Source organism: Quercus lobata, chromosome 8, assembly GCF_001633185.2.
Source record: "Quercus lobata isolate SW786 chromosome 8, ValleyOak3.0 Primary Assembly, whole genome shotgun sequence".
NCBI classification, from domain to species: domain Eukaryota; kingdom Viridiplantae; phylum Streptophyta; class Magnoliopsida; order Fagales; family Fagaceae; genus Quercus; species Quercus lobata.
This window is the reverse complement of record NC_044911.1, coordinates 37,121,085-37,193,173: the sequence shown is the minus strand read 5'-3', so window position 1 is coordinate 37,193,173 and position 72,089 is coordinate 37,121,085. Positions and strand designations below refer to the sequence as shown.

Here is a 72,089-nt window from a genome sequence, read left to right as displayed (position 1 = left end):
AACAACAGACCCGTCGCCAACCGATACTACCTACAGTTTGGATCGAGTCGAATTTGCCATGAGTTAAGTCGGTTTCGCTCAAAATCAAGAGAATGACGGTAGATGAATCAACCTCCACCAAATCTAGATTGAGATCGCACAATCTCCACTAGATTTAGGCAAAGAACTCGAGATCTTCATTGGATCTAAGCAGAGATCTCACAATCTCCACTAGATAGGGACTGATCTAAGAGAGGAAAAGAGAGAGAGAGGGGGAGAGAAATTGAACTACTCTACCATTTTCTTCGGTTGGGTTGACTCCAACAGGTTGAGAGAAGTGAAACTAAGACTTGAACTGACGAGTGTCGGGTTTCATTGGATAGAATTGTCATCGACTGCAATGGTGCTTAGGTCAGTCGGCCTTTAGTTCAAGTGGCCACGAGTCAAGTAGGTCTGGTAGGTCCTGGACACCCCTAATTGCAGGTTGCTAGTTTCATAGATTTCCCATCTAAGATTTAGTCTTAGAGAGGTGAATAGATGCATTGACGCTTTAACGAAGGCTAGTGCCTTCTAAGATGTTGATTTTGTCTACTATAGTTCTCTTCCATCATCTTTCGTGGTGGAGGTCTCCGGTAATAAACTATGTCACCATGCGGGAATGCATCTTAATGGGCTTCGTCCTAAATCATTGGGGATTACTTAACCTTTTTGCCTAATTCTTTTCTTATAATAAAAAAGAAATGTATAAATAGATTTTTTTTTTTTTTTTTTTTGGTGAACAGACCTATATTGTGATCTTAACTCTTATTAAAGAATTATATAGGTCAAGATTAAGATCAAAAGACACATGGTAAAATGCAATTATTTATTTATTTTTTTATTTATGAAAAGACAAATAACTTTATTAAGATGAAGATAAATTCAGTACATATTGAGCCAAAGTCGACTCACTGATAATTGGATCCTCTTCTACCCAAGTTACATAACTACTGTCAAGGGCGAAAAAGTTTTCCCTCCAACAAATGTGATTGTAGTTGGGTGTAGGCCAAATCGAAACTCGACAGTGGGCTTGAAGCATGGCTCAAAGGCTATCGGTGAAACTTTTGAGAGATTTGCCTTTTTTATGCTTTGGCCTAGGTTAGGCCTGGAAAGGATTATGGGAAGGCCCAAAGCATTTCCTACAGCAAACACGTTTGTACAAATAGAAAAGCCCACTACAATAGAGAAACATCTCAACAATAAAAAATTCTAGCAGTGAAATGTTCCAGCAGTAAAATATTCCAGCCATAGTTAGTAAAATACGGTACGCATATATTACGGTAAACATACGAACGGCCAGAACGGGTACAATTTGGTATCTTTTAATAAAAGTATGTTTCAAAAATTTGGCAAAAAAATACGTAAACAAATAAATAACGGTACGTGTGTAGTACGGGTACTGAACGTTTATTATTTTAAAAGTTCGTGTAAAAATATAGAAGCATTTAGCATATAAATACAGTATATATATACTCACTTAGAGCATTCGCATCAATTAGAGCAAAATTTTCTATATATTTTAGCATAAGAACCTACTTTTTCTATTTTACATACTCATTTTTCAAAACACCTACCATCGGGCTATCAATTTTATACTAAATTTCATTAAAATATTAATTTTTCTTTATTTTTTTAATTATTTCTCTTTCTTCACACGCAACAATTACATTTTATTCTTTTCCTTCAACATCGGAATATATAAAGATATAATTAAAAAAACTAAATGTAAAATGAATAGTGTTAATGCAAATTTACATGATTACTGTAACAATTATGCATTTTACGCAATTTTGGATTATTTGATGTGGGTGAATTTTAGACTTGATTGGCTAGACAAAACATTTTCACAATTATTTTACAATAAAAACTAGGTGTTAAGCTGTTAATGGTAGGTAAAAAAGTGATATCAGTAATGAACTCAAATGAAAACTGATAACAATTTATCATCTCAGTTTTGTTGTAAAATTATTGTGAAAATATTGTTTGTTGTATTATTATTTTTAATTTTTTTTAAAAAAAATTGAAGTTGATACTTTGTGTTTGACTGTAAGAGTAATACGTTTCATTTGGATTATTAATTTTAAGCTTTTATATGTGTAGTGTACTAGTGTACAGTAATGTCTCACTTCTTCTATTTTTAGCAAAGTGTAGTGTTGTGTAATGTCTCACTAGTCTTTGATGGCTGCGTTAAACTTTTTACATCTTCTATATATGCTTGTATTTAACCAACCTTTTTAAACTTTTTTCAACCTAAACGCATTCTTTACTTTTAGTCCTAAAGTAACGTGTGTAATTCTGTAACTTTGATAAGAAAATGGATGACGTGTGATCTACTAAGGTTTACGTACGTATGTGAAGTATATGTGTAACATATGTGTATATACTAACTAGGATTCCAGCAGTAAAATAAGATAGAATTAAATAAACCTCCAATTATTAGTTATTTCATAAATTAAGCAAAACGTCTACATCTACAAAGTCCTCGAAAGAAAGTCCTCCATTATGACAACATGAGGGAAAAACTCTATAGTCATGAATACATTATAGCCTTCAATTGTAAAGCAATAAACAAACACTATAGGATCCATTATAACAAATGATGGAGAAAGTTTAGTACGAGATAAAGGGAGAGAGAGAGATTCCAGCTAACACAGCAAGATTGCTATTATGCTAGAGTATGCTCATAATGACAGTATATGTAGTGAGTAATGAGACTATGAGAGTCATTTTGGTAGTACGAGTAGTGAGGGAGTATTTAGCAATATTGCTGGGATTTTCTGCTAGGGGATGGATAAGTATTTATGAGTAGTAATATGAGGGATATTTATGAGCTAAGAGCTGAAGAGCTTAGTTACTAACTTGAGTACTAGGAACTCAAAAGCTCAAAACCTCATTAAAGAGCTAAGAAGATAATTAGAGCAAGAGAGAAAGTAGAGAAGTTATGAGAGATTAATTCTTCTCTTATAATGTGTTTTGGTGTGTTGATGAGGGGCTCTATTTATAGTTGAGTTTAAGGGGGTATTTAACAAAGAATCTCAGCCAAAATCTGTCTCAATTAGCAATAATTTTTCAGCAAATCCATCCTAGAATTTGGCCAAGAATTGTATGTTTGACTTTAAGGAGTATTTGCTATTTTGGGTAATATTAGCTGGAGGTTCTGACTTAGCACTAAATGCTAGATTGTCCTTTGCCAATGAGATTAGAGCATGTATTAAGGCTAGTGATCTTGATTGTCTGCTGCTAGTATCAGAGTTCTTAGGGCAGATTGTGTCACCCCAAGTTAGGTGTCAATTTTAGAATCTTTTGCTAGAAACTTTGCTAGAGATCTCATTGGTGTCCTCCAAACCACATTTCCCTAAGTTTCCCTATTAGGGTTCATGTGCTTGGTTCATGAATTGGATAATACACATTTTTAACAAAGTAGTGAGTTGTACAATAGTGATTCCAGAAGCTTCCAAGGTCCAGTTATGTCTTCCCTTAGCTTCTTGACCGAATTTGTTGGATAAGAGAGGGACAGTGGCTGACTTCAACCTTCACACATCAACAAAGCTTTATGTCTTGTTAATCATCATCAGAAACTGCTTGCCAAGGAAGGATTTAAGCTCAGCTTGACATGCGTCCCTCTGGCCTGATTTGACAAGCTGAAGGTGATTGCAGTGGGTCCCAACTCAGTCTAGTTGTGTTGAAACTTGAATTATGACCGGCCTAACCATTTTAGTCACCCACATGAGCTTTAGTTGTTGAGATTTGGCACATGGGCTAGACTGTTTCGGCTGGGCCTTGCCATTGAGCTTTTAGGCTTGCATGTCCCTACAATATAAATAGTCTTGCCATGGGTTTGTAATATACGTGGGTTTTTGTAGTTGCAATTTCTTATGGAAAAAATAAGTATAATTCCCATAAATTTTGTAGAAAAAATAGTTTTAAGAGATGGGTAATATGTCTTAAATAATTTATGTTTCTCATGGGTTAGCATATTTGCTAGGGAGTTTAGTATATCAAAATATGTGGTTGCCAAAAATTATTTTTGGGCTTTGATCATAATATAATACTTTTGCCAAATAATATTTTGGGTTTTGATAGAATAATTTTTTGCCAAATAGTTTTGGGTTTTTAATAAGATTTTGCCAAAATAGTGTTGGGTTTTTTATAAAATGTTGCCAAAATGGCATTGGGCTTTTTGTAAAAGGTTGCCAAAATAGTATTTGGCTTTTTGTTAAATGTAGCCAAAATAGTATTGGGCTTCTTGGAAAAGGGTGTCAAAATAGTATTGGGCTTTTTATAAAATGTTGCCAAAATAGCATTGAGCTTTTTGTAAAAGGTTGCTAAAATAGTATTGGGCTTTTTGTAAAATGTTTTCAAAATAGTATTGGGCTTTTTGTCAAATGTTGCCAAAATAGTATTGGGTTTTTTGTAAAAAGTTACCAAAATAGTATGAGATTTTTGTAAAATGTTACCAAAATAATATTTGGGCTTTTTATAAGATATTTCCAAAAGTAGTACTTGGGCTTTTAATAATATTTCGATATTTTGTAAAATATTGTCGTGTAACAACGAGCTTTGTAAAGAGTGTCGTGTAGTAACGGGCTTTGTAATAGGGTGTCGTGTAACAGCAGGCTTTGTAAAGAGTGTTGTGTAGTCACGAGATTTGTAATAGGATGCCGTGTAGCAACGGGTTTTGTAATAGGTTGCTGTGTAGTAACGGGTTTTGTAAAGAATATCATGTAGCAATGGGCTTTGTAATAGGGTGCTGTGTAGCGACGAGCTTTGTAAGGGGTTTCGTGTAGCAACGAGCTTTGTAAAGAGTGCCGTGTGGCAACGGGGCTTTGTAATAGAGTGCCGTGTGGCAACGAGTTTTGTAATAAAGTGCATGTAGCAACAGACTTTGTAATAGGGTGCCGTGTAGTAATGGACTTTGTAAATAATGTCATGTAGTAGCGGGCATTGTAATAGGTTGTTGTGTAGCAATGGGCTTTGTAAGGGGTGTTGTATAGTAACGAACTTTGTAATAGAGTGCCGTGTAGTAAGGTTGTCCACGGGTCGGGTTGGTTCGGGTTTGGGCCTGAATTGCACTCGACCTGATTGGGTCACGTTACTGGAAACTAGACTCATATTTGATCGAATATTTGGGTTGGATCTGTTGTTTTGAGTCATTGGTTGGGCGGGTCGGAGTTGTCGGTTGAGTGAGTTTGGGCTAAAGTTTAGGCTGATTTTATGGATTGGCATAGATTTTTTTTTTTTAATTTAATTTTTTGGCCTTTTTAGCCCAAAATAGTGGATTCGGCAGACTAGGCTTTTTTCACTGAATTTATTTTAAAATGGGCTGTCAAGCTAAGCTTGTATTAAGCATCTACACCACTTTACATCTTTTGGGTCTCCAGCCTTTATTGGTCCAAATTTAATCTTTCCCACATATTAACTACAAAAAATATAAAGACAACAAAATAACAAAAAGTAGAAAATGCCATATTTTTACCACTTGTTAAACATCCACACAAACAAAATACATGTAACAAACATTTTCAAAATAGCACGAGCTTGGTTGGAGCCTGGACAGTCAGCCAGTAGCTCAACTCAACTCAACAAGTAATAAATATTTCCAATGGCAAATAAGTCACAATCAAGCAACATATAAGAGTATACTACAATATTTCCATCTGTAAAGCAATAAACCAGAAGGTAGTAAGCTAGCTATAAAATGTTCCTAGCAATATATATAATCAATTACAATTATGAAATACCATAGGCATTTCCAAAAAATAGCTTTTCCACAACATTGAATGTCAAGTACTATATAGGGAAAGAGTTGATGTATTGTTAAGAAAAGCAATATCCAAAAGAGCTTGCAAAAGTCTGCCTCCTATACAAAAAGAATGACCTTCCTCCTACAATACAAGAGGTAAAAAAATATTTAATCAATAAGAGCAGTAACAATAAGGGCAGTAATAGTAAGCAACTAAGGGGCTAAGGGCAGTGACTGATCAAGCGAATGATCAATCATCAATACTGTTGCTTTATAACTAGAAAAGAAAAAGAAATGAAGAGTATATATTAAATTTTGTTTGACTTTGTGAGACATTTAATAAGACTTAATAAGACAAGAAGTTTTAGAATTTAAACATATTACCTAGGTCATGAAATTCCTCCTCTAATGCCTCTACCTCATCCATTGATTGGCGATGAGAAATTGGGATTGTGGCTAGAAGCCAATTTTGTGCACACACAAGGAGGGAGTGAACTCTGAAATGGATTAATTATGCACTCTCCCATTAGGAATGTTGGCTTAGAAGAAACAGTGGAAACATGCTGACTCACATGAGCTAATAAATTACTTGTTTCATAACTCTTACTATCAATATGATAGGATTTTTGGCAATAATTACAAATAGCCTTAGTAACATCCTTTTTTACCTTTCCATTTTCAAAATGATTCCAAACTAAGGAGTTTTTCCCACCATTAACATTAACAAGAGCTTTAGCTTGGGTACCAACAGAAGCTTTAGCTTGGGTGGCAATAGCATCAGCTTGTGTATCGACTGGTGTTTGGATAGATGGTGCATCAATGGAGGTTTCCATGACCTAAAAAAATCAAAGATAAGTATTAGCAAATTAGAACAACAAGGACAATTAATAATAATAATAATAGTAATAATAATAATAACAACGACACAAACCAAAAAGGAAAAACAGTATCTTACTTATGCAAAAACTAAAAACACATAAAAAAAAAAAAAAAAAAAAAAAAAAAAAAAAAAAAAAACAAAATCGAAAACAAAAAACATCCCAAATACAAACAACATGAGGCTTGAAATTTTATTAAATAATAAAAGCAAAAACAATGATGCTCAAAATTGATTAAACAATAGAAAAATGTCAATAACAACGACCACAATAGGAGATGTAACATCAAAAAAACGCATTAAAACAGTGGACTATGGCATTGGAGGCGGCTAGGGTTTGGATTTGGAGAATTGGATTAGAGAGAGGCCAAGAGCCAAATAGAGAACTGAGAGTTTGAGAGAGCCAAATAGAGAACTGAGAGTTTGAGAGTGGCTCTGTGTCTCTGTGAGAACTGAGAGTTTGAGAAGATCAAAACTTAAAGTGAAGAGTGAAGAGGAAGCATGAAGAGGAAGATTGAACTCTGAAGTCTAAAGTGAAAACTAAAGAGAATAGAAAGAGACAGTGAGAAATATGAGATATCATATCAAAGTTTGATATGTAATTGTGACCGTTCGATTTGGGTCTTGATTTTGATTATAACCGTTGATATAGAAATTAGGTAATTGTGCCACTGAATCATTGCTCAAATCACTGCTCAACCTCAAATCACTGTTCAATGTACTGTAAACTCTAATCAACATCGTTAATTTTGAATTTTGAATTGATTTAAACGATTGATTTTTAGATTGAGAATTTGTGTGAAAAAAGCTGACTTTTATCATTGATACACGTTTTCCAGATATCATAAATTTGGGTTGGTACGGTAAGGCATGTGAAATCAGAATTTTTTGGTATAAATAATTCAATCGGTTCAGGTTATTCGGGTGAAATTTTTTAAAATCCAAAACCCGAACCAATGATTCGGTTATTTTTATTACTAACCGGTAATCGACCGAAGACTAGAGTCAAAACCGCCCGTGGACCTTTGGTTTGGGCAGGTTTGGGCTGGCGAATCGGTTGGTCTGGGTCAGTGGACAACCCTACTGTGTAGCAGTGGGCTTTGTAATAGAGTGTTGTGTAGCAGTGGGCATTGTAAAGAGTGTCGTGTAGTAACGAGCTTTGTAATAGAGATTGTATAATTTTGTGGCCCAATTTTGGTAATGGTATGAGAAGTATTTGTGTTAGCCTAAGTTGGGTAGTAATATGGGAAAATGTGTAAGGGCCCAAGTTGGGTAATATGAGAAATATTTGTGAGGGCCTAAGTTAAGTAATATGGGAGATATTTGTGAGGGCCTAAAATAATTTATAGGGCTTGTATGGATATTTTTGGTGAATGGAAAAATGAAATTAGGACATAAAAAATTATATCTCAACAACTACCAATTCCTTTAGCATATTAAGCTAAAATATGAGTTGGTTTATTACCTCCCCTTAACTTGTGACATTTGCACAGTCCTGAAAGCTTCTAGTTTATAACAAATCCCAGTTACAATATTAGAAATGGCTGTCAGTGGATTACTCACTCCTCGAACAACATCAGAGAGCAGAAGTGGGTCGCATTCAAAGTGGGCATACCAATACCAACATCCCAGGAAAAATCCACAGCTTCCTTCAGTGCTTTCACTTAAGCTTCCAAAGGCCCTAAAAGATAATGGAGTATCTTGTTGAATGCGGCACCCACTCTACCTTCGTGATCCCGAACTACAACTCCCACGCCTGTTGCCTACTACTGTGCAAAGACTGCTCCATCAGTGTTGATCTTGTACCATGGAGGTTTTGGATTGATCCACAGATCCATGTCTTTTACAGCTGACTTAGGAGGCCAAAAGTTTGCTACCTGGGATTCATTGATCAACGATCTTGCTTTCTAAATAATCATACTAGTTGTTTGTCTGGTTTTTCCTTGCAGAACTTGATTTCGGTTGAACAAAATGCTCCAAGCAAAAGTGATAACTAGTTCCAGGATATCGTTGCCCACATGTTGCACGAACTTGAGATGCCACAACAGATCAATAAACTCATGGAAGTGTAACCCATTTAAGTAGCGGAATTCCAGAAAGTGTCCATACCTCTGGAGTTTTTCCATAATGCCAGAATAAGTGCCCGCTGCTTTCAGCTTCCATCCTGCAGGCCTCACATGCATGTTGGACAATCTAGGACTTGCCAGTGGCCGAGGTTAGCTTTGGTTGGAAGTATATTACAGCTTGCACGCCATGCAAAATTCTTGATTTTATTTGGAACATTAAGACCTCATAGAGACTTCCAGAAATAGAATGCTCCACGATTTTGTTTATTGAAGTTCTAGGGATTGGACTATTTGTGGAGGATAAAGCAACCTTGTAGGCAGTACCGTGAATTGGCCTTTAGGGGTATAAGCCCAGACCAAGCGGTCCACTGATAGTCTAGAGCTCAAGGGAATGCCAGGATCGTGGTGGCATCATTAGGGGAGAAAACCCATTTAATCAAGTCCGTATGCCAGCTTTTATTCAAAGGATTTGTCTTTTTAATTTGCCACAGTACTATCAAGAGATTTCCAGGAAGTGGAATAATAGTGGATATCACTTGCTTCTAACTCTATTTTTTTTTTTAGAGTTTCTACAGTAGCCCTCTTCGCCTGGAGAGCACTGTAGCAATTATTTTAGCAACTCCAAACATTTTTCACTATTAAAATAATCACCGGTTGAATAAAATAATTATTCTTTCTCCCTCATCCCTTTTCTCTTTCATTTTGCACTCTCTCTCTTTCTCTATCTCAATGGTTACAAAGTAAAACATACCACAATTGGAACAAAAACACAAAACACACTCGAAAAGATTTGAAACAAAAAAGAAATCTTTCTCATAAGCCTAATGAAATCAGAACAATAAAAGCAAAAAATCGCATTTTGTTGGAGGTAAGGAGGAGGACAAGCGACTATGGAGAAAGTGGTGTGTATGTATGTGGTGGAAAATTGGGTTAATGATAATTAGAAAAATTTTATGATCATATATATATATATATACAATGCTATATTTATAATATTTTCACAACAAGTTTTAAGTGGTAAGTTGTTACTAGTTGTTATGAATGAGCAAAAGTGTAATTTAAATTGTGAATTCAAATTAGAACCAATAACAACTTACCGCATGTGATTTAGTGTGAAAATATTGTGAAAATGTTATGGACGTAATATTTTTTTTTTTTTTTATTTTGAAAAAATTTTAAAAATGGATAATGATAAATCAATAAATAATAAATAAATAAAAACTAAGAACTCACTATATTGTTATCTCAAGTGCTTCAAGAGGTCCATTGAAGAAAAGACCACCCTTAATTTTGTCCATTGAAGAAAAGACCGCCCTTAATTTTAAAATTTGGACCCATTGAGAGATTTGGGAAATTTAGGTGCGAATGAATAAAGAAATATTAAAAAAAATAAAGGAAAAGTAAAGTAACAAGATAGAAATAATATTTAAAGAGAATAAAGAAATAATAAATAACGCATTAAAAATTGTATTTAAAAATATATGGTTGGGAATTAATAAAGAAAGATTAAAAAAAGAATAAAAGAAGAATAAAGAAAGAATCGTAGTAATAATATTTAGGGTAAATTTCACTAACTACCCCTGAGGTTTGGGGTATTACCAAGCACATCCAAAAGTTTTAAAAAGTGACCAATTTAGTCCTTGATCACTAACACCGTCTGTGCACCGTTTTACTAAACAATTTTTTTTTTTCTTTTCTTCATCTCCAGTAAAGAAGACCCAAAAGGACCCCAGAACCTGTTCTTGTTGTTCCCAAAGTCTAAGCTTGAAATCCCATTTCTGAAGCATGGAGGACCAAAGGTAGAGGTTGTTGTGAAAAAGGAAGTGAAAGGTGAAATAGTGGTTGGTGGCGATGAAGGTAAAGAAGACTCGACTAGGAAACTGGATGTTGTGAAGTTTGCAGAGAGGAAACCGTTGATTCCACCCCCTTTAGCGATTGAAGCTGAAGAGACTTCTGCTAAGACTTCCAATCCTTTTATCCTCTGGCAGGTCTGCCTTTTTATTTATATATTTGTTTTAATTTTTTAATTTTGTGTGTGTGTGTGTGTGTGTGTGTGTGTGTTGTGGTAAATTGTGTTTGGTTGTTGGGAATGTGGAGGAAAATGAGATAGAGAGCGTTTGAATGTGATGACTTATAATTTGTCTTGTTTGGTCATTGGATGATGGTGTTATTCAGGTTGAGTTGAGTATGGCATGATAAAGTTGTAGTGAGATTTTGAAATTGGGGTTGTGATAATTGTGTTTGGATGATTGAGTCTACACTTTGTTTTTGTGAGTTGAGATGGGCCTTTTTTTTAGTCGTGTTTTGTCGCCATTTGTGTGTCTGAAAAAGTTGCAAAATGCAGAGAAACTATATCAGCAAAGATGATTCAATTCAAGGCATAGGCAAAGGGACCATGGTTTACTGAGAAAGTTCTTGTTCTTCCTATAGAGATTTTTTAATCAAAGTCAGAGAAACAGCAGAGAGAGGGTTAGAGAAAGGGATGAGAGGTGAGTTAACGGTGTTTGGTTTCTGGAGAATGCTCCAGATTGGAAAGACAGAAAGAAGGGAGAGCTCGGCGTGAAGGGTGAGATGAAAAAAAGAAAAGAAAAAAATTGTTTAATAAAACGGTGCACAGACGGTGTTAGTGACCAAGGACCAAATTGGTCACTTTTTAAAACCTTTGGATGTGCTTGGTAATACCCCAAACCTCAGGGGTAGTTAGTGAAATTTACCCTAATATTTAAATGACTCAAGAAAACGATAGGGAGTGGAAGTGTATTTGTACTGTCCACTCTCGTTACAAAAATTTGAAGTAGCTGATGCTGTCATCTCCTCGTCTGACTCTCCCTCTATCTCATCTTACTGTCCACTCTCGTTACAAAAACGTGAAGTAGCTGAAGCTGTTATCTCGTCGTCTGACTCTCCCTCTCTTTTATCTCATGGGTGGTGATGGTGGTGCTAGTTTTGTCGCGATCTGGCGGTGCCGGTAGATGTGGTGGATTGGGCGCCTGAAAGTTGATTTTTGTAGGTTTATGTTGATATTTTCACTGTGAGTGCGGTGGTTGTCGGGTTTGTGTGGATTTTTGGCTTTGATTTGTGGGGTGGGTGCGGCGGTTTCTAGGTTTCTATTTTTATTTTTAGTTTGATTTGTGTGGTGGATGCGGTCCGGTTTGACGGTGCTGGGATTTATGATTTTTTCTGATCTAATTGGGTTTTGTGAATAGCATGGTTTGTTGAAGGATGGTACTAGGTAGTGAGAAGTCCCCCTTGGAATAAAAAATGATGATATCGACAATGAATAGTAGTTTTATTATGCCAAGGTCAAGTCTTCTTGTTTACAATTACAATCACACCAAACCCGTTTCACTTCTCCCATTCAAATTCCAATTCCACCATTCTCTCTCTCATTCTCATACTAAAAGCAAAAGCGAAAGGACCCTATTAAATCTCCACCACCAAAACCCTAATAGTAATAGCAAGAAGATGGTGGTCCAGTGCGCTTTATCATCGTCGGTATCAGAGGCAGTTAAAAAGGCGCTGATCCGATCTTCTTCTCTCACGTGGGAGTCGGCAATCCTGAGCAACATGTTGATCTTTGTATTGGGTTTACCAATTCTGCTTTCTGGCCTCTCTCTCTCAGGGATTGCCTCTGCTTTCCTTTTGGGCACTCTCACATGGCGAGCTTTTGGTCCCTCTGCTTTCCTTCTCGTTGCCACTTACTTCATCATTGTAAGCAAATCCCATTTCAATTCTTGTTTTTTTCTTCTCTAATTTTGTGAAAACTACACCCAAAAAAAAAAAAAAAAAAAGAGGTTAATTTATGAGCATGTTGTGAAATTGGATGTGTGCAGTAGTATTGTTGACCATAAAATCCGAACACATGATTGCATAAGTTTTATCCTAATGTATTGCAACTAGGGAACTGGACCTAAGTTTTATAGTTGTACTTTTTGCTGCTTCTTCTTCTTCTTCTTATAATGGAATTATGTGTTATATATGTTGTAGGGGACAGCAGTAACGAAAGTGAAAATGGCACAAAAGGAGGCACAGGGGGTTGCTGAGAAGAGAAAGGGAAGAAGAGGACCAGGCAGTGTTATTGGTTCCAGTGCTGCTGGTTGCATCTGTGCATTTCTTTCAATTTTTCAAGTTGGGGGACCTGCTTTTTCTCAGCTTTGGAAACTCGGCTTTGTTGCCAGTTTTTGTACTAAGTTGAGTGATACTGTCTCAAGTGAGATAGGGAAGGCATATGGTAAAACAACGTAAGTATGAAGTAATAATGCATCTTTAGTTTAATTTTATTATTACATTTTCTAATTCACTCACTAATGAATGAAATGTTAGCTAATGGTGGAAATCTAAAGCCTATTTATCTTTCCTATATGCAATTTAGGGTCAGTATTGTTGCTCAATGCTAAGAAGATTTTCATTAAGTTCTTAAATTTAATTTTCAATCTATCAAATGGCAATTCAGCCAAAAAAAAAAAAAAAAAAAAAACAATGAATCAAATGGCAGAAGCAAAATTGTGAAGTGATATATGAAATACTATCTGCAGAATCACCAATTTGTTTTCCTTTTCTTCACTCCTCTCATTGGTACTATTTGCACAAACTCTGAACACATTATCTCTCTTTTTTCCTTCTTCCTTACAACTCTAAATTAAGTGCTTTTGCTTACCTATCAAAACATTAAAATCAAACATGTTTCTCTACCAAATCAACATATAATAACTCATCAACTCACCCTTTAATTCCTAAATACAACCACTTTCCAAAATTTTTTAGGGTTAAAACAGTTTTCTATTTGGGTTTTTATTTTATTAGTTATGGTCAATTTTATAGACAGCGGCAAATCTGTAATTTCTGCCATTCCTGTGAATTATGGGTAATTGGATACTTTATTTGAGTCTAGAATTATCTAGAAAATTCTAAGTATCTTAGGTTTTTATCTTTGGGTCCAAGTTAGTATTTTATTAGGTTTTAGATTACTAGTCATAGTAACCCTATTACTACTCCCAAGAGTCCTAATACTGCTAGGATAAGGAAGTCTTTAGATATATTAATGCTTATCAAAGGAGAAGTGTTGATTAATAAAATTATTGAGTGTTTTACTTATAAAAAAAATAAAATTATTGAGTATTTTGAGCGTTGGGGCGTGTTGACCTTTGTGTGATGTTTTCTCTCTTTTCCTCACCTTTTCTTTCTTTATGGTACTGTTCACTCAGGATACAGCGCATGAACACCAAAAAAATCTCTCATTTTCTTCTTCCTTACAATCCTAAATCAGGCCCTTTCTTTTACCTATCAAAGCCTTAAATCCTCACATACTTTCTACTACCAAATAGTCATCAAATAAGTCATCAAACCGCCTTTTAATTCCTAATACAACCCTACGTTTCTTCAACAACTTCAAATTTAAAATCCAAAATTCTTCTTAAACCTAAACCCGCCACAACCACACGAAGACAGATTCCCCAATTTGTCCTACATCAACTTTCCTTCCTTATTACATTTACCAGTGTAATTTGCTATAATGGACAAGCAGAGTTGAGGCTTTTGCGTTGATGGCAATGATCTAAAATGTTTCTCAAACCTCAGTGGACATGAATTATGTCATAGAAAGTTAGAAAGTTGAGGCATTAGTAGCCTTGATAAGCCAGTGGGCTAGAGCTGAAATGGTACTTCCATAAGAATGGCTGAAGGGTGAGGTCATGGGTCCTACATGATGACATTTCTAGTTCTTATTGGTTTTTGTGACACCCTTATTACTATATGTAGCCCCAAGGCTAAGGGCATGTTTGGTACATTGAATGAGGATTATTACAGGAATGATAATCCTTATTACTAGGAACTAGGAATAAAATATGTTGTGATGGAATAACTAAACCTATTCACAAGTTTGGTTGAGTTGTAACATTAGAATAAAACTTACAATTTATTTTAAGAAATATCTTACTCATACAATTATATTTTCTTAAAAATGATTTCTTTTAAATTTGATAGAGATGAGTTATTTTTTTAATGATTTTTTATTTTTAAAATTGTAATGTGTATATGGAAAGTTTGTTTATTTGGAAATATATTAATTTTAAAAATTATTACTCCTACCAAGGAATAGCTATTGCAACCCATTTAGAGATGAATAATTATTTATCATTTTAAAGAATAGCTATTCATAAGTAATGATTATTCTGGAAACATTTTCTGTTTTTTAAAAGACACTTTCCGCTCAAAAGGCTCTTTTTTTTTTCTTTTTCTTTTTCTTTTTTGGTTGACCAAACTTTACTTTTCTGTTGGCTTTTGTTTTCTGATGTATCTAACACCATAAAGTGCAGAAAACATTTTCCAAAAAATGTTTACCACCGAAACTAACAGGGAATGTAATTATTATAGGTTTTAACCACAGGGAGTAATTTGTAATTTTTCCTATAACTTTGGAGAATCTTGTGTACATATGCTGTGTACTGATGAGGTATCTCCTCTGTGTGTGGTTGTGTGTGAGCAATCCCTATTATATTTGCCTATTTTGGTAACTATTATGTTAAAAGTGTACTTTATGTTCACATGTCTAGCTTTAGTCTACCAATTTCATTGCATTTTCCTCAATGCATTCTTGTTTCTTAATCACATCTACTGTCAATAATAAGAACAATAATGAATTCTATTAGAGAGGGAGATTCTCTTCTTTAGTGTCCTCTATTGCATACCCTAGATAACCCTAGAGAAAATGATCTATTTAGCAAAATATGAGAGATGTACAACTAAGACGAAAAACAATCAAAGAAATTTCAAGAATACTTAAAATATTGGCTTAATAAAAATAGAAATAAGTGGTTCATGGTTAACGATTATAAGGGGTTCATGATCTATTTAGCATAACCCTTGGTATCTCCTCTCTCTCTCTCTCTCTCTCTCTCTCAAAAACTTCCCACATCTATTTACTCTACATTTATTTTTGAGAAGTACTACGTCCACAACATTTTCATAACAAATCATAGGTAGTTAGTTGTTATTGGTTTTAATTTGAACCTCCTATTGAAATTACTTTTTTGTCCCACCAATAATAATCCGTAATAACTTGCCATTTAGAGTTTGTTGTGAAAGGGTTATGAAAATGTTGTAGACATAGCATTTTTATCTATTTTTAAATAGGTTTTTTTTTTTTTTTTGGATATCCACATGCATCACGTGTAAACATCTGATAGTTATATTGATAATAACTATAATAATGATGATAATAATCTATTGCTGGCACCTTTGGATTATTAATGCTAATTTTTTCCAAGATAGTATTAATGAACTAAGATTTGAGGTTTATTGACTACTAGTGTGCTTATATCACATGAAGTTTGTAGCTTCATGCAGCGTGAATGTGTAACTTAATACCAAATCAACATTGTTTGAATTGGTTTCTGGTAATTTTGTGTTCAGTATATGGGGCCTTGCTTAAAGCATGACATGCATTTTCCAAAATCAACATTTATTTTTGGGATATTTTGCCCCTTGCATGTATTTTAATATTTACTTCTCAATATTTGTTTTTAATCATTTAAATCGGTACTTCTGAGCAGGTATCTAGTTACGACGTTTAAGACAGTCCCAAGGGGAACTGAAGGGGCTGTGAGTGTCGAGGGAACCATTGCTGGACTTTTAGCATCAATTCTTCTTTCCTTTGTTGCTTGTGTCATGCGTGAGGTACTCTACACCGTCTTCCCACTATTATTGAATACTTGTTCCTTTTTTTTTGGTCAAAATTTGTTCTGGATCTGTTTCTTATTTATATTAAAAACTCCTTTTCATTTTTGTCCCCCACAACACCCCCCCCACCCAAAAAAAAAAAAAAAAAAAAAAATCAGAAGATTGCAGTCGTGATTCTTTCAACAGAAATTTCTGTCCCTCATAAGTCCACTGATATTCCACCTACTAATATATGCATAAAAGAAATGGAAAGAAAAGTTGATTCATCGAAAACTCACTTCTATAAAATGTGACTTCTAAGAAATAAGAATCAGCAAATGCATTAAGCTTTTGGATATCCATGATAAGATAATGTTGGAATTTATTGGATATGGTCATTATTTGATTTTGGCATGTCCTGGACATGGATAATGTATGATCTTTGTATTTGGCACCCTTGTAATTACTGTTGTTGAGATTACTATGTAGAATGACTTAACCAGATTATATCTCGACTTAATAATTAAACTTGTATAGTTTGAGATATTTTAATTTATTTTCCTTTTTTGTATTTTTCTGGTGAAACAGATAAGTGCACCTGAAGCAATTATATGCATAATAGCTTCCCAGGTTGCTAATGTTGGTGAGAGCATAATAGGTGCTGCACTTCAAGAGAAGGAAGGATTTCAATGGGTATGCAATTCATATCCCAATAATTCTGCAAAACTTTTTGAGTCCTATTACTTGAATATAGTCTGATCAGTCTGTAGTAGAATTTTTTTGGGTTTTATCGGATTACAAATGTTAGGTTATGGCATTGGTAAATAGATCATTAGTCATCTTGAACTTTGAATTATTTTGATCATGTAGGCAACTTCTTGTTCCAGTCTTGGAGTTGTGGATTCTGCTGGGTTTTGGTGGGGCAGGGGCAAGGTCAGGGACGGACCCATGTTGGCCACAATCCCCCCCCCCCCCTCCTCAAAATCTTGGCCCTTAACCAAAATTTAACACAAATAACATCACAAATTAAACAAAAAAAAAAACCATTTATAAGCCCAAACAGCCCACAAATTTAATAAAAACTTCACAAAAATTAATTAAAAAAATTGATACCCACAGATCAGCCCATTGACAAAAAAAATTAGAAAAAACAAGAGACCAATATAGTCATATAGACTAGAAAAAGAGAGTTCGAGAGTTGAACTATATCTGTTACCAGATCTGCCCCAACAGTTCTAAGTCAGAGAGAGAGAGAGAGAGAGAGAGTGTGTGGCGGAGAGCTCCGATGTGGACAAACCACAATTGTGCTACCACCAGCCACTCCTCAGTCCTCGCCTCACCAGATCTGTGATTCAATCTCACAAGTATTTCTCTCTCTTTGAAGCCTATTCCTAATTTTCTTTGACTGTGATATGATTTTCGGTTGAGTGTATTTGTGTGTTTTGCTGAGCCGAGATGTGAGAAGTAAGATGTGGCAATAGTAAAGTGTGGCAGACTATTTCTATGACTTTTGTGTTTTGGAGACAATGAGTTCTAGAATAAAGTAGTTAAAAAGAGTTACGTAATAGAGACTTTTAGAGAGGACAAACTCGGGTGTGGGGATGTGGCTAAATGGGCTACAGTGTGGTGGAAAAATGCAGTGTGTTATAAATTATTAGTGTTGGTAGTGGGGTTACAGTGTGTGTTGTGGGGACAGTGGGTGAGTGATAGAGTGAGTGAGTGTAGACCATGTGCTTGAATAATTTATATAGTGTATTCTAACTATTTCTAATTAATACAGTATTCTAACTATTTTTTAGATAGAAACAAAGACATAATAAATTATAAAAATGTCACACAAATTTAACCAAATAAAATTGTTAAACTCGCCCACATTGCCAACTGCTAACTCATAATGCTATAACAGTATAACTAATAATCTGTATAACTAATAATCTGAAAACTAAATATATCTATAAATTGAGAACTATCAAATTAATTAATAATTAATGCATCACACATATCACCTACAATTTATTTTTAATTTTTGCTTTCTTCTGAAAATTCAAATCTGTTGACTAATGGCATCGTTAAGCGAGATACACAGGATATGGGGGAGTTGGGAAGGAAAAAAGTACTAGTTTTGGGGCAAAACCTGTGCTTGTCAATCATGAGGCAGATTTGAATGGTATCATTGCTGGGGTAGTTTTAAATGCCCACATGAAAATAGCACGCGGTCCTTAATGGCAATGGGAGGTGCAATGGGCCAACATTAATGAAGAGGGCCAATCTATATATTTTTTTTTGATAAGTAATAAGATATATTGATAAAAAAGGAACACCCTAGTGCACCGGGAGTGAACAAGGTAAAGGAAATCAAATACAAAAATTGCAAGAGTCTAGGAAAAACTAAACCTCGTAGGTCCCATTTTAAGACTAAACCTCAAAACTCAATCCTCCTTTCCAACCAAAAACTACAACCCAACTCCCCACATCTACCTCACTTTACCCCGAAACCCATCACACAAAAGCCCAATCTCTCCCTACCTGGAACCTCCTCTTCTTCACAGCCATCAACTTCAAATCCACATGCCCAACCCATCAAGCCCAATCACCTCCCACACATCAATACTACCAAACTCAAGTCAATACCAACATCAAACACAAAACCACAAGCCCAAATTCATCATTACCAAAGCAGCCACCATCAATCAACCTATCAAACATTTTGTTAATGAGTCCAAATTTGGTAAGAACAGGGTGTAAAACCCATGTTTTACACATCCAATAATAGATTGCCACGTCAGCTTTTTACTTAATGAGAAATACATCCCGCCACACCTAATAGCATCTCAATTAACTCCCACTTTCATCAATGTCTTTGATTTCACAACAAACTTAAACCCAAATCTCATCCTTTCCTATCCCCCCCCAACCCCCCCCCCCCCCCCAAAAAAAAAAAAAAAAAAAAAAAAAAAAACTGAAATCTCATTGTTTTAGCAAGTTTGCTCAAGTTTTAATTTTTCTTGATTTCTTCTTTTTCCCAAAATGGATTTCGAGATTTCTCAATCATTCCGTCGACTATCAATAAAAGACAAGATTCTATGTTTCTATGTTGACTATGGAACAAAAAACAAAATTCTATGTTACTGTGCAAAACCCATACCGACAAGATATCCAAACATAGCAAATCACCTAGTAAAACCCAATAACAAAATATAGCAAAACAAACGTTGAAGTCACATATTCCACTTTCAAGGTTTCAATAGTGACTCCAATGAATTGATGTGGTGGAGGTCTGGCTAGGTAATGCGGCGGTAAACGGAGGTTAGGCTAGGTTTGTGGCAGGAGAATGAGGAGTTGAGGAGGGAGATGAGATTTTAGGGACTCTTTTTCACATCTGGTCTGAAAACGTGAAATAGAGTTTTTTTAAAGATGTTATTAGGTGTATTAGGATGTATTGATTTTACAATGAGTCTTAAGTAAAAGGCTGATGTGGCATGATCTTATTGGCTGGTGTAAGGTTTACACCCCGTCCTCATTGAATTTATTCTCTTTATTAATACCCTCAAAACCAACAACATACTGATATAGACCAGTTAACATTTCTGCAATCTCCCCAAATCCAACTAACAATCCTTTCTTCTCCTCCACTTCCTAGATGGGCTAAAGGAGATTGTCCCACTAGCACGATGATATGATGGGGGCTGTCTCTCATCCTTTTGCGGTCGACAGTCTTCATCTCTTTGTGTTGCTGTTGCGGATTCAGGGACTACTCTTTCCGAAGCTTGGTCTGACGATCTTGAGCTCGTTCCTCTTGCCCAAACCAACAAGGAGCTTCAGCCCTCAATTAGGCTGGTTTTTATTTATTTTATTTATTTTTTATGGCTTGGATAGGTGGTCTTGGGGCAACTCTAGAGATTGGGTTTTTGAATTGAGAGATGGAAGACAAGTGGTGATTCCACTTTCCCTTTATTGATCTCTAGAGAAGTCTCATATAGTTTTTGGGCTCAGTTGATGAGTTAGATAGTGTAAGCAGGCAAGGAAAGGAGCTTTTGCTCAGGGAGGAGGGGCTTCCTTTGAATTGGGCTGATGATTGTGAGTGCGATGTAGCCTGGGATGCTTTATCTACTGATGTGGATGAGGAGCCCATGTTTGTAGCGCCTTTAGCAACAGCAAGCGCAACAGCGGCAATGACATCTCCAGTGAAGAATGTTGAAGATGAGGCAAACAAACAGTACTCAGTTGTTGCTTTGGGTTACTGGAAAAATCAAGCCGTTAAGAAATCAGTGGGCACTTCCTTGGAGAATCTTAAGGTATAGGTTGGATTATTTCTATCTCTAGAGGCTAGGAAAAAATAGCAACTGGTTGAAGAAAGTGCCCAGAAGAAATTGACAAAGATGGGCATGAAAGGGAAGCAGGAGTTGAAGAATATGTGAATTCTTGAAATCATGAGAATGGATCAACCAAGACAAGGAGTGTCAGTAGGGATAGGGACCTAATGGTGCATCAATTAATCTTAGAATTATTTTATGGAATGTTAGGGGACTGAATGATAATGAGAAGCAGCTTCGGGTCAAGAACATCATCAAGATATGGAAGACAGATATTGTTTGTTTGCAGGAAACAAAAATGGATTTAATCACAAGAGGGGTGATATGTAGTATATGGGGTTGCCAACATTTTGATTGGGTTTTCTTAGGGTCAATTGGTTCCTTTGGAGGTTTTTTGGTGTTTTGGGATAGAAGGGTAGTGGAAAAATGGAGGCAGTAGGTCGCTTCTCTGTTTCTTTGTCGGTTCAAGAATGTTGCTGACAACTTTGAGAGGGCTCTTTCTGGGGCCTATTGCCCTAATGTTGATAGAGATAGACAACTTTTGTGGGAGGAGTTGGCCGGGATTAGAAGTTGGTGGAATGTGCCTTGGTGTGTGGGAGGTGATTTTAATGTGGTGAGGTTCCCGTTAGAGCGCCTTGGTGCAGAATCCTTTACCCCTGCTATTCATAAGTTTTCTGATTTCATAGCAGATCATGGTGTACTAGATCTTCCTTTGGAAGGGGATGCTTTCACATGGTCTAATTCTTGTGTTGAGGCATCGAGATCTAGGATTGACAGATTCCTCTTGTTGCCTGATTGGGAGGATAAGTTCCCTTTTGTTTGTCAGCGTAGGATGGCTAAACTGGTCTCAGATCATTTTCCAATTCTGTTAGAAGGGGGGAATTTTTAGAGGGGTAAAAGACCATTCAGATTTGAGAACATGTGGTTAAAGGCAGAGGGTTTTGTCGAGAAAGTGCATTCTTGGTGGGACTCCTATAATTTTTAGGGATCTCCCAGTTATAGAATTGCTAATAAACTGAGAGCTTTGAAGGTCGATTTGAAAAATGGAATGAGGATGATTTTGGTCATATGTAAGAGAAGAAAAAAAAGGTTATGGATGAGTCTTAGTGATTTGGACTCTCTCTGGAGGAAACTCGTCCCTTGTCTGATGTTGAGAATTTGGAAAAGGAATGTCTCACAAGTGAGTTGGAAAAGACAACTCTTTTGGAGGAAATCTGTTGGTGGCAAAAATCTTGAATTCTCTATCTTAAAGAGGGTGATAGAAATACAAAATTCTTCAAATGTTGAATGACTTGGAATTCTATAGATTATCTGAGGAGGATGCAGCCTGGTTGGATAGACCTTTTAATGAGGATAAGGTGCTTGGAGTGATTCAAGGATTTAATGGCGATAAGGCTCTAGGTCCTGATGGTTTTTCTATGGCCTTCTTTCAGTCCTGTTGGCATATTCTAAAGCCATAAATTATGAAGCTGTTTCAGATAATATGAAGCGGTGAGTTGTTTATTAGTTCGATAGTTATTAGTTCATACTATGGGCCAGTCCGTTTTTTTGACTACCAACCCTACAAAAACCAACGAGTCACGCACGAAGCATAGCAATTATATCAATATAAAAAAATGAATTGAATTTTTATTCAACCTTATAGAATTGCGCTTTTTTTTATTATTTAACAGAAAAAGAATGAAAGAGTTTGTCATTTTTTGCTTTTTTATTTCCGATAGAATGTAAAGACAAGTCAAATAAAGGCTTAGGCTTCCTCGCCTACAAATATCCAAATTTTGATGCCTAATACCCCATAGATAGTTCCAATTGCATAGGAACAATAATCAATTTTAGCTCGAAATGTTTGTAGAGGAACTCTACCCTCTCTGATCCATTCGACACGCGCAATCTCTTTTCCGTGGATACATCCTGCAATTTGTACTTGAATTCCTTTTGTACCTGCTTGTTCAGTTAATTCAATAGCCTTTTTCATTGCTTTTCGAAATGAATCCCTATTCTTTAATTGTTTGGCTATAAATTCAGCGAGAATATTAGGGTGTCCATAAGGGTTTGTAATTCTTGTAAGAGCAATGTTGAGTTTTTGGTTTACACAATTAATTTCTTTTTGTACATCTATCTGCAATTCTTCGATTCTTTGAGGCCTGCCCACAACTTAAATGCCCTGAATATTTAGTCCCGATCCCCTCCCTGGATTCAATAACCTTACAGTCATTGAACTATATTGGTTGCTTCGGATTCATGTGACCAGAGGCTAAAATGTCCCAAACACGGGATTTATATCTTCAGATTCATATATCCAAAGGCGGAAATGCCCTAACATGGGACTATTACTATTTAGTCCTATCCTAATCCCAGTCACGTGTGCCAAACAGGACCTTTTTTTATTTTTATAAAATTTTTGCACAACTGGTAAAATTAGACTCTGGAATTATTTGAGAGTCCATTCTATAGTTGATTTTGTTTTATTTTTGGCGAGAGGAAGCATTGTGTTTCTCTCTATAGGGCAGCCCATCTGTTCCTCTCCCTCTTACCTGACTGGCTGTAATGATTCAGTCTCATAAGGTGTCTGGTTCTGTTTTGCAGCTCAACAACGATGTTGTCAATATTATCAATATATCAATGGGCAGCATTATAGCGGTGCTGATGCAGCAACTTCTGCTCCAAAAATGGTTCATGTGAATTTGCTGCCACCTCTCCCTAGATATCAGGCATCTTAACCCGATGCTGTAATGGGGGTTAGGAGGCAAACCTTGTGTTGGAAGGGGTGGGAATCATGGCAATACGAGGACATCAATGTATAGTTGTAATAGCTAATTTATTTTATTTCTTTTTCTCTGTATCTTCATCAATCAAAATCTTTATCGTATGCTCATTTCATTTGAAATTAAAGATAAAAAAGTGTGTTGTTGGGAACATAAAAACAAATGAAGTGCTTACACCTTCAGTGGAACAATTATTTATTTTTGTTTTAGTATCTTTCTTTCATTAATTGGCGTATTTGTATGTTATTATTGCTGATCATGGAAAGTCCATTGCTATGGATCAAGTAATTTAATACATAGAAGCTTGTGCTCAAACAGGGGATTCAGGTAAGATACTAACAGTTTGCATTTGAAACCATAACCAGGATTTTGTATTCGTTATGCTTTCATTCAAAGACTGGGTTATCTTGAATTAACCCCTTTATTTATTTTTTGCGGCCAATCTGAAAAGAAGAAAATAAAGAAGAGGGTTTTTTTTTTTTTTAATTGAACCTTGAAACTTGCTCATCTAAATAGGATTAACTAGATGTTTTTCCAAGGGAAGGTAAATTCAAGCTCATCTGAATAGGATTAACCCAATAAAAGAATAACTTGGAATCAAAGAAAATTAATCTAAATTACAAGGAATCTCTAAGACAACTCTAGACTCAACTAAATTAACAAAAATATCTTTAATTCATAGCAGTTCCAAAAACTGCAATTCTACCCTTGAATACAAAACTGGCCATAACTTGTAATATAAAAAAAATCAAATAATTAACTGTTTTAACCCTAGAATGCTTATAACTGGACCATTAAAACCATAGGCCACTTGCTTCAAAAACAATTTGACTTCACGCATTGACCCAATAAACTAAAGCTTGAATGGAAAAAATTTTGAAATAGCAACAAATTAATCTTCCATGATTGCCACACCAGCAGATGCTGAAATTAAGTACATGGGAAGAGTTAAATCAGTCCCTGAATATTTAGGAGCCGGTTTAAACTATAATTCTCAATGGCCAAAGCCAATGATTCAACTCTTGGTTCAGGTCACTGTCACTTCTCAAGTTGAAACCCCAAGTGCCGGTTTCCTTTGGGTTTGATGCCAAACCTACCCAACCTAAATCAAACTAAACATCCACATACCCACAACCATAAAAACTGGAAAACGCAATAGAGGATAGATGATTCTTTCACAAAACTAATTTTTAACTAACTTCACACTATTTAACATTTACTATAGCTCTTTCAGTTTTTATTTTTATTTATTTATATGTAATAGAAGTTTTATTGATTAAAAAGTACAATATGTTTGTGGTGGGCCTTTTGTGATTTTGGGCTGGACTGCCTCCTGCTGTACTAAGTCCAAGTGTTCTGGATAAGAGAGTTGGGACCGGTCCAGTTGCAATTCACCCTGATCTAGCTTGCACACAAACTATGCCCCATTTGTCGAAACTTTTAGTCACATGCCTATGGCAGACGAAGTTGCTATAGAAAAGTTATAGCAGATAAATGCAATAAAACAATGATAAAAGAAATACGTTTCTTGTTAGGCAAAACAAGTAAGAGATCCTTAGATAAAACAGGGAAAATGAACACATTATAGGTGATATTGCAAAGAAAAGATAAGAAACAATAGCAAGAAGTGATAAAATCAAAGAATGAAAGATCAATTTGCCATGTTCAATTGTATTACGGAGCTGAGGTCAAGGAGGGAACCATTTCCTCAATGCAGATAAACAAATTAGGATAAAGATCTTTCAAAGGACTAGGCCCACTCCAAGGGTCATAATCAAATACGAAATCCCTCTCCTACTGCATACACCACATGTCTAAAGATACTCTCTGCACAATAATAAATATTACAAAGTTAAGGTAAGTAACCTTTTCCCCTAATCTAAAATCAGTCTAAGTTTTTGGATAAAAACATATTAGGGGCTACCCCACTTAGTCCTTAATCAATTTCTTAGGATGTAATAAGCCTATATACCGTATTCTTAGTTCCTTACATCAATTAATTTAAAACATTCAAGAATCAAAGATAAAAAATAACAAACATCTACATTTAATATTCTACATAATAATTGAGAAAAATAAACATATCTTAAATTTTAAGCAATTCATGAGGGATATCAAAACTAAGGTAAAACAAAAATCAAATCAAGAATATTTGAAAACAAGACATTGTCCTGGAATGCATGAACATAGTTACAAATTACAATGCATGTAATGCATGATCATGTAAAGTTGTTGGAATGCAAACCTAAACATTTGTCCAACATGATGCATGACAATGTGAACCACAAATCATTTCAACAAAATTGTCATGTGAGAACGAATTTCACATATTATTTCCTGTGTTACAATTAATCAAGTTAATGACTTTGTTACCTACCCATAGCATTTTATGTGAAATTTATGCATGTGACTATTTTAGATGATATGGTATATGTATAAGCAAGAATCTCTAACCATTTATAAGTTTTTCCTATTATTTTATATAATGCAATTTAAATAACCTAATGATGGAAATCTACATTTATGGGTAAAACATTCATTCTTTTATGTGAAAAATTAAAATTTTCATTCTTGATGAAGTAAAAATAATTACAAAAGCGCTATTTAAATAACTATTGCTTATCACCATCACTGTAATTTCATTTTTTTTTTTTTTTTTGCCTAAGATTTTGATTTTCAAGAACAATTTCATTAAAGAGCCTCATTTAATTAAAACTATTTAGTTATGTAGGCTAATTTGGGACTCAAGTTTCAAAAACTCAAGTTCTATGGAAAAAATACCTAAGTTGAGATGTTTTTAAGTTCTCAGTCGTTTTTTGAAGGAACTCGAGTTTAAGAAAGTTGAGTTCTTCACATTGAAACTTGACTCTTAGAAACTTGAGTTCTAAATGAGTCTAGATACCTAAATAGCTCTTCTCCAAAAAAAAAAAAAAAATTGATACCTAAATAGTTTCAAATGAGGCTCTTTAACGAAATTATTCTTGAAAATCAAATAAATAGCTAAAAAGGTGGCAATTTCTTGATTTTAAATTTAATTGTTCATTTTAATGTTATTTTTTCTTTGGATTTCATGATTCCATCATATTACATGTCCATACATACAATCCATTTTCGAGCTTTGAAGTCATTAAACTTTTATAAATTTTTGAGAAAAGATTTTCTACCCCTCCTGACTATGAAAAGCTTCAAGTCTATTGGAAGAGGATGTGGTGGTAAACCCTGCAGCTTCAATTGACATAAGAAAAGAAGTCAGTTTATAACGCATGGCAACATGGTCATAGTTCACTTTTAAACCTCACAAATATAATTACATTTTACTTATTTCTTGGGTATTTAGACCGTTGTGGAATACTGTGCTTTAATATATATATATATATATATATTAATTATATTGAAAATAAACATATATAATCCTATTCTAACAAATAATTACAAAAATGCTAATTAAATAACTATTGCTTATTAATCATGGTCATGTTTGCAATTCTATCATAGTCTATTAATCATGTTAGGGCATCAATAGTGTGGGGGGTAAAAGACTAATAGGCCCATGTTGATGTCTACACTGGGCCAGGGGCCCAGCCCAAGGAAAACCCCTCCTCAGCCATGGAAAATCCTCCTCGGCATGGATATAGCCGAGGGTAAAAGAGGCAACATACCACCGGTAACGACACTCCATATTGCTCCACAGGGCAGGAAAAGCACAAAAGCAGAAAAAGACAACGGAGAAAATGGAAGCGTCTAAGGGAAAGACTGCCATTATGGCATTCAGTGCCTTGTGCCTGACACGACCATACTTCTCTGTCCTTACAACCACTCTCAACAACTGGAGGGAGGGGCTGATGGGACAAGTACCTATCCTATGGACCCCATTCAGGAGGGAGAAAACGACTATAAAAAGGGAGTAAAGAGAAACAGAAAGGGGGAAGACCCCCCCGCAACATACCAGAGGCACCAGAAAGAGCTCCTTAGATTGTGCCAAGGACCAATTCTCTCTGGTAAACTCGGCCTATGAGGAACACTGTGATGGTCATCGTCCATACACTAAAGCCCAACTTTTTGGCCCATTCTCTACAAATTCATTGTATCGGGCTCACTGGTCTAAGGTCCCATGCATCTTGGGCTTGGCCTGAAAAATGTGACCCTACAATTGGCACCGTCTGTGGGAAGAGCTTGTGCGTTAGCAAGTGCAACGGCTGATCACGGTGGGATCAAGCTCCTGCCAGTAGGAGTCCATCAGGAAGACCGTTGTGGCGGTGGTACAAGCTACACGAAAGCCTCCCGATTATTTCCTAAAACACACCACCGTTGTCATAACTCAGCTTCCACTCAGGTCCACACTTCGAAGCGTTGATTACATGGGAAGGGTTATTAAGCGAAACGTGGTCCTCAGGGCTTTTGACGTCAGACGTGTGCCCTAGGCACTTGACAAGGGGCTAATTCTCGTGGGCCTAATAGTTCAGTTCGTTGAATCCCCTACGGAGAGAGAAGTTGATGACTAAACCAAACGCCCAAGTGCTAGACAGAACCAAGGTCTTACATGGTCCTCAGACTCAAGCCTATGGGGAAACTAGACACACTAAGAGTCTAAGCCCAAGTGCTAGACAGAACCAAGGTCTTGCATGGTCCACGGACTCAAACCTATGGGGAAACTAGACACTCTAAAGGCTCAAGTGCTAGACAGAATCAAGGTCTTACATGGTCCTCGGACTCAAGCCTATGGGGAAACTAGACACACTAAGAACCTAAGCCCAAGTACTACACAGAACTAAAGTCTTGCATGGACCTCGAACTCAAACTTATGAGGAAACTAGACACTCTAAAGGCCCAAGTGCTAGACAGAATCAAGATCTTGCATGGTCCTCGAACTCAAGCCTATGGGGAAACTAGACACACTAAGAGCCTAAGCCCAAGTGCTAGACAGAACCAAGGTCTTGCATGGTCTTCGGACTCAAGCCTATGGAGAAACTAGACACTCTAATGGCCTAAGTGCTAGATAGAATTAAGGTCTTGCATGATCCTCGGACTCAAGCCTATGGGGAAACTAGACACACTAAGAGCCTAAGCCGAAGTACTAGACAAAACCAAGGTTTTGCATGGTCCTCGAACTCAAACCTATGGGGAAACTAGACACTCTAAAGGCCCAAGTGCTAGACAGAACCAAGGTCTTGCATGGTCCTCGAACTCAAGCCTATGGGGAAACTAGACATACTAAGAGCCTAAGCCTAAGTACTAGACAGAACCAAGGTCTTGCATGGTCTTCGGACTCAAACCTATGGGGAAACTAGAAACTTTAAAGGCTCAAGTACTAGACAAAATCAAGGTCTTGCAAGGTCCTCGGACTCAAGTCTATGGGGAAACTAGACACACTAAGAGCCTAAGCCCAAGTGCTAGACAGAACCAAGGTCTTGCATGGTCTTTGGACTCAAGCTTATGGGGAAACTAGACACTCTAACGGCCTAAGTGCTAGACAGAACCAAGGTCTTGCATGGTCCTCGGACTCAAGCCTATGGGGAAACTAGACACACTAAGAGCCTAAGCCCAAGTACTAGACAGAACCAAGGTCTTGCATGGTCCTCGAACTCAAACCTATAGGGAAACTAGACACTCTAAAGGCCCAAGTGCTAGATAGAACCAAGGTCTTACATGGTCCTCGGATTCAAGCCTATGGGGAAACTAGACACACTAAGAGCCTAAACCCAAGAACTAGACAGAACCAAGGTCTTGCATGGTTCTTGGACTCAAACCTATGGGGAAACTAGACATTCTAAAGGCCCAAGTGCTAGACATAACCAAGGTCTTGTATGGTCCTCGGACTCAAGCCTATGGGGAAACTAGACATACTAAGAGCCTAAGCCGAAGTACTAGACAGAACCAAGGTCTTGCATGGTCCTTAGACTCAAACCTATGGGGAAACTAGACACTCTAAAAGCCCAAGTGCTAGACAGAACCAAGGTCTTGCATGGTCCTCGGACTCAAGTCTATGACGAAACTAGACACACTAAGAGCCTAAGCCCAAGTACTAGGCAGAACCAAGGTCTTGCATGGTCCACGGACTCAAACCTATGGGGAAACTAGACATTCTAAAAGCCCAAGTACTAGACAGAACCAAGGTCTTACATGGTCTTCGGACTCAAGCCTATGGGGAAGTTAGACACTTTAACGGCCTAAGTGCTAGACAGAACCAAGATCTTGCATGGTCCTCGGACTCAAACCTACGGGAAACTAGCAACTTCAAGGAGGACCTAAGCCCTAAGCAGAATAGAGGTCTTGCATGGTCCTCGGCCCTTCGGCCTTATGGAAACTAACACACAATGGTCCTTGGATGGGGAAACTAGACACACTAAGAGCCTAAGTCCAAGTACTAGACAGAACCAAGGTCCTGCATGGTCCTCAGACTTAAACCTATGGGGAAACTAGACACTCTAAAAGCCCAAGTGCTAGACAGAACCAAGGTCTTGCATGGTCCTCGGACTCAAGCCTATGAGGAGACTAGACACACTAAGAGCCTAAGCCCAAGTACTAGACTGAACCAAAGTCTTGCATGGTCCTCGAACTCAAACCTATGGGAAACTAGACACTCTAAAAGCCCAAATACTAGACAGAACCAAGGTATTACATGGTCCTCGGACTCAAGCCTATGGGGAAATTAGACACTCTAACGGCCTAAGTGCTAAACAGAACTAAGATCTTGCATGGTCCTCAGACTCAAACCTACGGGAAACTAGCAACTTCAAGAAGGACCTAAGTCCTAGGCAGAATGGAGGTCTTGCATGGTCCTCAGCCCTTCGGCCTTATGGAAACTAACACACAATGGTCCTTGGATGGGGAAACTAGACACACTAAGAGCCTAAGTCCAAGTACTAGACAGAACTAAGGTCTTGCATGGTTCTCGGATTCAAGCCTATGGGGAAACTAAACACACTAAGAGCCTAAACCCAAGTACTAGACAGAACCAAGGTCTTGCATGGTCTTTGGACTCAAACCTATGGGGAAACTAGACATTCTAAAGGCCCAAGTGCTGGACAGAACTAAGGTCTTGTATGGTCCTCGGACTCAAGCGTATGGGGAAACTAGACACACTAAGAGCCTAAGCCGAAGTACTAGACAGAAACAAGGTCTTGCATGGTCCTCGGATTCAAACCTATGGGGAAACTAGACACTCTAAAAACCCAAGTGCTAGACAGAACCAAGGTCTTGCATGGTCCTCGGACTCAAGCCTATGAGGAAACTAGACACACTAAGAGCCTAAACCCATGTACTAGACAAAACCAAGGTCTTGCATGGTCCTCGGACTCAAACCTATGGGGAAACTAGACACTCTAAACGCCCAAGTACTAGACAGAACCAAGGTCTTACATGGTCCTCGGACTCAAGCCTGTGGGGAAATTAGACAATTTAACGGCCTAAGTGCTAGACAGAACCAAGATCTTGCATAGTCCTCGGACTCAAACCTACGGGAAACTAGCAACTTCAAGAAGGACCTAAGTCCTAGGCAGAATGGAGGTCTTGCATGGTCCTCGGCCCTTCGGCCTTATGGAAACTAACACACAATGGTCCTTGGATGGGGAAACTAGACACACTAAGAGCCTAAGTCCAAATACTAGATAGAACCAAGGTCTTGCATGGTCCTCAGACTCAAACCTATGGAAAAACTAGACACTCTAAAAGCCCAAGTGCTAGACAGAACCAAGGTCTTGCATGGTCCTCGGACTCAAGCCTATGAGGAAACTAGACACACTAAGAGCCTAAGCCCAAGTACTAGACAGAACCAAAGTCTTTCATGGTCCTCGGACTCAAACCTATGGGGAAACTAGACACTCTAAACGCCCAAGTACTAGACAGAACCAGGGTCTTACATGGTCCTCGGACTCAAGCCTGTAGGGAAATTAGACACTCTAACGGCCTAAGTGCTAAACAGAACCAAGATCTTGCATGGTCCTCGGACTCAAACCTACAGGAAACTAGCAACTTCAAGAAGGACCTAAGTCCTAGGCAGAATGGGGGTCTTGCATGGTCCTCGGCCCTTCGGCCTTATGGAAACTAACACATAATGGTGTCTTTCTGAGTGTTTAGACCAGGTACAATCATGCCTTGGTCCTCAGACTATACACTTAAAACAAGTTAAAGCTACGAATATCATCGGAAACGCGGAAAAGAACCCTAATACCCAGCGACCCCCTCGAATAGTTTATTTCGGATTACACATCCTCTGGCGGTCACCCTGTTCACAATACAGAACGTGCGGCTGTTATCCCAGTTAGTCTTGTATAGTCAACCTATTTAAAGCCGGCATTGTTGTGCTCGTCGATTTCGATAAGTTCAAAGTAATATCTCTTTACCGACGAGGGCATCGGTTCTAAGTATGGTTCGAATGAAAAGACACAATATAATTATTGCAGAAGAGAAAAGATACATAAAATGCGATAAAATCATCTTTTATTAGATAAAGAGATAGTACAATATACATAAAAGGGCTTAGACAAGCTTGTGATCATAAGCTAGCTAAAAAAAAAAAGGAGGAATACACGGGGAAGATAGATCCTTCAATTTTGCTCTAACAACAACTAGGCAAGTCTGGATGGCACCAATGATGGAAGAGAAGAAGAAGAAGAAGCAGAGGCACTTGGTCCACAACCTTGCTCAGCAGCGATTAGGCAAGTTTGGATGGCACCAGTGATGGAAGAGAAGAAGAAGCAGAGGCGCTCGGTCTGCAACCTTGCTCTAGCAGCGACTAGGCAAGCCTGGGTGGCACCAGTGATGGAAGAGAGGAAGAAGTGGGGATGCCCAATCCCCATACCTGCTTTAGCAGCAACCGAGCAAGTATCGTTTTAGTAACAATCGAGCAAGCACAGATGGTATCGGTGATGGGAAATCCAGGCCCTCACGTGCATGACATACAGCACTGGATGGAGGTCCCAGTGCTGTCGCACCAAAAATCAGATGCGACCTCCACCCGCTTCGGATTTTGGTTGAAGGAAGAAGAGGCTCCTTTCTTGCCTTGTCGAGGAGAAAAATGTCTTAAGCCTTTGTTTCCCTTGTCCTGACCGGGCCGTTCTGAATCTTGGAGATACCCAAGGCTTCTGAAGAGGGTTTTGTTCCTTCACCCTCACCCTAACCATGACCATTTCACTCCCTAAATCTCAGTCACTCTTATAGTAGGGACTTTGGGAACATTTGGGAGTTAGAAACCTGAAAAACTCAAGGGTCTACAAATAAAGGGGGATTATCTCCCACTGCGCGTCTTATATAGGGGACAAATCTGAAGGCATTCAATTCGCCCCAAATCTCTAAGAAGGAATTACAAACGAGATTAATCTCGCTCGAATTCCAAAGTAGTCTTCAATCGTTGGATTCATGTCACCTCGTGAAAGGGCCCTAATTAAAGCGCGCCTCGTGTACTGAAACGACAGGGACGTGGCTTGGATAGACTAAAAGAATGTCTCACAGCCAAGAACGCGCCTCGGGCAAACGAAGAAACTCTGGCATTAATGGAAGACAAGACTTAGCAAACCGTGATAGAGGCCCGATGTCACCAAAACCCTCATCTCCGTCCGAGGAGCCGGACAGTAGGATTTTGAGGAGCTATTGTGGGGGGTAAAAGACTAATAGGCCCATGTTGATGTCTACACTGGGCCAGGGGCCCAGCCCAAGGAAAACCCCTCCTCGACCATGGAAAATCCTCCTCGGCATGGATATAGCCAAGGGTAAAAGAGGCAACATACCACTGGTAGCGACACTCCATATCGCTCCACAGGGCAAGAAAAGTACAAAAGCAGAAAAAGACAACGGAGAAAACTGAAGCGTCTAAAGGAAAGGCTGCCATTATGGCATTCAGTGCCTTGTGCCTGACACGACCATACTTCTCTGTCCTTACAACGACTTCCAACAACTGGAGGGAGGGGCTGATGGGACAAGTACTTACCTTAGGGACCCCATTCAGGAGGGAGAAAACGACTATAAAAATGGAGTAAAGAGAAACAGAAAGGGGGGAGACCCCCTCCCAACATACCAGAGGCATTAGAAAAAACTCCTCGGATCGTGCTGAAGACCAATTCTCTCTGGTAAACTCGGCCCATGAGGAACATCGTGATGGTCATCGTCCATACACTAAAGCCCAGCTCTTTGGCCCATTCTCTACAAATTCATTGTATCGGGCTCACTGGTCTAAGGTCCCATGCATCTTGGGCTTGGCCTGAAAAACGTGACCCTACAAATATTGTTAGAAAAATCATATCAGAATTTATCCTTGGACCCCCTTATTGAAACCAATGGCTATTCTGTAATATGAAACAACCACCTGTAATCAGTAAATCACTCCTCCTATGTCTTTTTTCCTGAAGCACCATTTTCATAATTTAACTTTTCTAGCTTCTTTTAACAAAATAAGCTTCTTCCAACCAGCAATAATGCAAGAGGGATTTCTATTCAGTGGTCCATGTACGTAATAAAATGACTAGTGCTAGGTTTTTTTTATTTTTTTATTTTATTTTTATTTTTAATAATAATGATTTTTGAGTTTACAAGACTCGCAACATTGATTCATAGCAGCAAGCCTGATTTGTTACGATAGATGTACAATAATAGCGCGCATTTTCACATGACAATACTAGACCTCGATCTTCTAATATGCATTGTCACAAATAAAAATATTTTCATTATCATTCCATATAACATGTCACACTAGTAAGAACATTCACATTATTCTCTACAAAGTTTTAACTAAATTAACCAATTACATCTTAGAAATTAAAAACAAATCCAAGAATAAAATTTCGAAACTGAATTGACTAATGGTCTACATTTTATTTTTTATAAACCCAGAGATTACTATATTTGAAGACATAGGTACTGATTCCATAATTGAGAATGTCCAGAACGTGGTGCATAAGAAAAAAATGAAAAGACAATTTCAAATAGCAAGTATTGTTTGACTTCTAAGATAATGGAAGTTAAAACCAAAGCATGGAATTGAAGTATATTGTTTTTGAAGGGCCAGTCAATAGTTCTTGATGATGTTAGCTAGGCATTGTACTGCTATTGGAAATTATCAAATTATACACCATAATTTGCTGCATTAAGTCATATGAGATGCCGGAAATGCATGAAAGAGGGACTGAAGAAAAATTTGCTAGGATCAGTCCAATATTTAAAAGAAAAAAAGAAGAAGATAAATCTGGCTTCCACATGGACAGAAGGAAAAAAAAAACATGAGAGAGAGAGAGAGATAAAAAAATTAATATAAGATAAATATATATATTTTTTTAAAAGAAAATGAATATAAGTTCTAATTAATTAGGTTAGTTGACATGATCAATAATAAAAGTTAATTGATGACATGGATAGTAGTGTTTTTTTAACCATTAGATTTAGATGTCATAGAACTCAAAAGTCTAAAATGGATGTAACTCTTGCATAATTACGCCAAATGTAAACTCAACTTATGTAATGAATAAGAGAGGCTAAAAGTCTTATATCATTGTAACTATTGAATTATAAATAAATTTTTAAAAAAATTGTAAGGAATAAGAGAGATAAAGAAAAACATGTTATTACCTGCAAACAAAGGTGGAAAACAATTTTTTTTTTTCTTTTAAAGAAAAGAAAGCAATAAATATTTGATTGTGGTATTTATTTCAATGGTAAAATCTTTTTAAAATTTACAGTGTAAAAAACATGTAACTGCCAAAGTTACTAAATGTTTAACTTTGACACGAAGATGAGTTAAGAATGATAAGAATTTTCCATTTTTTGTTGTAGGACAAGTGATTAGGTGATACAAAAACATTTTTTGGTTAAATATTATGCAAATACAAGCTGTATGTAAAGAATTTTCCATTTTCAGCAAGAAAAGTGGGTAGGTCCTACAAATGCGCTTTGGGCTTTTCTTTTTTGCTGAATAGCTTTGGGTTAAATACTTTTGCAAATAAATACTCCCTATTCTATTCACAAAATTCGGGCAAAGATGTCATTGTACCGTATGCTTTTGGCTATAAATATTAACAAAGTCTAGCATGCAACTCATTTCATACAAACAAAAACTATGTCTATTGGCAAGACTTTCCTGAAGATTTTCCTTTTGTGTCTCATGCTGATGGCTGCTGCTGCAGCAAATGGAGGGGGACCAGAATCCAAATGCTGCGAGATGAGAAAAACTTGTTGCCTGGAGCCACCAAATTAAAGAAGGTTATCGGCCCATGAGTTGTGTCCTTGCCCCTCCGGCCCTCCCCACCAACTAAAAACCATCCTATAATTAAGAATGTTAATTATTGTCTTGGATGTTGAAAGCTTAATTTAGTGTGAAAACACTAAAGCTTGTTCAGACCCCAATTTTAAAATTACGGCTATATTACTTTTACTCTAACTAAACAAAGTGCGGAACAAGAGTAAATATGCGCAATAAACCAGTAACACTACTCTAAGCCATATTCAACCACAATGAGCAATAAAATGAAAGTTTAAAGAGTAGGGAAAAGAGACGCAAACACAAGATAACACCAAGACGTGTTATCGAAGAAGAAACCGAAGAACTCGGCGAAAAACCTTTCCACGACCCTCTAAGTTGAAATCAATCCACTAGTGAATAAAGTTGGAGTACACGAATAACAAAAGACCCTCCAAGCCTAGTCTACCCCATGTACTTGAACCCTCCAAGCTCCTACTACCAACGGACTTCTCAGAGACTTGTCTTCACTAACTTTTCGGATCCTGCAATTCAGCCCGATTGCATTCGCCACTTAATGGCTCATTCTAATGCTTCCTAAAGGCACCAAAACTTGACTCAATACTCAGATTGGGTGAGATAAGTGTTTGGGCTAAGAACCTCTTAAGGATGTAGAGATGGAGAGATAGGAGTAGAGAAAAATCAAGAGAAAATGTGTAGATGATTGTGGGTATAATAATCTCTAACTCTCAAGTGTTTTTGTTAGGGTTTTCTCTCTGAAAAACACTCCTTATATTTCGTGGGTAAGGAGGGTATATATAGTGTGGGTAAAGGATTTGGTAAAACACTTTATCTTTTTGGCAAACAGAATGTTTCTCGGGTACCTCGCGAGATGGCATTTCTCGCGAAGCACTCACGAATTTTACAGCCTAGCATGACTTTTTTGCTTTTAGTCATGTGCTTCACACGTGGCCTTTCGGGGGTTACTCTTCTTGCGAGCTTCTCGCGAGCTAGTTGCAAATTGTAATATTTCTTCTTTGAAGCTTGATTCTTCACCAATCTTTCACACTCATCCCTTACAAATAAATCCATGTAAATATAGGGAAATGATTGAAGAAATTACAATCAAATTTGGCACAAAATTAAAGCCAACAAAGGCTAGTTGGAAATCATAACTTTACAAATGTAAATAAGGTTTTCTTGTTGTTGTTAAGTGATATATTTATGGATGAAAATATGTGCTTTTAAACAACTAACTTCACTACAAGAAAAAATGTCTATGCCAATGAAATTTTTTGTTGCAATAAACTTGAAATTGTTGCAATAAATCCCTATTACAATGAAAAAAATTTTGTTGCTAACTGTTGCAATAACCTTTGTGGCAATAAGTTATCACAACAAAAATTTCGTTGTAATAGCGTTTTGTTACAATAAATTTGTTGCAATAAAATATTTTAATTATTATTAAAATACTTTATTGCAACAAAAAATATTGTTGCTATAATTTTTTGCAACAACATTTTTTGTTGCGTTAAGTTACTGCAATAGTTATTTTTGTTGCAATAAACTACCTCTAAAAACTTATTGTGATAAGTTATAACAATAGTAATTTTTGTTGAGCTAAACTAACTTTGGAAACTAATTACAACAAAACATTTTGTTGTGATAGGATACCACAACAGTAATTTTTGTTGTAGTAATTTTTTTATATATTTTTTTTAATCTGGTTTTTTTTTCCCCACTAAACATATCATATTTAACCTGTTAACAATATAATCACATTTTCACAAAAATAAAAAAATCTACAAAAGAAGCAAAATGTATAATACTTCATCCATACTATATATATATACAACTTGTTGAATTTATATACAACCACATAAATTCATTATCTCAAACCATCAATATACAACTAGTTCAACCTCCAAAAAAATGACTATTCATGCTTTAAATACAAATCACTTGTTCAGCCTCCAAAAAAGTGTTATCCATGCCTTAATCAAAAGCCACTTGATTGATTGCCACCCTAACAACAATAAAAATTTGTAAGAAACTCATGCTATAATCATCACACAAACTTTTAGTATGTGAAAACAAGAAATTTAAGAGGCAGCATCTCCAATGGCCAACACAGCAAGAAGGGGAAAGAGGATGGAGGGGTTAAGTAAGGATGAACCTCCTTCTTTTAGTGGTGCTCTTAACAAAGGTAACCCTTTCTCTTTCTTGTGCTGGGAGATCAACTGTTTCAGTAGCAAATTTGTGTCAGCTAAGGGCGTCATTGGCGAGTATTAGATTTTTTCAGTAAGATAAGTAATATGAGAGAGAGAGAGCCTTAAATGTTATTGGCAAACTTTGGATGATCAGTGATTGGCAAACTTTGGATAATCAGTAGGTTCCCTTATCAAATCAAATTACCTTTTGGCTTAGTTTGCAATTTGCAAAAAATAAAAAGGTATGTATAAAGTATCTTATTAAGTAATGCTTGCATGAGCATATTGGCAAAAATCAGCACCTGAGCTACCAATGTGAATGGTGGGTAGGATGTGCAGTAAAAGAGAATGCACAAGCACTTATATACATTGCTCAGGGGTGACATAAAGCATGACTTGATGTATTGAATAAATTGGAAAAGTTGAAAGAGAAAGAGGCAGAGGTGGATTGAGATAATACCATGAACAATCACCGTGATAAGAAAATCAAATAGAAAACCTAAGACTTGCTCAAAAAAAAAAAAAATGAAAAGTCAATTAGAATTGAAACCAATCCTATATCATTCAATAAACAATTGGAATTGAAACCCTAAAGCACAAAATGAAAATAAATAGCTATGAGTGTGCTATTGAATTGACAATCAATTAAGCTAAATTACAAAATAAATTGTTATGAATTTACAATCAACAAACGTAAATAAACCCTAAATCAATCAAAATAATGATGATGAATTGAAACCCTAAATTACAAAATAAATTGCTATGAGTGGGTGTGTGCCACTGAATTAACAATCAACTAATAAATCAATCAAAACACTGATGATGAATTGAAACCCTAAATTACCAAAAAAAAAAAAAAATGCTAATGAGTGAGTTGTGCCACTGAATTAACAATCAACTAACCTAATAAACCCTAAATCTATTAAACTATTGATGATTTGAAACCTTAAATTACAAAATAAATTGCAATTAGTGAGTGAGTGTGTGTGCCATTGAATCGACAATCAGGTAACCTAAAATCAAAATCAATCAATGGAAGAGGAAGAAGATGGATAAGAAGATGAAGAAGAAAAGGATTTTGTGAAACAAAGAGAGAGAGAATTTGATTTGATTACCTTCTTTAAGTGAATGGTGTGAATGACATCTCTATCTGAAGTGGAAGAGGAAGAAGACAAAGAACAAGATGAAGATGAAGATTGATGGTTGTGGCCTTCGGTCGTGCTAGTAGTGGCAGAGGAGCACCTAAGAACAAGCCTAGCAGAGAAGTTGGTGGTGGTGGTAGAGGTTGTGAGGTGAAAGAGCTGCCTCAATGGCTGTGGCGTTGTTAGGTTCCATAATCTTAATGCCTCCATTGCTTTGCCTTTCTTTGTTTTCTTGCTTTGGTTTCTTCTTCTTTCCTTGGCAAACTCAAATTTTGATTTTGTGAAAAAAGTTGGATTTAGAGAATACGAAAGAGAAAGAGGAATTTTTGTAATAGTGGGAATTGAAAATTTGGTGAAAATAAAAAGGGCAGGAGGGAACTAGTCTATTGCAACAAATAAAATATTAGGGCTAGTGGTCTTGGTTATTTGCTACTAGTATTAGAGTTTCTAGAGTAGACTATGTCACCCCAAGTCAGGTGTCAATCTTGGAGCCCTTTGTTGGAAACTTTACTAGAGATCTCCTTGGTGCCCTCCAAACCACATTTCCCCAAGTTTCCCCATTAGGGTTCATGTAATTGGTTCATGAACCAAATAATACATATTTTTAGTAAGTTAATGAGTTGTTTAGTAGTGACTCCAGAAGCTTCTAAGGTCTAGTTATGGGTGACGTGTAGCAATAGGCCTTGTAATGGGTGTCGTGTAACAACAAACTTCGTAATGGGGTGTCGTGTAGCATAATGGGTACCCTGTAGCAACGGGCTTCGTAATGGGTACCGTGTAACAATGGGCTTTGTAATATGTGCCGTGTAGTAACAAACTTTGTTATAAGTACTGTGTAGCAACGAGCTTTGTAATGTTTGCCATGTAGCAATGAGCTTTGAAATAGGTGCCATGTAGCAATGGACTTTGTAATAGGTGCCTTGTAGCAACGGGTTTTGTAATGGGTATGTTGGGCTTTTTGGGTTTTACCAACAAACTAAATGAGTTTGGGCTTTTATAGAGATAATATAATTTTGTGGCCCAATTTTGGTAATTATATAAGAAATATTTGTGTGGCCCAATTTTGGTAATAATATGAGAAATATTTTTGGGGGCCCAAAATAATTTATATGGCTTGTATGAGTATTTTTGGTGAGTGGGAAAATGAAATTAGGACATGTGGCATGTGAGAAAAATTGTACCTCAACAACGGTCATTGATGGATTTTCAGCTTCAGAAACTAAGGGGTGTAGTTCAAGTGGCAGTTTTGATTTTTTGAAACTCAATGGAAATCGAATCAACACAATCTAAGCTCATCGGAAACTACCATCCCTTTAACCCCCGTCCTCCCTTTCTCTCAACCTCAGATTTGTCGAGATCTGGCAAGATCTCATTGAAATCCATCGAAATTAGCCAAAAACTCATTGATATCCAGCAACACACCCACCATTGCTATTTCGTCTGTTTTGTTCGAAATCGATTCAACTCGTAGTTTGTGGTGGTTGGAAGCAAGTTTATTTTTGCTCCATTGGATCAGGTCGAGTCGGCTATGGGTTGAACCCAAATCCATCTGTGGAAAGCCCTAATTATGGGGCCTCAGAGATGGCATTTTACTTTGTAAGAACCTTAATCTTGATTTAGTTGAAATTGACTTAAATGCTAAATAAGTTTTATATGTTATTTCTAGCTCTAAAGTCATAATGGTCTTGTTGCTTCTCTCTTTGATGACAGTCTTGTTGCTCCTTTCCTTGATGATTGTAGGTTGTAGGAAGGGGTGACTTTACTTCTTAATTAGGGTGGTCATTGGTCACACGACCACCCTAACTTGAAACTTTTTTTTTTTTTTTAATTTTTAAGAAAAATTAAATTTTAAATAAAATGGGTTGTTGACCACTCTAAAAAAAACACCCTAAATAAAAATTTTAGCCCACTAAAAATAAGATTTGATCTCTCCAAAATTTTGGTCCATTGAAGATTGAACCAAAAAAAAAAAAAAAGTGAGAAATGCTATACGTTAAAAACATTTTCACATACTTTTACAAATAAATTCAATGAGTTGCACAATAATCACAGTAGGCTAAATGGTGCAAGGAAGCTTGAATAAATAGTTTTGTGCAAAGAAAATCCTCCTCGGCAACGTCCGAGGATGGTAGTTCTCATATATTTTTCTTAGACTTAAACACAATTATAGTTCTTGAATGTACAATCTTTTTCTCTAGATTATCAGATGATCCCTTTGTAATGAGGTTTTTTATTTATTTTTTTTATTTATTTCCCTTCTTTCCCTCATCTTAGCCCTCCACGTGTAGATCAAATTGTTGGTTTTGATCCTTGTCCCATCAACACCTTCTTGAAGTCTTTGTGGGTGACTGTAAGGTTGAATGTTACTGTTCAGGCATCACCTCCACATTAATGCGACTAGAGAGTTAGTTGCAAAGCATTCAATGCGATGGTAGCAGTTTTCTCCTAGATATTTCTCAGCTTTCCTTTGTCTTATTCCCTTTTAATGCTTATCCTTACCAGTATGATCGTCTTGTGTGTTGTTCTTGATGAAAGGCCAGACCTTTGTCCTCTGCTCTGCTTAGCCGATGAGGTATTTCTCCTCGGACTATAATCCCAACCCCTCACCACCAGACTTCTTCCACAGAATATTAACTTGTATGCCCCCACTAGTGTTTACCTGTCCTCGGATACAGCCCATGGCCCAATACCCATTTCTGGACCCTTTATCCCTACAGTTGTGGACATAAATTTACTATGAAGTTGCCCAAACAAATACAAATAAGCCCAAATCAAATGTTTAATTGTGTTTTCAAAAGATATTTTTTTAAAATTGCTATAAATATATATAGCAATTTTTAAATATATTCTCTAAAAAATGCACATTTTTAAATAGTTAGTTTGTTAGTGCTTGCTTTAGTCTTTAGTTGAATTTTTTGATTTTATGTAATACATTTTGTACATGCAGATGCACTAAACTAATACCTGAATACTTTATTGAACATGATTAATGTAACGGTTAAATGCCTAAGTTGAAAATGTTAAATGAACTTATATTTTACCTGTTATTCTTTTACTAGCACTATGAACAAATTTCTTATAAGGAAATCCATTATATTGCAAGATTCATCTTCTACGCAAATTCGTATTGACCTGAATAAGAAATTAGTGGAGCATTGTGTTGATTTAATCCTAATTATTTTTAAAAAACATAAAAATTGTTTGGAACATATCATAAAAAATGATGATTGCATTTTGTTTATATTGTTAGTTTGTTACTTATTTAAGTAAGGTGTTAGTAATTGAATGAGAGATCAATAGTTTAATAATTGCTTGGTTGCGTACATTGAAAAAGATGTAACTAATAATATTAATAATAAAACTATCATACAATGATTTTCAAAATATGAAAACTCTTAAAAATTTATATATTTGCATTTATTTTATGATGTTGATATATTCAAGTTTTATTTTATTTTTATTTTTATAATATCCATATATTCAAGTTTTATTTTTAAATGTTGCTACTGTCGCTGGTTTTATAGATTCCCCTTCTAAAAATCAATGTTATTAAATTTCGTTCCGTTCCAGCCGGAATAGCTCATATCGGGATGCAATCCGGAATAATAATACCTCTCGTTCCACCTCGGGTCTAATTCCAGCCAGTTTTGGGTCATTTTGGCCATTTTGGCCAATTTCGGTCAATTTTGGCCGAAATATAAATTTCAGGGGGTAACAATTTTTAGAAGAAAAAAAGAAAAGAAAAATACCTAAACTAACAAACTCATCAACACAGCTTGCCACCACCTAGCGTCGATCACCTAAACAACAAACCCAGCCATCACAAAGATTGCCCCTTCTTCTTCTTTGTTTCGTCTCAGACCCTCTGCCTCTTCTTTCATTTTTACTTTAGTTTTTGCTTTGCTTCAAGTTTTTGCTTTGTTTCATCTTTTGTTTGCCTTTTATTAGTTCCGTTTTTTTACTTTAGTTTTTGCTTTGTTTCATCTTTTGTTTGCCTTTTAGTTTGCTGACCCCACCCACGTGACAAAGCTTTAGAAAGGACAAAACTCAAAAAGCAGATAAGAGAGTTTGAAAGTTTCAAACTTATATATATATATATATATATATACATATATATATATATATATATATGTGTGTGTGTTTTTGGATGTTATTTTTTATTATTTTAACTACATATTTATATTATTTCTCAAAAAAAAAAATACACATTAAGTGGCGGACCATCACAAGGACCAAGGGGGCCTTGGCCACTCCAAAATTTTTGAAAAAAAATTAATGATTTTTTTTTAATTATCTTAAATAATTTAAAATTTTTTAAAAGAACGCTATCATTTTTGACCCCATATTCGATAATATACATATGTATTTAAGAAAGTCTAAAAATAAACATGACTTTCATTTAAATAGAAGAATAATGTTAAAGATACAAATTATTTTACAAAAAATGTTACAAACTGCTAATGTAGTAAGTAGTTATTGGTAAATGAAAAAGTAATATTAATGGTGAGTCTAAGTGAAAACCAATAAGATATTGATCACATTAACATTTTGTAAAAATATTGTAAAATAGAATACAATCCAAAATATTTTTTCTTTTTCTTTTTAGTTCTATCATTTTTCCACTGCTACTGTAATTTTGTGTTTACAGTATAAAAGTATAAGTTTTGTGTGACTAAATTAGATAAAAAAGAGTGAAAGACAAGCTTGAAACTTCCGTAGGCCCCTCACCTATGTACTGTATTTTTGTATTATTTTACTTTTCATTTGCTATCTTTTGATTTCATACACACAAATTTTTATAAATGGCCCCCCAAAAATAAATTCTTAGCTTTGCCATTGTACACATTTATGTTTTAATATTTTAAAAAAGTAATTGTTATATGATAATTAAATGATTTTTATTCTTTAAGATTTACTTATTTGGATACCGTTTTAAATGTGTTTTGGGGTTTCTAAAAAAAGTTAAAAATAATATATATTTATATTTTCTTTGACAACATGAGGGGCAACAGGACCTCTCTAATGCAATGTGACATTTTTAGCGAATGAATACCTTTAAACCAGTTTCGGTTTTGGTTTCTCGGGAATATTTCGGTACCGAAACATGTCACATTGCATTAGAGAGGTCCATTGCTCCTCTCCTTGATGATTGGAGATTGCTAGTTTTATTAGATTCCCATCTAGAGATTTAGTCTCAGAGCATTTTTATATTTTTGTACTGTTTAAACAGTAAATATTAACATTTATTTTTTACTTACCTACTTTTTTTTAAGAAAAAGAATTTCGACTTATGGTATCCGCTACTAATAATAGTTACATTTTTTAAAAGATTTTCTATTATTTTTTTATCTCATTTAAATATTATTTCTTTATTCATTTTTTAACTTATATATTTTCATACTTTCATCTTCACTCCTTTTTTTCTATTTTTTTAATTAGTTTTTTTTATTCGTGTACAGTAATTCTTTAGATCTGATGAACTATTGTTTATGAGGAAAAAAAAATCATAATTTAGAAAATCCATTAAAGACATTTTTTTTTTATGAGTAACGACTATTTTTGGAGTCTTATAGATTATTTTGCTTTTTTTTGCTTTACCTAAATTATTGGAGATGCTTTTAATGTTCATCATATCTAAATAATAGTTACATCTTTTAAAAGATTCTCTATTATTTCTTTATCTCATTTAAATATTATTTCTTTATTCATTTTTTAATTTATATATTTTCGTACCTTTATCTTCACTCTTTTTTTTTCTATTTTTTTAAATAGTTTTTTTCATGTACAGTAATTCTTTAGATATGATGAACTACTGTTTATGAGGAAAAAAAAAATCATAATTTAGAAAATCCATTAAAGACATTTTCTTTTTTATGAGTAAAGACTATTTTTGGAGTCTTACAGATTATTTTGCTTTACCTAAATGATTGGAGATGCTTTTAATGTTCATCAGATCTATATAATAGTTACATCTTTTAAAAGATTCTCTATTATTTTTTTATTTTATTTAAATATTTTTTTTTTATTATTTTTTAACTTATATATTTTCGTACCTTCATCTTCACTCCTTTTTTTTCTATTTTTTTAATTAGTTTTTTTTCGTGTACAGTAATTCTTTAGATCTGATGAATTACTGTTTATGAGGAAAAAAAAATTCATATTTTAGAAAATCCATTAAAGACATTTTTTTTTTTATGAGTAAAGACTATTTTTGGAGTCTCATAGATTATTTTGCTTTTTTTTTTTTCTTTACCTAAATTATTGGAAATGCTATTAAAAAAGGTCAATAGAGGAGATGACGCTTTTAAGATGGTGATTTTGCCTTTACCAAAAAAAAAAAAATGTTGATTTTGCCAACTATAGTTCTCCTCCAACATCTTTTCGTGGTGTAAGTCTCTGTTAATGAACTATGTCTCTATGCGGGGTTCATCTTAATGGGGCTTTGTCTTGACTCACTGGGGATGCCTTAGCCTATCTTATCTAATTCGTTTCTCATAATAAAAAAAGAAATATAAAAAGTAAAAAAATGTAACCTTATAGGTTGAGATTAAGATCAAAAGACACAGTATATTGCAATTTTGGCTCGATTAATCCACCATAGACCATCAAGAGATTCCAACGATGTGGAACAATAGTGGACATCACTTCCTTCTTGCAAAAAGGAAAAGAAAAAAAGAAAAAGAAAAAGAAAAAAAGAAATTCTTATAGCACCTTCATGTTGCACAATAAATAAGAGCTCTGATAGCAAAAATTTACAGATTAATTAGAACTGTTACTTTGTTTTTATACAATTCAAGTGATTAGTAGTTGACTACATCCATTTTCCAATCATCTCTTCAACGCGTTTTCAACTCGCCCGATCCTCCTAGCTCTTTTTTTTTTTACCCGAGTGCCGAGTCAACTACCACCTCCCGAGTTTTGGGATCAATTTCGGCCGAAAAATTCCTTCTCCGGCGACCTCTCAGCCTTGGCCCCAGCAGTTCAAGTACATGACTCGCCTGAGAGACTCGTCAGGCCTTTCGTGGTTTCCGTCATGATTCCCCAAAAATCCGGGGAAGTCCGATCCGATCATCCCTGAAAGTGGCCGGAGATGCGACGCGTCGCTACCTGTGCCGGAGAAGAATTTTCGTTTCCCGTGTTGAAGGGACTTGAAGCCGGTTTTCCACTTATGCCCCTGGTCTGAGTGGCTTTGCACCACTGCCACACTCGCCGCCATCCAAACCCGGTTCAAATAGCTCATATTTATTTTAATCGTTATCAGGATTTTTTTTCCCAGAAATCGATTAGCTTGGTCCGATGTTCGGTGTTGGGTAGGTTCTGTTTAGTGAATAAGGGTTGGGGATAAGAGAGTGTATTTATAAGGGAGAAGGGAGAAGGGAGAAGGGAGAAAGAATAAGTGTAAGTGGTTTTGGGAAAGCCAGAGTGGTTTCGGGTTTTTTTTTGGGCAAGTGTTAACAAGCGGTGTTTGCTAACCTTTTACCAAAAACAAAAGCGCGTCTCGCTTAATAAATTTTTTTTTATTTTTGTTATTTTAATATTTTTTCCTCCTATAAAGTTAACTTATACTGAAAAATATAACATAAAGTGATAAAACTATAAAAAAAAAAAAAAAAAAAATTATATACAAAAAAGTAAAAAGTTGCTATTAACGGTACCTTCCGGTGCCCGTCAACAAAACTTTTTTTTTTTCTTTTTTTTGGTTGTTGGAGTTTTTTGATTATTAGGGGCTACGGTCCAAAAGAGATAATAACGTACAATTTCTCGATATTTTTTTTTAACAATTTCTCGAGAAATTGATTTGTCGTAAAGAAAGAAAACAAAGTTTTTTTTAACAAAATAAAAAGGTATAGGTAATTTTGATTCTTAAATAGACAAAGTTTTTATTTAATATATCTCTATTTTTTTTTATTGAATTTGAATTTTTACGAATTTATCATTAGATTGCATTTTTTATTATTATTATATCTTCAATACTTGCAAAATTTTAGATAGATCAACGATCAATAATTATATCATCAATTAAATATTAAATATTTAAGTTTTTATAGTTTTAAATTATGCATAAAAATTACGTTTACTGATTGTGGGGGCCGGTTAATCAATAAATTATTAAACTCGTGTTAATTGGGCCTGTGGCCCATCCGAGGACGTAAAACTGTCCAAGGAGGCCCATGAAGGAAGAGTAAATATCACGTGAGGTGAGTTCAGTATTCATCTGAGAATAAAATCCTTCTCGGCAATATGAGTTCGAGGACGACCTGAATTTCATGTTGTTACAAACGCACTTCAGAGCTATGTTACCACTAAAGGTGGAACATGGGACCAAGGGTAAGAAAGAAAAGGTAAACAAATATCTTTAACAACAGCTGCCTCCATATTAATTGCCTCTCAACCAACTCTCTGACCGCATTAATGTAGAGGTGATGCCTGAACAGTGATGAGGCAGCCTTATAGCTGCTGGTTGGAGGTTCCAGAAGGTGTTGGATGGGACAGGAAGGGATCCCCCGAACCCAACCTACACGTGTGTGGTGAAGATGACACCAAGAGGGCAGTATATAACCTGGAAGAATGCATTAAGATAGAGAGATCGGAACTTCTGAAAAAAGAGGACTTAGAAGAAATCCTTATGAACTAAAAAACTGAACTTGTTTCAAGGAGAAATTGATCGTTATATCAGTGCTAATCCATCTATAAATGTGAGGTTTAATCGTTTTTCTTTTAGAGTTAACCTAATTCTTTGACATCCACGCTCTACAAATTTATTATTTGGGCCTTTAACGTTCGAACTCAATACCAATTTAGGATCGTTACAAACTGAGTCCTTACACTGATCGAATGATAATTTAGCACTCGATTTGAACAAAATTTGGCATACATGTTACGAACATAAAATACATGCAATCTAATAGTTAGGTTTTCAAAATATATAGTTATATTAATTTTTTAGTGAGTGTTTGCAAAATTTTTCTATAAATTAATTAGGAGAGAAACTTTAACCTTCTTAAATATGTTTTTTCATTCGGAGGCACTTGAGTACGTGTTTAATGAACTTAGAGGACATATAGTAAATTTGAAATTCTCAATTTTCATACGTCACACTATTGATCTATGGGGTTTTGGGGTCTAACGAAAGGGTAATTAAATAGTCTTGCTAAAAACTTAGACACTTCTTTCTTATAAATAATTTTTTCAAAAAGTGATTTTGGATGAATTTGATTTATTAATTTAGCATTCAAACTGGTAGCTTTTATACTCCAAAAAAAATGGTATATTCTAAATCATTGTCTAACAAATATGATGGTGTTATTTATTTGCTGGTTAAACTTTCACTTTAAAGCTGGTTAAATTATAGTTTATAAAAAAGGTCTATGCACATCAAAAAAAAAAAAAAAAGGTTTATGAATACAAAAGAAAAAGTAGGTGTTATCATGAGGTTTCTATTCAAATTGGCTTCCTTTTCATTTCTTCTTTCCTTTTTTATTTTGGCTGTCGTTGTCATATAAGTGGTTCAACCACTCTGCTAGTTTCACTATAATATTATGTAGATACACCACTACCTTCCAACCCCTATATGCATAAATCATAATTGCATACATGTAATTTAGAAATAAATACTATAGACACATATTAAATGCCCATGCCTAAGTTTAATATAATCTATTTTTATCTTTCTAATTTTTGTTGACTCTTTGAAAAATTTATAGACATATCATTTGGTTGAGTATGCAATTTGTTAAATTTTTTTCTTGCTCTATCTTATTAAAGAAAAAAAAGTAATTTGTTAACCTAGTGTATATATTAATTTTTTTTTCATGCAATGAATTTATTAATGTTTACACTCTTACAATAAATTATGTTCTTATAAAAAAAATAAGATTTATGAAAATATATTGAAATGTAACAATCTTTTTTTTAGAAACTACTAAAAATTTACATTAAAATTTATTCATAAATTAATAATAAGTTTTAATAAGAATATTTTGGTCGGTATCAAATGGGTTCGAAGTAATTTTAATTAATTTCAAAGTAGAATGGATTAGAAGACATTTTGAAAATATTTAGCATAACATTAAATCATGTAGAATACAAAAAAATCTAATTGAAAAGATACTTAGATAAAAAGTTCAAGTCGAAATTATATCTAAAATTTTTGTTGTTAACATTCTGCTTCTATTCGTTAGAAATGACATTGCATGGGGTCTTCATCATTTAAGATGTGCATAATTTGATAAATAGGCAGTGATTTGTTTTAAGACCTTGCAAAAGAAAAAATTAAATAGGCAGTGATTTTAGAGAAAAAGAAAATCAACAATGAACTTGATTTTTTTTTTTTTTTGAGAGGGACAATGAACTTGATTGATGGCATTATGAGACGAGGGTAAATGTCATTTATGTTTGCCATAAACCATTAATCTATTATTGGGGCGTTGGAGGAGTGGTCTTAATCACGAGATAGTAACATATCAAGAATAGCACGAAATCTCTTTAAAAAAAAAAAAATAGCACGAATCTTCTCGACTTATTATTTACTATTATATTTGCTTTGGCACTATCTCTTGTCGTGTCTTGTATATGACAATGACAAAATGAAAATGCCTAATGAAGAAATCTGTAGCATACAGGTGTTGAGCTTATCCTCAAAGAACAATCAAGAAATTCATGACTCATCTAAATCTATCCAATTGAAAGCCACTAACTTTTCAAAGATTCACATCGACGTGGGTCCCACTGTCTCAAAATTTTCTTTAATCTTGTCCTTTTCTTGGTGACAGGTCTTTGAATGGGTATGGGAATGGGTAGTGTGATTATGACAATGAAAGAGACGCGTAGGAAGGTAGAGTCTAGAGACCCATCCAGTGCGTCTACTTCTCCCGATGGGTTTTGTTAAAGCAACGGATGGGTCTCACGTGGGAGTGCTACTGCCTATATTGTTTTACATATATATATATATATATATATATAAAGCTCCCTTCAATTATTGCACAAATACTAACACACACACGTGTGTGTGTGTGTCTATATATATATATAACTGTCTTCAATTATTGCACAAATATATATAATTGTCTTCAATTATTGCAAAATACTTACATATATATATACTCATACACTAAGGGTCTGTTTGGATAGAACTTATTTTGCTGAAACTGAAAACTTATTGCTGAAAACACTGTAGCAAATAAGTGGAAAAACGTGGATTATATTTTTTTACGCGGATACTGTAGCAGAGCTGAAATTACTGTAGCAGAGCTGAAATTACTGTAGCAAATAAATGGCAAAGTTCAGCTCTTTTTTTTCCCCTTTTTCTATTCACTCCTCACCATTCCCTTGTGCCTTCAGAGAGTTCCTTTCTTCCTTTCCTTTATTTTTTTCTTTGATTCTCTGTTACTTCACTTCTCACTCCCTTGCTCACATCTCTCTCTCGTTCACGCTCGCCACCGGAGTTGGGTTGGATTCGGAGTGGTCACGGCGTGGTGGAGTCGGTGTAGTCCCGGCGTGGCGGAGATCGAAGTGGTCACGGCGTGGCGGAGATCGGCGTGAGCCCGGCGTGGAAGAAAACGAAGTGGTCACGGCGTGGGCACGGCGGATTCCAATGGGTTTGTTTGATTTTTTGCTATTAATTTTTGTCTTTTGGGTTTGGATGAGTTGGATTTTGGATTCCTATGGATTGGTATTTTGGATTCTGATGGGTTTGGGTTGGATTTGGATTGGTTGGTTGGGTTGGCGTGGTGGGCTGTGGTGGTGGCATGGTGGGTAGTGGGTTGTTTGGTTGTTTTTGCTATGGGTTTGTTGGGTTTTTGGTGGGTTTTGTTTTATTTTTTTTATTTTGGGTTTTTGGTTCCGGTGGGTTTGGTGAGCAAAGGGCAGTGGTGGCGTGGTGGGCATGGTGGTGGCGTGGTGGGTAGTGGGTTGTTTGGTTGTTTTTGCTTTGGGTTTACTGGGTCTTTGATGGGTTTTGTTTTGTTTTTCTTTTTTTTAATTTTGGGTTTTTGGTTCCGGTGGGTTTGGTCGGCAGAGGGCAGTGGTGGCGTGGTGGTGATTGTTTGTTTGGTTGTTGAGCAAGTGAGGGAGAGGCTTGGTGTCCATGAACAGTGCTTCAACACGCACCGTTCATCAGAGTCGTCGCGCACCGTTTAACACAACACAGAGCACACGCCATGAACGAGCTTGGAGGTTTATTAATAAAACGGTGCGTATCTATTGAGATTGTTTCAGCTCCATGAGGTTAATGAAATGCTCAAGAGCCTGGTGTTGGTGTCCATAAACAGTATTAAACACGCGTTTGGATTAATGAAACGGTGCGTAGCGAGTTGCGTTTTCATTTCAGCCTGCGTTTCCTCAGCACAACGCGTGGGTCCCAGCATTTTCCAAACGTAAACGCCAAACGTGGTTGCAAAACGTGAATCCAAACACTGCCTAAGTGAGTTTGGATTCATGTTCATGGCCACGTTTTGCTTCTTTGTGCGTTTTCAGCTTTTTTTTTTTTGTTTTTTTTTATGCGTATTTGGCACTGTTCATTGTCTGTGAACAGTAATTTTAGGCTTATGAATAGTAAAAAAAAGACTAAACAATAATTTTTCACATATTTAAAAATTCTTTTACTATAATGTTTTCAATTTTTAGCAAAATAAGTTGTATCCAAATAGACCCTAAATCCGGATAGGATTCGAATTTCCAATCCCAAATCCTAAATCCTAATAAACTCGAATTAAAATAAAAAGTAATAGTAGTATGATAGGACTCTTTTAACCTAAGTCAATATAAATTAATTAGTGTGTTCTAAGATTCTATCAAAATAGTCAGTAGAATTTGGGTTTAGAGTTTACACTTTTTCAGCGAAACTAATGCTAAAACATAAATTAGTGCAATGCACATAAAAAAATCTTCAAGGGGGAAATCAAGAATACTCTTGATTATAGAAGAGTATTCTTATTGCTTATTTTTTGTGTTCATTAATGACTCACAATTGACATAAGTATATAGCTATGAAATATTTAATCATACTTTGTAGTCACAATTAAGTGAGATGATGTGCAATAAGTATTAAATTTGTAGTTTGTTTTATCGCAATTGTGTTTACACTGTGTTTGGGGTTTTTGTTCATTTTGTTTCTCTATCTTTTTCATATACCAAGATTATGGCTTCTCCGATTTTTGGTTATTTTGATGGTTAACAACTTAACATGTACATATACATATATATACATACATACATATATATATATATATATATATATATATATTAATGAAAATATAATGAGATGTTGATGGTTAATACATTTATATATATATTTCAAGAACCAAGAGTAATATTCTTTTTTAGTATTTGAAGCATTCGATCCAACTGTTAAGACTTTGTTAATGTCACTTTGTGTAGAATCTTCAAGGAGGCTATGTGTAAAACTATAAGTATGGAAATTTTATTTTTTGATGGTCTTTTATATATATATATATATACACATATTGTAAAGTTGTGATTTACAACTAATTTGTATTGGCTTTAATTCTGTGCCAAATTTGATAGTAATTTTGTTCAATCTTTTGTACCCTGTATTTTATGTGGAATTTCATTGTAAGGGTTGTGTGTGAGAGAGAGTGTGAAGACTCAAGGCAAATTGAAGATCAAAGAAGTTTTCGCGGGTAGCTTGCGAGAAGCCTTCCCGCAAAGTGAAGCATGTGCTCAACACATGACTGGAATACGAAGAGTCATGACAGATGGTAATAGCTGGTTTTCGCGAGTGTCTCGCAAGTAAGGCCTTTCTGCAAGATACCTGCAAAACATTCTATTTTGCCAATTTGTCATATTTGATACACCAGGTCTCTACTCACATTATATATACTCACATTACCCACATATATTGAGGAGTGCTTTTCAGAGAGAAAACCCTAGCTACAACCTTTGAGAGTTAGAGATTGTTATACCCATAATTCTCTTCTACACAATCCATTGTGGTTTTCCTCAACTCCTACCTCTCCATTTCCAAATCCTTGAGAGGTTGATAGCCCAAACACTTACCACACTCATCCCGAGTGTAAAGTGAAGTTTTGTGTTTCTGGGAAGTATTGGAAGAAGCCATTTTTTTGGTGGATGCAATCAAGCTGAATTGTGTGATTCGGAGAGTTAAAGAAGACAAGGCTTTGTTAAGTCAGTTGGTAGCAGGATCTTGGAGGGCTTGAGTACATGGAGTAAACTAGGCTTGGAGGGTCTTTTGTTATTTGTGTACTCCAACTTATTCTCTAGTGGATCAATTTACCGCTTGGAGGGCAATGGAGAGGTTTTTTGCGGAGTTCTTCGGTTTCCTCTTTGATACACATTGGCATGTTATCTTGTGTTTGCATTCTTCTTCCCTACTCTTTTAACTTTCATTTTGTTGCTGTAATTTGATGAATATGGCTTAGAGTAGTTATTTTGTTTATTCACTTGCATTTACTTTATTCCGCACTTAGTTTAAGTTAGAGTAAAATCAATCAAGCCGTAATTTTATTTTGGGGGTCTAAACAACTCTCGTGTTTTTACACATGTTCGAGTTTTCAATTGGTATTAGAGCGGGTACACTTGTTGTGTTGTCATTACCTAAGTGTGATCCTAGACCCCTTGGCTTGCTATGGATAGTGCTATTGCAAAGGCCAACATGAAGCCTAGTTCATGTGTTTGTGATAATGACTCTATGAGCATCTTTGGAGACTGTCCTAGTAATGAGCTTTTAGAGTTATTCAAATCAAAGAAACATGCTAGAATTTTTGTACACATGCTAAAATCTTTAGAACATAGGAATCATGATATTCATAATAGCTTGTGTAAGTTGAATTCCCTAATTGCTAAATATAAGAGAAGGAATAGACGTTTGTGTGATAGACTTGATTGTTTGAAAAGAAAGCTTCACTCATCTATGAATGAAGTAAAGGAAGATGAGTCTAGCTTTGATGGTCAAGAATGCCTATCTCATGCTTGTCTTTTTGTTCATACCACATTGAAAGTGTTTAATTTGTGTCTATGGTATCTTGACAACGGATGTTCAAGGCATATGACCGGAGATAAATCACTATTCAAAACTCTTAAGGAGAAGGAAGACGGCTTTGTGACATTTGGAGATGGCAATCACTCACAAGTTCTTGGAAAGGGAACCGTTGATATTCCGGGACTTCCCTTATTGATTGATGTTCTGTACATCAAAAGGTTAAAAGTGAACTTGCTGAGTATCACCCCAATATGAGATGAAGATTTCCTAGTTCAATTTTCAAAGAAAGGTTGTCTAATCCTCAATGGAGAAGGTGTTCAAGTATTGAAGGGACTTAGAACCACTGACAATTGCTATGGTGTTATTCCCAAACCAAGCATATCATGTCGGAGTGATTGAGTGAACCTTTTGGAGTTATGGCATCAACGGTTTGGGCATGCAAATTACAAACAAGTGGCAAAAGTCTCAAAGCTTGAATCAGTGGTTGGTTTGCCAAAGTTTGGAAAAATTGAGAAGAATGTTTGTGGTCCATGTCAATTGGGAAAACAAACAAAGTCAACCCATCCTAAAGTAAATGTAGTTGCTACTTCTCATCCTTTGGAGTTACTTCATGTGGATCTAATGGGTCCAATGAAAATGGAAAGCATGGGTGGAAAATGTTACATCATGGTGGTAGTTGATGATTTCTCAAGGTACTCTTGGGTGGAATTTCTTAGAGGGAAGTCGGAGGCATGCGACAAGATGGAAATGTTATGCAAAAGGCTCCAAAATGAAAAGGGAGTTCCCAGAGTCAAAATCAGAAGTGATTATGGGAAGGAGTTTGAAAATGCAAAATTTGAAACATTTTCCAATGAGCACGATATCAAAAAGGAATTCTCAACCCCAAAGGCTCCTCAACAGAATAAGGTGGTTGAAAGAAAGAACCGGGTGATCCAAGAGATGGCGAGAGTAATGCTTCTCAACAAAAACCTTGCATAGAAGTTTTGGGTTAAAGTGGTAAATACTTCGTGTCACATTGGGAATAGGATTTTCTTTCAAGTAGGAACAAAGAAGACATCATATGAAATTTAGAGAGAAAAGAATCCGAGAGTGAAATACTTCTGAGTATTTGGAAGCAAATGCTACATTCTAAATGATAAGGAGATCCTTGGAAAGTTTGATGCTAAGAGTGATGAAGGGATCTTCCTAGGATACTCCACAAATAGCCAAGCATATAGAGTGTATAATAAGCGAACTAAGACGATGATGGAATCGATAAATGTAGTCATAGATGACACCATCTTAAAAAAGGATGCCGATGAGGATGGCGAAGGACCAAGTCTTAAGAAGAATGAGGGTGATGACAACATGTGTGAAGGTGATGATGGTGAGAGAGAATCACCAGAAAAGGAGTCTACACCTCCTACATCAAGAAGGGAGACTAGATCAACATAAAGATCTTCAAGCCCACTCACCCCTTTAGAAGTTCAACCTCCAATTTCTCGTGATGGGGAACCCTCCATTTCTAAGAAACTGTTATCAAGAATAACTCTCAATCATCCCACAAGTAACATCATTGTGATTTAGATGAGGGACTCCGTTTGAGAAAAGGACCGAGCTATAGTGTGAATCATGTGACATACAACTGTTATCTTGCTCAATTTGAACTTAAGAAAGTGGAAGAAGCTTTGAAAGAGAGAATTGGGTAGAGTCAATGCACCAAGAGTTGCATCAATTTGTTAGAAATGATGTATGGAAGTTGGTACCAAGGCCCAAGGATACACATGTAATCGGCACCAAGTGGATCTTCAAGAACAAGATCGATGAAGATGTTGAAGTTGTCCGAAACAAGTTCAGATTGGTGGCTCAAGGATATACTCAAGCTGAAGGCATTGATTTTGATGAGTCATTTGCTCTAGTAGCAAGACTAAAGTCAATCCGAATTCTTCTCTCCATAGCGTGTATCATGAAGTTCAAGTTATATCAAATGGATATGAATAGTGCCTTCTTGAATAGATTTTTGAACGAAGAAGTGTTCGTTGGGCAACCAAAGGGGTTTTAAGACCTTCACTTTTTGGACCATGTGCTAAGACTGAAGAAGGCATTATATGGGCTAAAGCAAGCACCAGGAGCTTGGTATGATCGCCTCACCACATACCTTTTGGATCATGGTTTTAAGAGAGGTCAAGCTGATTGAACCCTCTTTGTTAAAATAAAAAAAAGAGAGAAGTCTCTCCTTGTTGCTTAAGTGTATGCGGATGACATTGTCTTTGGATCCACAATCGATTACCTTGCTCAAGAATTTTCAGAAGAGATGAAAAAGGAGTTTGAGATGAGCATGGTGGGGGAGCTAAACTACTTCCTAGGACTTCAAGTGAAACAACGGAAAGATGGGATATTTATATCTCAAGAGAAATATGCCAAAAATCTTGTTAAGAGATTCGGCCTAGACTCCAAGAAACATACTTCCACTCCTATGAGTTCCTTGATAAAACTAACCCTTGATGTAGCCGGTGTGGAAGTAGATCCAACACTCTATCGAAGCATGATCGGCAGTCTTCTCTACCTTATTACGAGTAAACCAAACATCACCTTTAGTGTAGGGGTATGTGCTCGATTTTAGGCAGCACCTAAAGAGTCCCACTTGATAGTAGTCAAATGAAGTATCCATTATATCAATGGCACATCTGATTATGGAATTTGGTATTCAAGAGACTCGAATGAGTGCTTAGTCGGATATTTGGATGCGGATTGGGTCGGGTGCGTTGATGATAGGAAAAGCACCTCAGGTGGCTATTTTTACCTTGGAAATAACTTGGTGTCATGGATGAGCAAAAAGCAAAATTCAATCCCTCTATCAATGGCTGAAGTTGAATACATTGCAATGGGGAATTGTTGTGCACAACTATTATGGATGAAGCTCCTTCATGATTATGGAATCACTCAAGACACTATGTGTGTGTTCTGTGATAATACAAGTGCCATAAACCTATCAAAAAATCCAGTTCAACACTCGAAATCAAAGCATATCGAGATTCGGTACCACTTCATTCGAGATTTGGTAGAGGAGAAGATTGTGTGTTTAGAGTTTATAAACACCGACAACTAGGAGGCATATATATTTACTAAACCTCTCGATGGTCCACAAATTTGAGTCTCTGCTTAAGACAATTGGTGTTGGTATCATCCCTTGACTTCTATCTCTTATGTGACCTTACTCTGCTCATTGTTACATGCTTGCTATATAGGTCTCACTTGTTAGTTAGATCATGTTTCTATTCAAGTTTGTTTTGTCCTTGATGTTTTTGTTGATCTTATTTTACATGTTCTGTTTTTGAGTGTGTTGAAAAATTCAACCATAAAAATTGAAAAATCTCCAAAAAGTTTGATCGCTTGTATTGTGTATATCACATGTGAGTTTGGCCTAGTACCTTCGTACTAATGGCGTAGTGCATTTACGAGCTTAGCTTGTTATGTATGCACATCTATCTTTGTGGGAAAAATCTTGAAATCTATGTGCGATTGTTGTAAATAAATCTTCAAGCTTGTCATGAATGATTGGTCAATAGTCTTGTTGGTTTTGATACATGCATAGACTTGTGCCTATATATCTCCCCACACATTTTTATATTTTTGCTTTATAGCTCAACAAATGTCAAATCTCGAAAAGAGAAAATGAGTTGCAAAATTTGTCGCACATATTAGTATTTGACTAGGAAAAAGAGAAAGCGACTTGTATTGAAATGTATGTTGCCCAAAAAGCCAAATGATTATTCTCAATATTGAAATATTAAAAATTTCAGGCATCGATCTCAAAATGATACATAAAAAATGATCAAATGTAATGAATTATAAAGAAGCCAAATGAAAAGTTTCAAAGATATGTAATCGTTCTCTTGTGGGAGGTCATATATGTTCATTTCTATAATTAAGATAGACCACTTGACCTAATACCAGTTGTGTATGACTTGATTGAATTGATCATTAAAACTTCACTCTGGACTAAGGACTATTCCACATTTGATACTCACACACAACACACAAAACTTTTGTTCAATGAATGCTTATTTCATTTGTTCGATTGTACGTGTTTAAATGTGATGTGTATACTCAATTGCTTGTCGATCAAATCCAAAAATATTTTTGAGTATTTTATATGTTTTTGAAAGTGTTTTTATACTTTTGTGTTTTGAGTTTTTGTTTAAATTGCATTTTTTATGTTTTTCATCAAAAAACTTCTTCAGAGAGATTTTCGTGAGAAACTTGCAACTAAGCACTTCCCACGAAAATGGGTTAAGGCAAAATCATGAAAACACAAAAATCAGACAGAAACTTTGGCGATTGTCTCGCTACTGTTTTGCGAGTAAAGTCTTCCCGCGAAAAGTTTTTTCCTTCAGAGACATTTTTCGCGAGTAACTTTGCAAGAAGCTAACCCGCGAAAAACATGTGTTTTCAGTTTTAAAGGGTTGATGTAGACAGTTTTTCAAAAACTCTTGTTTTCCCTCACTTGGCCTCCCTCAAGCCTCAACCAACCCAAAACTCAATTTCACTTAAAAACTCAACCATATTTCAAGTGCGATCACTTCAAATTCATTTCTAAGGTATGTTTTTAACATCTTTTATCTTTTTTTCCTTAGATTATGCAGCAAATGTCAGGTTTTACTTGGTTTGGGTATTTTATAAAAAGAGTTGGGAACTTTAGTTTTTGTGAAAATTTTTTCAATTTCTTGATTGGGCTTTGTCCCATTTGATTTGTTTGTGTTTGTGTTGGCCAATTGTGGTAATTTAACATGTATTTAGGCAAGATTCACCCATGTTCATGCATTGCCACATGTTAGTTTTATAGTTGCATATCAAGTGTTTGATAAAATGCCCAAATGGCATTTTGATGGTGTGTTGGACTCCAATGAGTTCCAAACTTTGGGGATTACCATGATTGGACTTGTTTATCATGTTCTGGTAATTGATTGTGTGTTTTACACACTTTGACCCAAATGTGCTTAGCCATGCCTTGCACATGCATCACATATGCATACCACATGCACACTTGAGGCACACACTTGCACAATTGTCAATTGTCTTGCATTTCATTGATATTACTTGTTTTAGCACTTATAAGATGATTGTATGACATTGTTTTTGTTCCTTTTTAGGACTTTGTGCTTGTTTTATGGACTAACTTGGTACTAATCAAGTTTGTGTTCTTGTTTTGTGTTTTTGCACTTGTTTTTCTACTTTGTGTTTGTTTGTGCAGATGTCTCCCACTATGCACTCTACTTCCAAGAAATCCTCAAAGCATCCACGCACGGACTCAGAGAATTTCCAAACCATTGGGGTAGACATGGCCTACAATGAATACTACAAAAGGGCAACAATCATCATGGAAAGGGTTGTACAAATGGAGACCCTTGAAAACACTTCCATCCTTGAAGTATTCAAGGAGAGAACTTGGAAAAAGTTGCTGAATCCAAGCGAAAATGTATATGCTGAACTCATAAGGGAGTTCTTCGCCAATGCCACTGTGGAAGGAGACCACATCAACTTTTGGGTGTGACAAAAGGAATTCATTATCACAAGGAATTCCATTCAAGAGTTCTTAGAAGTTCGTCCTCCATCTCAGCCAATCTCTATACAATATGATGACAGATTGAACTCTCTTGAGCCTATGGCAGAGCTCTTTGGTGGTTTTCTCAAGAAGAAGTCAATGAACACTATCCCTTTCAATGCGGAGATGAGGACATTGGCCTATGTCATGATTCACAACCTCTACTTGGTGACGAACTTGACAACACTGTCCAGACCAAGAACCATTTTCCTATATGATCTCTTCACCCATAAGGAGATTGACATATGCGGTCATATATACCACCTCCTGACCAAGAGTGTCACCAAAAGGAACTCAAGGATAATATTGCCATTCCCAAGTCTCGTTATGGGTCTCATAACAAAGACCAAGCTGAAGATTCCAAGCGGTCTTACCATTGTGCAAAGAGATTATCCCATTGGTACTCATACTGTGACCCGAAGCAAAGCCCACATCACTGGATCAAGAACTGGTATTTCTCAAATCCCAAGAGATGATGTTGAGGAAGAAGGTGGGGATACGGAGGAAGAAATTGATAGGTTCACCTCAGCCCCGGAGGGCTCTGCACAACCATCTTCCCAAGCACAAGCACGGGGACCCGATCGTCTTAATCGCCTCATTGCAGGGGTAGAGCAGATGTATGGCATGCTCGAATCCCATGTGCAGCACACCTAGGACCAATTTGCTTATATCCAAGGCCAGATTACTGTGCTATCATCATAGATTGAAGACATGACGATGAAGCAGGGATCTAACTCAGAATCTGAGCAGTTTTAGTTTCTTTGGCCATTTCGGTCAAAAAGGGGGAGAAAAATTTTGAGGGGGAAATGCACAGTTTAAGGGGGAGCAGAGCAGATCATAGATAATCATAGATATTGGTTTATTTTGGTGGTCTAGCGGTTTAATTTTGTTTTTACCTTTATAGTTTTTATAACTCTGGGATATTTACATTGCTTTCTTTTAAATCTTTAAGTACTTTGGTTTAATATCAGTTTAATATTCAGTACTTTGTTTCTTTATATCTTTGCTTTGTAGCATTTTTTTAAGTACTTTTAGATTGTGTTGCATTATCTTGAGTACTACACACTTGTGCCCTTTTTGGATCGTGTATCCTTGATGCAAATACTTCTTGTATTTCACATTGGTTGTGTGTTGGACATGCAATTGATTTCTGCATTACTCTTAATTGCATTACGTGTCCAGATGATCATTTACTAGCTAAATGTTCATTGTAGTCATTCTTTAATGACTGTTCCTGTCTGATCAAGATATGCTTAACTATTTATATAGTGTTTATTACCTTGATCGCATTTTACTTGCTTATATACATACCGTGTATTCAACTTGTCATAAGCTTAATGAAAGTTTTGTTTGTGTGCGAGTGTTTCAGGTTACAGGTATATACATGCAAGTACTTCACAACTTCTAGATTAGGTGTGAGTGAGTTTTACCATTGTTACCAAACTTATGTTTAAGTCTAGAGTCTATTTTAGGGGTTTTGTCACGGAATAGCCAAACGGGGGATTGTAAAATTGTGATTTACAACTAATTTGTGTTGACTTTAATTCCGTGCCAAATTTGATTGTAATTTTGTTCAATTTTTTGTACCCTGTATTTTATGTGGGATTTCATTGTAAGGGTTGTGTGTGAAAGAGTGTGAAAACTCAAGGCAAATTGAAGATCAAAGTTTTCGCGGGTAGCTCACGATAAGCCTTCCTGCAAAGTGAAGCATGTGCTCAGCACATGACTGGAATGCGAAGAGTCATGACAGATGGTGATAGTTGTTTTTCGCGAGTGTCTTGCAGGTAAGGCCTTTCCGTGAGATACTCGTGAAACATTCTGTTTTGCCAATTTGTCATATCTGATACACCAAGTCTATACCCACACTATATATACCCATACCCACATATGTTGAGGAGTGCTTTTCATAGAGAAAACCCTAGCCACAACCTTTGAGAGTTAGAGATTGTTGTACCAACAATTCTCTACACAATCCATTGGGATTTTCCTCAACCCCTATCTCTCAATTTCCAAATCCTTGAGAGGTTGATAGCCTAAACACTTACCACACCCATCATGAGTGTAAAGTGAAGTTTTAGTGCTGCTGGGAAGTATTGGAAGAAGCCATTTGTTTGGTGGATGCAATCGGGCTAAATTGTGTGATCCAAAGAGCTAGAGAAGACAAGGTTTTGTTAAGTCAGTTAATAGCAGGAGCTTGGAGGGCTTGAGTACATGGGGTAAACTAGACTTGGAGGGTCTTTTGTTATTTGTGTACTCCAACTTATTCTCTAGTGGATCAATTTACAACTTGAAGGGCGGCAGAGAGGTTTTTCAAGTATTTGATGTTATAAGTAAAAATTTTCAAACAAACTACAAAAATTGGTGCCTTAGCCATTGGAGCTACTGGTGCTAGAGGTCCGGTGATTAAATCGCCGAAACCAATAGCCATAACAGTGGTTCGAAAACCAAAATGTTGGTGATCGTCTCTAGAGCAGTGTCTTTGGTAACTGAATTGCCAACATTGGTGGTCAGAATGACAACTTCCGTTATCAGACCTCTAACATCAATTTGGCAGCTGTAGAGGCAACTCGTGCCATTGAACCCACCACTAGTTACTAGAGTAGCAACTCCGACCACCAGACCGGTAACATCGATAGTTGGAACAATGACTCCAGTGACCAGACTTGTAGCATTGATCGCTAGAGCAGCAGCTCCATTCGCTAGACTGCCGACACCAGCTGCCTAGTCCACATGACTGGTAACCTAACTACTAGGTAGGCTTAGGGGAAGCCATTGTGCATTTTTAAAAATATTTTTCCAGATATTTAAAGGTAAAATGGTTTAGAGCACTTACAGCAGTGGAGCTAAATAGCTATATTGCTATTTTAGCTCCACCAAAACACCAAAAAGAGCATGCAGCAGTGGAGCTATACATATAATTTTTAGCTTAATTGCTACAGTGCACATCTATCTATAGATGTGCACTGTAGCTAAGAGTTAAACAAAAAAAAAACAATTTTTTACTCCTCAGTCAAATTAAAATATTATTTTTTCTTCCTTTTAATCTGTTCTGAATTGCAAATCAGTCTGGCTTCCCTTCTTTCTTCCTCCACTTTCCTCTTCTTCTCTCTTCTTCCTCCACCGCTAGCCCGATCTCACAGCCTAGCCGCCAGCCCAGCTCCGACCCATCCCCAACTCCGACCCATACCCGGCATCGACCCATCTTGCCAATCTCCCCACCCATTCTGCCAACAAACCCATCTCATCGATCAGACCCACTTCTCTTCCACCGATCAGACCAAGCCAACCCAAGCCCTAAGCCGTCAATCCACGCCTCCGACCCACGTCTTCGCCTAGTCCTCCATCTTAACGCTCACCCAACGCCGACAAGCCTCGGTTTCTCTGGATTTCGTGGGTTTCATTCGTCGATCCAAGCTCTGGGTTTCATCATTAAAGCCGCCACTACCTTCCTCCGCCCATTGCTTTGGTTTTTCGTCGATCCAAGCCTTGGGTGTTTTTTTTTTTTTTTTTTTTTTTTTTTTTTTTTTTTTTTTTTGCATTTTGTGAATTTGATTGCTGTGGTGTGGGTGTTGCCTGGTGGGTTGGGTGGGTGTGGGCTTGGTTGATTTTTTTTTCTTTGTTATGGGCTGTGGTGGTGGTGGTTGTGGTTGTGGTTGTGTGTGTGGTTGTGATTGATGTTTATTGTAGAATATATATTATTTTATTGTATTAAAAACTAAAATAGATCCACTGTTGTAGCATGTGTGTAGATAAAATAGATAAAGTAATTTTTTGTGGAGCTAAATTGCTAAATTTTTAGCTCCACTACTGTGAATGCTCTTACTACTTTTTATATAGAATTTTATAGTCAACGGAAAATATTTTACAAGTTTCACTATATTTTAGATGTAAAAAAACACTTGAAAGTGAGAAAACATTTTCTAAAAAATATTTTATTTCAAAACAAACGGAGCATTAATAACTTTTTTTTTTCCTTGTTTTGGCCTAATTTAAGTAAGGGTTAATTACAGATTACCCACCTATGGTTTAGCCCGAATTTAACTTACCCACCCGTGGTTTTATTTTTAACACTTTACCCACCCATGGTTCATTCTGTCTATGCTCCATAACCCACCTCTAATTTTTCCGTTATTCTAACACCTTTCATCAAAAAATCAAACAAGAAATCAGATCAAACACTCCTCTCCCACAACAAAACATGAATAACATAAAGAAGTTTCACTTCAATTTTTTGGTGTGGTGATTGAAAATGTTGATGATGATTTAGATCTGTGAAAGACTTGCAAACTGTTTGATTCTTTGCCTGTAAATGAATGTTTGACTATGAGAGTTTTGTGTTGGGGATGGTTGATGTCTATTATTCATTGAATTACTATGTTGATTTTTTTTTTTTTTTTAATTTAAATTTTTGATCATGACAGAGTCAAAGGTAGTGGTGGTGGTGGGGAAAGAAGGGAGGAGAAAAAATGGAGGAAACAATGGCAGCAAGGTATTGGTGTCACATGTGTTCACAAATGGTGAATCTTGTTATGGAAGCTGATATCAAATGTTCCTTTTCCCAAGTGGGTGAGCAACACAAAAAACATAATAAAAGCATAAAAATCAAGATTTAAAAGCATATTTCTTAAGATGGTGAAATTTTGGATTAAGAACATTCTTCCTCTTTGTAAGAACATTTTCAAGCTTATCAATCCAAACAAAACTGTCAAGGGGATAGAAAAGATTGAGAAAGAAGTTTGTGGTGTGTTTGATTTGGTTTTAATTTTTGGTTGCGGTGACTGTGGCTTTATTTTCAAAATTTATGGGTTTAATTTTTGGTTTATGTTCAAGATTTATGGGTTTAGTTTTTGGTTTGGGTTTATGTTCAAAAATTCTGGGTTTAGCTTTTAGTTTCTAAAATCTGGGTTTAGCTTTTAGTTTCTAAATAAATTGGTATGGGCTAGAGAAAGATTGGCAAGTCTTCTAGGCTCTAAGATAGGATCCGTTTCTGCCAAATTAATTTTGTGGATACGGCTTGGATCTTTATCTTCGTAATTTGGAAATTGGTGATTGAACAGATGTGGACGTTGAGGTTCGAAAAATTTGTATTTGTCAAGAGAGGCGCATGATTCCTCTTTTAAGCAACCTACTTTTCTTCTATCCTTGATATGTTAATCCATGTGGCTCATATGTGGCTCATCATCAACCTTTTCGACCACCACACCAAAAAATTGAAGTGAAACTTCTTTATGTTATTCATGTTTTGTTGTGGGAGAGAAGTGTTTGATTTGATTTCTTGTTTGATTTTTTGATGAAACGTGTTAGAGTAACGGAAAAATTAGAGGTGGGTTACGGAGCATAGACGGAACGAACCACGGGTGGATAAAGTGTCAAAAATAAAATTACGGGTGGGTAAGTTAAATTTGGGCTAAACTACATGTGGATAATCTGTAATTATCCCTTTAAGTAATGATATAGATCTTCAACATAGGGGTTTTTAAGTCAAATCCATACATAACAAATTCATTCAACAAGGAGTCACTCGAGTCGAAAAGTCCTCAGAGACAAGAACTGATGGTATTGGTTTGAGTGATGATTTTTTCATCCGGCAGTCCAACAACTCCAAGTCCATCATTACAAGTATTGTTGAGCACAGCCATAAGTTGCTTGAATTTCATATGAGAGATATGGTGATATCTCTACCAAATTTGGAACAATCCACTCCAGATCTACCTAGCTCCACCACATTCTCTAGCGTTGACTGGTTCAACTCGAGTCAACCATTAGATTTCCATTACATCCAATCAAAGACCCTTGTAGCCGCAATTGGCTATAGGTTTGCATTCTTCAGACTTGACGACTTGTCATTTTTAGGTTGGTTGGTCAGTTAATACAAAACCCCGAGTCGGATCATCATGTGGACACCCTTACCTTAACCACATTTATTATTATTTTTTTCATTGTATTTTATATTAAGTCATCATTTTTGTTACTTTCATAATTGACGTTATTTTTTAATACTCCATATACTCTTTCTCACTTATACTTTAATCATTCTCCTTTGACACATAACAAAACCATTTAAATAAATTCTTCCTCACCTTTTCATCAGTGTGGTCACCCCTATTTTTAAGAGAATTTCTTTAATTTGAATATTTTCTTCATGTGCATGTCTAGTTATTTTCTTCTTATTTCAACTACACTCATTTTATGAATATTGAATATGTTAACTTTTAATAGCTCAACTTTTTGCACCAGGGAACTTTGTTTGTCTTATGGTCAAGGGCAGGAGGGGGAGGGGGAGGGGGAGGGAGAGAGGGGCATCTCCTAGAGCTCCACAAAGATTCCTTCATAAATATGATATGGCAATACCATACTAGTGTAGCAGTAGAAGTGTAGAACTGCAAATGACTATTGTAGTTTTACTAGAGGAGAAAGTCTTACTTTTTTGGCGTTAGGTCCAAAAAAGAAACATTTGATATGGATCCATTATTTCTCTCTTCACTTTCACTCTAGAGCTTTGTTCTTGTTTCCGAAAGGTGAGAAAAATTATCTCATATCTTCTCAGTTCTTCACAAAGCTGGGTCCGGTTTTATTTTTATATTTTAATTTTTGAAGCTGGTTCTAGTTTTATGTAGGGCGACTGAACAATAAATGTAATTGATGTAATTGCATAAAAAAAGACCTCCATTTGTTAAAAAAAAAAAATTATATATATAATATATTTATCTATATATTTTAATTACAAAAAAATTTAAAATACTTTTTTTAATAAATAAAATACATTAAAAAAACCACATTATATCTTAAAATGCATAATATTGCACAATAACCATGCACAATGCAAAATACCGCTTACAACTTGATAGGACAAGATTGCACAGCACTATGTGGACTTTACAGTCTTGTCCACAAGACCCAACACATCACAAGGGCTATTGGCCTAAGCTAAGCTAGCCCGCACCGGCCCCACACTAGTGAATAAGTTATCAAATTTTTTTTTTTTTAATACAAACTTTTACTTTATCGATTATTATAAATTATCACACCAATTAATCATTTGATGTATATTATATCAACTCATTTGTATTATAGTGATACTAATTTATTAAACCATGTAATAAATTAACTTTTATTAGGTTTAGACTTTAAAGTTTTTTAAAAAAATTCACTTAAAATTTTCGCCTAAAGCCTCCAAAATTGTTAAGCCGGCCCTGGTTTTATGATTGTTGAAGATAGATGTAGGAACATACGAGATCCAAAAGAAAAAAATTATCAAATATAGAGCCAAATTCATGAAAATGTTTAGATATATGCAAAATACAGAGGTGAACAAAGTTTTCTTCAGTAGACCCACACTTCCGAGAGGGGTTTAGAAGTTAAAGGTGATAAAATACAAGGAAATAGGGATACCTGGGTTGTGTTCGGAGTTGGGCTCTGGAATTCCTTTGTGTGGGTTTTTGGATTTCAAAATCGGAGAGGAGAGGGGAACCTCAGAATGTAGGGGTGGCAAAGTAAGCCCAAACCCATTTGCCCACCCAAATTCGTCCACTCTAATTAAACCCAAACCCACCCAATTATTAGTTGGGTTAAATAGGCATCAACCCAATTAGACCCAATAATTATTGGGTTTTAACTAAAAGCCCATTGAACCCCATTTAACCAAAAAACAATATACCCAAATTCAACCCAACCCTTCCCACCAAAAAAAACAAAAAACCCAACCTTAGACGTTTCAGGGTTTCAATCACATTGGTCAATTTCCAGAACTTTCCCTGTTCATCTTTAGAACTTTCCCTCATTTTCTCAACCTCCAATCACATTTTAGTTGGAAACCCAACAACTTCAGCGTTGAAATTTTCTCAAAACTCAAACCCCCAAAATTGAAATTTACTACTTCAACATGGAAAGCTCAGTCCCGCTAATTCAAACCTCAATTTCTTCGCCCCCTAACTTTTCGTAAACCCTAACTCTCTCTCTCTCTCTCAAATTCTCGTCCTCGATAATCGATTCGCCACTTTGAACTGCAATTTTCGGTACCAACCTTGTTTTCTAATTATTAGGTTTTTCAAGTTTTGAAATTTTCCCTTGTTTTCTTCGCTCCCAAACAGAGTCACAACACTTTTACTGTCTCTTTAGCGTGTTACTTTGGCTAAGCACGTTGTTTATATTGCAAGCAAATTTGTATTAAATCTTTGAAAGACTTTGCATTGTTTTATTATCAGACGCCAGCTTTGCTCTCTTTTCTCTGCAATTAACTCAGCAATCGATCTTGAATTTCTCAAGGTTTGGTGAGCATTTTTTTTTTTTGAAAGTTTCAATTTTGATGTCATTTCTGGATTACCCAGAAGAATTTTATGCTGAGAATTATGTTGTTCTTTGTAATTGTAGAAATGGGTCACCTCATAATTTTATGGGTTTGGCTTCTTTGATCAAATTTGATTACTTTTGCTCAATTTTTATATCATTTCTGGATTGGCCAAAAGAACTATGCTCAAAATTGTGTTGTTCTTTGTAATTGTGGAACTGGGTCACCTCAGAACTTAATGGGTTTTGCTTCTTTGATCAATTAATTACTTCTGCTAATTTGATTACTAGTTCTTACATGGTTGGATCATGGAATTCTAAAACTTTTTTTTTTTTTCTTTTTGTTTATTGTTATTGTTATTATTAAAACTTTTACAATTTTGATATGCTTGTGAAATTGCATTTTACCTTGGATAATTTGTCTGGGTGCTGGATAATTTGGCTTTGTTCAATGTTGATGACTTGGGGGAGTTGCTATATTTGTACTTAAATTTTTTGTGGTATTAGATTTCTCCTCCTCCTTTTATGTTACAATGTTCAAAAAACAACCGAGGTTACCTGGTCTCATGGTGCTCTTACTTTATCAAGTTGTCATACATTTTTAATAATTGGCATAAATTTCAGACACTTTGTTATAAATCCTATATTTAGTAATTCTATGAATGAAGACGCACAAACAGGATCTCTAAGACATCCTAGAAGAGTGTTTATTTGAGTGGTCAGGTTTTAGAATGGTTCAAAATGCTGAGTTTTTTTTTTTTTTTTTTTTGCTGGTTTTGTTTTCCTTTACATTTTTGATGTGGATTCAATGAATGAAGAAAATGATGAGTATGGTGATACTGTTTCAAGTGCTCCAAAAAGAATGAGATGTAGAACTTCTTCTGTATGGTCGGATTTTGAAATATGACCTAAAGGTTCTGATGGGAAAGAGAGAGCAAAGTGTAAAAAATGTCAAAATTCTTTTGTTGTCGGTTCTAGTGGCACTACTTCTTTGTTGCATCATAGAGAAAAATGCCATGAGGTTGACAATCAAAGCGTGTCTCGTCAGACTTTAGATCAAGCTATGTATAGGGAAATGGTTGCATTGGCAATCATTAGGCACAACTATCCATTCTCATTTGCAGAACATGAGAACAATAGGTTGCTTCATTGTTATTTGAATCCTGATGTTAAGACTATATGTAGGAACATTGCAAAATCGGATGTGATAAAAATATACAGGAGAGAAAAGGAAAATTTGAAGCATGATTTAAAGTCAATTACTGGGAAGTTTTGCTTAACATCAGATTTATGGTCTTCACCTAACACTAATGAGTACATGGTTCTTATAGCACATTATGTTGATAAACACTGGGTGTTGTAGAAGAAAGTTTTGAGTTTTTGTCATGTGCCACCTCCACATGGTGGTGTTATATTGGCAGAGAGGTTGTTAGGTTTGCTGAAAGAGTGGGGCATTGAGAAGAGGGTATTCACCATTACTTTAGATAATGTTTCATATAATGATACTTTGGTGAGTCATTTAAAGAGACACCCTTCTTTTAGACCTTATTTACCTTATGGTGGTGAGTTCTTTCATGTGCGTTGTGGTGCACACATATTAAACCTTATTGTACAAGATGGATTAAAAGTCATAAATGAGGTTGTGTATAATTTACGTGAAAGTGTTAAATATGTGAGAGGTTCAAATCATAGGAAGTTGAGGTTTGCTCAATGTCTTTCAGAGCTTCCTTTTTTGACAAGTATGAAAGTACGCCAAGATGTCCCAACAAGATGGAACTCAACATACTTGATGATTGAGATTTGTCTTAAGTATCGAGATGCATTTTCTCACTTGAGTAGGATTGATAAATACTTTGTCAATTGCCCTTCAGAGGAGGAATGGGAAAGGGTGGAGAATATAGCAAGGTTTTTGGAACCATTTTATGATATTACCAAGCTTTTCTTTGGGACAAACTACCCCACAGCCAACTTGTATTTCCATTGTGTTTGGAAGATTCAGTTGCGTATTATGGAACAGTTAGAAGATGATGATGCGATAATCAGAGCAATGGCAAAAGAAATGAAAGAAAATTTTGATAAATACTGGGAGTATTATAGTCCTGTGCTATCATTTGCTGTCATTTTGGATCCTAGATACAAGTTGCAATGTATAGAATTTTGTTATAGCAAGTTGTATAAGCAAGAAGCAATATCTATGGCAACGAATCTTCGTGATACATTGTATGGCATCTTTGAGGACTATAAGAATTCTACTAGTGATATCTGCAATATGGTTGAAGTAGCATCCAGTAGTGGTGGATTGCATGGTCATTATGTTAGGCATGATGACTTCTTTGGTTTTGAGACATATAAGAGTCAACTTATTGGTTCAGATTCAAGCAAGTCACAATTGGATTTATACTTGGAAGAGGCTCGATTTGACCATAAGTTGCACGAGGATTTGAATGTTATAGGGTATTGAAAGTCCCATAGTAATCATTTCCCAGAACTTTCCTTGATGGCATATGGTATTTTGAGCATTCCCATTACTATTGTTGCCTTGGAGTTTGCATTTAGTATTGGTGGCCGCATTCTTGATAAGTTTCGCAGTTCTCTTTTGCCACAAACTGCAAAAGCTTTGTTATGTGCTCGTGATTGGCTATGTGGAGTACCAGGTATATCATATTTTTTTTATCACTTATGTGCTCGCAATATTCATTAATCTGTATTTGATGTACTAATAAATGTTTTGCTTTCCTTTTTCAGTTGTACATGATTTTGAGGAAGAAAGTCTTGTGGAGGATTTTGGCAACTTGTGCCTATCTCAATCTAGTTCATATGTTGATGAGGATTAGGTGAAAGGAAGCTTTAAAGTTAGGTTTTTGTTGCTTATTAAGTGCTACATTGTTGGATAGGTTATTTATCGTCTTCTTTTTTAATGTACAGGGTTTTAAGATTTTACTTTTGGTTGTTGGTGGTGTTAAATTTTAATTGGATCAGCAGCTGGTGCAATCTCCAATAATGCAACTTTCCCACTTGAGGTGGCTCGCAAGCATATGCAGGCTGCTGGACCTATCGATAGGAGACAGTATCAAAGCATGCTTCATGCTCTCGTGAGCATATTTGAAAATGAAGGGCTTCCAGGTTTGTGTAGAGGGTTGGGACCAAGTTGTGTGAAATTGGTTCACAGGTCATATATTACATCCATTTTGCATTTCTTTTTATTACAAGGATGTAGCTCAAGAATCTCCATTTAAGATAATTTGAGTGAATTTTTTTACATTATAAGTGTTTTTAGAATTGCCAATTTGTTTCAGATCAGATGTTTAGCCTATTTACTTCAATGTAAGACCAATTACACAATTTTTAAATCCAAGCCCGTGGAAAGTGTGGCCACACGCCCGTGGTTGACAATTTTTTAGATTTGGTATTTTGATCAAGAAGTCAAGGTGGAAAAATGAAACTCAAAGAAGGGCCCCAAACGATACAATTTGGATGAATTATAAATTCCATTGTCTTAAATCTTAAAGACCTCATTTGGATTGCAGAAAGTACTACTAAATAGCTCCTTTTGAATTTTGTTATTTAAACAAATCCAATACGAGATTGGCTTTTCATGCAGTGAAGAGCTGAGAGGCATGTAAGTGGTTTTTTCAAACTGTGGTCCATTCAAGCATCCAAGGGGTCGTTATTGCCATTTAATAGACTTCAAATTTCTGATAAAATTTTTTAGAATCCGTTTTCTTGAGACAAGCCCAAAAGACTTTGTATATACATATGGTTATTGCCAATTAGTAAGGAAAATAATGCAAGAAGCACATTCAAACATGTAAGGAAAAGAATTTCGAAACATTAATTTCAATAGAAATCTTAAGCATATCATAAAAAAATAAAAAAAATTAGAGTGTCATAGAATTTCTTAACAAAATCAATGCACCTGCTCAAAAAAAAAAAAATGAAAAAGAGATACAGTGTTCTTGTACATGGTCATTTTTTGGGTTTTGGGGGTATTTTGGTAATTTTTAGGTTTCTGGGGGGTATTTTGGTCATTTTTTGGGTTTCGAGGGTATTTTGGTTATTTTTTGGGTTCAAGGGTATTTTGGTCTTTTTTTGGGTTTCGGGGATATTTTGGTAAATTTCTGGGTTTTAGGAGGTATATTGGTCATTTTTTGGGTTTTGGAGGTATATTGGTAATTTTTGGGCTTCGGGGGTATTTTGGTCATTTTTTGGGTTTCGAGTATCTTTTGGTTATTTTTTGGGTTTCGAGTATATTTTGGTCATTTTTTGGGTTTCGAGGGTATTTTGGTCATTTTTTGGGGTTCGGTGGT

The 72,089-nt window shown here is 35.9% G+C and overlaps 3 protein-coding genes across 5 annotated transcripts; 2 read left to right on the top strand and 1 right to left on the bottom strand.

Annotated features, from left to right (window-relative positions):
* Positions 1-11,450: 11,450 nt before the first annotated feature.
* Positions 11,451-23,647, top strand: LOC115955670 (protein VTE6, chloroplastic-like). 2 transcript variants are annotated; one of them, XM_031073903.1, is made up of 5 exons: positions 11,451-12,415; positions 12,692-12,945; positions 16,255-16,378; positions 16,949-17,053; positions 17,231-17,383. In XM_031073903.1, exons 1-5 carry the CDS (start codon positions 11,966-11,968, stop codon positions 17,366-17,368), a joined length of 1,071 nt encoding a protein of 356 aa, XP_030929763.1. In that variant the 5' UTR covers positions 11,451-11,965; the 3' UTR covers positions 17,369-17,383. The 2 variants fall into 2 exon arrangements, with proteins under 2 accessions (XP_030929763.1, XP_030929764.1); XM_031073904.1 differs by lacking the exon at positions 17,231-17,383 and adding an exon at positions 23,260-23,647 and having other exon boundaries at positions 11,454-12,415.
* A 13,791-nt stretch (positions 23,648-37,438) lies between these two features.
* On the bottom strand, positions 37,439-39,326 carry LOC115958108 (lysine--tRNA ligase, chloroplastic/mitochondrial-like). 2 transcript variants are annotated; one of them, XM_031076470.1, is made up of 3 exons: positions 38,927-39,240; positions 37,778-37,841; positions 37,439-37,627 (listed from the first exon to the last, which is right to left on the bottom strand). In XM_031076470.1, exons 1-3 carry the CDS (start codon positions 39,161-39,163, stop codon positions 37,560-37,562), a joined length of 369 nt encoding a protein of 122 aa, XP_030932330.1. In that variant the 5' UTR covers positions 39,164-39,240; the 3' UTR covers positions 37,439-37,559. The 2 variants fall into 2 exon arrangements, with proteins under 2 accessions (XP_030932330.1, XP_030932331.1); XM_031076471.1 differs by having other exon boundaries at positions 37,439-37,841; positions 38,927-39,326.
* A 29,531-nt stretch (positions 39,327-68,857) lies between these two features.
* LOC115956815 (zinc finger BED domain-containing protein RICESLEEPER 2-like) lies at positions 68,858-70,616 on the top strand. The gene is made up of 4 exons (XM_031075101.1): positions 68,858-69,103; positions 69,146-70,236; positions 70,339-70,436; positions 70,528-70,616. The coding sequence occupies exons 1-4, from the start codon at positions 68,858-68,860 to the stop codon at positions 70,614-70,616; spliced, it is 1,524 nt and encodes a 507-aa protein (XP_030930961.1).
* The last annotated feature ends 1,473 nt before the right edge of the window (positions 70,617-72,089 follow it).

Coding starts and splice junctions, on each gene's coding strand:
- LOC115956815 (XM_031075101.1), top strand. CDS start 68,858: ATGGTTGCATTGGCAATCATTAGGCACAACTATCCATTCTCATTTGCA. Junction 69,104..69,145: donor CTAACACTAATGAGTACATG/GTTCTTATAGCA, acceptor TGGGTGTTGTAG/AAGAAAGTTTTGAGTTTTTG. Junction 70,237..70,338: donor GAGGATTTGAATGTTATAGG/GTATTGAAAGTC, acceptor GTTTGCATTTAG/TATTGGTGGCCGCATTCTTG.
- LOC115958108 (XM_031076471.1), bottom strand. CDS start 39,163: ATGGAGGCATTAAGATTATGGAACCTAACAACGCCACAGCCATTGAGG. Junction 37,842..38,926: donor ACACCATTCACTTAAAGAAG/GTAATCAAATCA, acceptor CTACTGAAACAG/TTGATCTCCCAGCACAAGAA.
- LOC115955670 (XM_031073903.1), top strand. CDS start 11,966: ATGATGATATCGACAATGAATAGTAGTTTTATTATGCCAAGGTCAAGT. Junction 12,946..16,254: donor AAGGCATATGGTAAAACAAC/GTAAGTATGAAG, acceptor ACTTCTGAGCAG/GTATCTAGTTACGACGTTTA. Junction 17,054..17,230: donor AGAAGGAAGGATTTCAATGG/GTATGCAATTCA, acceptor TTGATCATGTAG/GCAACTTCTTGTTCCAGTCT.